Source organism: Nycticebus coucang, chromosome 1, assembly GCF_027406575.1.
Source record: "Nycticebus coucang isolate mNycCou1 chromosome 1, mNycCou1.pri, whole genome shotgun sequence".
Classification (NCBI taxonomy): Eukaryota; Metazoa; Chordata; class Mammalia; order Primates; family Lorisidae; genus Nycticebus; species Nycticebus coucang.
Genome location: NC_069780.1, coordinates 133,876,259 through 133,948,347, shown reverse-complemented (window position 1 = coordinate 133,948,347; position 72,089 = coordinate 133,876,259). Strand labels below are relative to the sequence as shown.

At 41.6% G+C, this 72,089-nt stretch overlaps 1 protein-coding gene and 1 pseudogene across 6 annotated transcripts; both read right to left on the bottom strand.

Moving 5' to 3' along the window:
- Positions 1 to 27,868: 27,868 nt before the first annotated feature.
- GCNT4 (glucosaminyl (N-acetyl) transferase 4) lies at positions 27,869 to 60,326 on the bottom strand. 6 transcript variants are annotated; one of them, XM_053588547.1, is made up of 3 exons: positions 60,074 to 60,172; positions 38,564 to 38,658; positions 27,869 to 32,782 (listed from the first exon to the last, which is right to left on the bottom strand). In XM_053588547.1, exon 3 carries the CDS (start codon positions 32,779 to 32,781, stop codon positions 31,414 to 31,416), a length of 1,368 nt encoding a protein of 455 aa, XP_053444522.1. In that variant the 5' UTR covers position 32,782; positions 38,564 to 38,658; positions 60,074 to 60,172; the 3' UTR covers positions 27,869 to 31,413. The 6 variants fall into 6 exon arrangements, with proteins under 6 accessions (XP_053444522.1, XP_053444542.1, XP_053444513.1 ...); XM_053588567.1 differs by lacking the exons at positions 38,564 to 38,658; positions 60,074 to 60,172 and adding an exon at positions 60,307 to 60,326; XM_053588538.1 differs by lacking the exon at positions 38,564 to 38,658 and having other exon boundaries at positions 60,074 to 60,178.
- On the bottom strand, positions 41,335 to 44,123 carry LOC128583919 (coiled-coil domain-containing protein 169-like; annotated as a pseudogene).
- Positions 60,327 to 72,089: the final 11,763 nt, after the last annotated feature.

Sequence of the window (72,089 nt, the reverse complement as noted above, 5' to 3'; positions counted from 1 at the left end):
TTCTGGACCCCAGGAGGAGGACAAAAACAGTGGAAAACTGGCAAGTGGTCACGTGTGTTCAATCAGTCTAATCCCGCCAGTGGCTGTAAGTACAGTAGCAGCGAGACTGCAACCTGGAAAGCCTTACCTGTGAACTATTTTCGTGTTTTTGGACTTGGCACTCAGTTGAACTGCCTTTGGGAGAGCTTGAACAGGATTGCGGAGAACTTTGGGCATTTTCTAGGGCCCCAGACAGAGCCGCTGAGCCAGATGGAGCTAATAGTGTTTGGCTGTGGGCCGTAGGGAGCCATTGTGAGAGAACTGCCCCAGCAAGCTCCACCCTCAGGGTCGCAGAGCAAGAATTGTGTGGGAGCTAGTAACCTAGTGACTGAGCAACCTAAAGACGGTGACTGAGCCAACTTATACCCCTAACCCCTATCCCTCAGGGGCAGAGTGAAACCAGTTTTGGCACACTGGGTAAGTGGATAGGCACTTCAACAGTGATCTCAGCGACAAGCACTTTCCTGGTAAAGCTTCTGCTTAGCAAGGTTAGAAGCTTAAAGTGCCTTGGCAGCACCTATGGCTCAGTGAGTGGGGCGCTGGCCCCATATGCCGAGGGTGGCGGGTTCAAACCCAGCCCCAGCTAAACTGCAAAAAAAAAAAAAAAAAAAAAAGAAGTTTAAAGTGCCTTTTAAGAGAGCTGAAGAGATAGGGTGTCTACCCTGTGGGGTTTGAGAAATCAGCGGAGGCCTCCAGTCGTATCAGCATTGTGATTAACATCTCATACCCCAGAAGACCACCTGTTGCCCAGACAATATTCAACAAGATATATATACTGTTTTGTTTTTGTTTTTTGTTTGTTTGTTTTTTGTTTATTTTGAGGTTGTTGTTGTTTTTTTTTCATTTCAACCTTTTCCATACCGATTTTTTCTTTTCTTTTTCTTTCTTTTCTTTCTCCATTTTTCTAGTTTAAATACAATTTCCCATTGCTGCCTTTTTCAATAACTAGAATTTCATTTTTGCTAGTGTTTCTACCCCTATTATTTGGTTTTTCACCCAATTTTATCCCATAAAGTTTTCTATTTGCTTGTTTTGGTTTATAGTATTTTTGTCTTTCCTCTCTACTTGGTGGAAGTGGGGTTCTATGTCTGATCAGGTTAGTAAAGAGCTGCTGACCTCAAGGGAACCACCGAACTGGGCACCCCCAGAGGTTGGTTTTTTTTTAAGGTTGTGTCAAAGTCCCTACTGTACATGTACATTGCTCTGTCTCCCTCTTTCTGTGCTTCTCTTCTTTTTGTCAATATCCTCCTTTACCCACCCCCTCTCCTTTCTCTATTTTATTTTTGTTCTTTCTTTCTTTTATCCCTTCTTGCTCTTCAACCTTCTCATCTTTCTGGTCCTGTACCAAAAGGACACATGGAAACCTTAGTCCACAGGCATGGGAACTTAAAGAGCAAGAGTAAGTGAAAGGAAAATTAGGGCAAGGAAATAGATAAAAGGAATCACTCATGAGGAAGAATCAGCAGAAAACTGCTGGCAACATGAAGAACCAGTCCGGAACAACCCCTCCAAGGGACCATGAGGTAGCTACTGCAGAGGATTCCACCTATAAAAAAGTGTTAGGAATGACAGAAAGGGAATTTGGAATACACATGCTAAAAACAATGAACAAAATGATGCAAACAATGAAGGAAGCGGCTAATAAAGTGGAAAATAACCAAAAGGGAATCCAAAAACAGAATCAAATAAGTGATGAATGATATGAAATATATAGAAAGGAGATAGCAGAACTGAAGTAACTGAAGCAGTCAATTAGGGAACATAAAGATGCATTGGGGGTGGTGGTGTCTGTGGCTCAAGGAGTAGGGTGCTGGTCCCATATGCTGGAGGTGGCAGGTACAAACCGAGCCCCGGCAAAAAAAAGAAAAAAAAAGATTCATTGGAAAGTATTGGAAACAGGTTAGACCATGCAGAAGAAAGAATTTCAGAGGCAGAGGACAAAGTTCTTGAGAGAACTCAGATAGTAAAAGAGGCAGAAAAGAAGAGAGAGAAAGCAGAACGTTCACTGTCAGAATTATGGGACTTTATGAAGCATTCCAACATACGAGTTATAGGAATCCAAGAAGGGGAAGAAGAATGGCCCAAAGGAATGGAAGCCATACTACAGAATATGATAAATGAAAATTTCCCAAATATCACCAAAGATTCTGACACACTCCTTTCAAAGGGATATCAGACCCCAGGTCACCTCAACTCTAACCAAGCTTCTCCAAGACACATTGTGATGAACCTGTCCAAAGTCAAGACAAAAGAAAAGATTCTGTAAGTTGCCAGAACTAAGTGCCAGTTGACCTACAGGGGCAAATCCATCAGTGTGACTGCAGACTTCTCTAATGAAACTTTCCAAGCAAGAAGACAATGGTCATCTACCTTTTATATACTTAAACAGAACAATTTTCAGCCCAGAATTTTGTACCCTGCTAAGCTAAGCTTTAAAATTGATGGAGAAATTAAATCATTTACGGATATACAAACATTGAGGAAATTCGCCACAACAAGACCAGCTCTATAGGAAATACTTCAACCTGTTCTACACACTGACCATCACAATGGATCAGAAGCAAAGTAAAACCTCAGAAATTAAAGGACAGAACCTAACCTCCAGACTGATGCAAAAGACAAAACTAAGCAATGGACTCTCACAAAATAAGATGAATAGCACACTACCACACTTATCAATATCTCGATAAATGTTAATGGCTTGAATTCCCCACTGAAGAGACATAGATTGACTGACTGGATTAAAAAACACAAGCCATCCATTTGCTGTCTGCAAGAAACACACCTGGCTTCAAAAGACAAATTAAAGCTCCGAGTCAAGGGTTGGAAGACAATTTTTCAGGCAAATGGAATTCAGAAGAAAAGAGGAGTTGTGATCTTATTTTCAGATACATGTGGATTTAAAACAACTAAAGTCAAAAAGACAAACATGGTCACTTTATATTGGTCAAGGGAAAAATACAACAAGAAGACATTTCAATTCTGAATATCTATGCACCCAATTTAAATGCTCCCAGATTCTTGAAACAGACCTTACTCAGTCTGAGCAATATGATATCTGATAATACCATAATAACAGGGGACTTTAACACTCCTCTTACAGAGCTGGACAGATCCTCTAAACAGAAATTAAACAAAGATATAAGAGATTTAAATGAGACCCTAGAACAACTGTGCTTGATAGATGCATATAGAACACTCCATCCCAAAGATAAAGAATATACATTCTTCTCATCACCCCATGGAACATTCTCCAAAATTGATCATATCCTGGGACACACACACAAAAAAATCAACAGAATAATAAGAATTGAAATTTTACCTTGTATCTTCTCAGACCATAAGGCACTAAAGGTGGAACTCAATTCTAACAAAAACGTTCGACCCCACACAAAGGCATGGAAATTTAACAACCTTCTGTTGGATAACATGGGTGCAGAAAGAAATAAAACAAGTAATCATTAACTTCCTTGAGCATAACAACAATGAAGACACAAGCTACCAAAACCTGTGGGATACTGCAAAAGCAGTTTTGAGAGGAAAATTTACCACTTTAGATGCTTACATTCGTAAAACAGAAAGAGAGCACATCAACAAACTCACAAGCCATCTTATGGAATTGGAAAAAGAAGAACAATCTAAGCCTAAACCCAGTAGAAGAAAAGAAATATCCAAAATCAAATTAGAGATCAATGAAATTGAAAACAAAAGAATCATTCAGAAAATTAATGAAATGAGGAGTTGGTTTTTTGAGAAAATTAATAACATAGATAAACCATTGGCCAGACTAACGAGAAATAGAAAAGTAAAATTTCTAGTAACCTCAATCAGAAATGATAAGGGGGAAATAACAACTGATCCCACAGAGATACAAGAGATCATCTCTGAATACTACCAGATACTCTATGCCCAGAAATTTGACAATGTGAAGGAAATGGATCAATATTTGGAATCACGCCCTCTCCCTACACTTAGCCAGGAAGAAATAGAGCTCCTGAACAGACCAATTTCAAGCACTGAGATTAAAGAAACAAAAAAAGCTTCCAACCAAAAAATTCCCTGGTCCAGATGGCTTCACTCCAGAATTCTATTAAACCTTCAAGGAAGAGCTTATTCCTGTACTGCACAAATTATTCCAAAAAATTGAGGAGGAAGGAATCTTCCCCAACATGTTCTATGAAGCAAACATAATCCTGTTACCAAAAGCAGGAAAAGACCCAAACAAAAAGGAGAATTTCAGACCAATCTCACTCATGAATATAGATGCAAAAATTCTCAACAAAATCCTAGCCAATAGATTACAGCTTATCATCAAAAAAGTCATACATCATGATCAAGTAGGTTTCATCCCAGGGATGCAAGGCTGGTTTAACATATGCAAGTCCATAAACATTATCCACCATATAAACAGAGGCAAAAATAAAGATCATATGATCCTCTCAATAGATGCATAAAAAGCATATGATAAAATCAGCATCCTTTTCTAATTAGAACACTGAAGAGTATAGGCATAGGTGGCACATTTTAAAAACTGATTGAAGCTATCTATGATAAACCCACAGCTAATATTTTACTGAATGGAGTAAAATGAAAGCTTTTCCTCTTAGAACTGGAACCAGACAAGGTTGTCCTCTGTCACCTTTACTATTCAACATAGTGCTGGAAGTTCTAGCTAATACAATTAGGCAAGACAAGGAAATAAAGGGAATCCAAATGGGAGCAGAGGAGGTCAAACTCTCCCTCTTTGCTGACAACATAATCTTATACATAGAGAATCTGAAAGACTCAACCACAAGACTCCTAGAAGTCATCAAAAAATACAGTAATGTTTCAGGATATAAAATCAATGTGCACAAGTCAGTAGCCTTTGTATACACCAATAATAGTCAAGATGAGAAGCTAATTAAGGACACAACTCCCTTCACCATAGTTTCAAACCTAACGAAGGAGGTGAAAGACCTCTATAAAGAAAATTATGAAATCCTCAGAAACGAAATAGCAGAAGATATTAACAAATGGAAGAACATACCATGCTCATGGATTGGAAGAATCAACATTGTTAAAATGTCTATATACTTCCCAAAGCAATCTACCTATGCAACGCCACTCCTATTAAAATACCAACATCGTACTTTCAAGATTTGGAAAAAATGATTCTGCGTTTTGTATGGAACCAGAAAAAACCCCGTATAGCTAAGGCAGTTCTCTGTAACAAAAATAAAGCTGGGGGCATCACCATACCAGATTTTAGGCTGTACTACAAAGCCATAATGGTCAAGACAGCATGGAACTGGCACAAAAATAGAGATGTAAACACTTGGAATCAAATATAAAACCAAGAAATGAAACTGACATCTTACAACCACCTAATCTTTGATAAACCAAACAAGAACATACCTTGGGGGAAAGACTCCCTATTCAATAAATGGTGTTGGGGGAACTGGATATGCACATGTAAAAGACTGAAACTGGACCCACACCTTTCCCCGCTCACAAAAATTGATTCAAGATGGATAAAGGACTTAAATTTAAGGCATGAAACAGTAAAAATCCTCAAAGAAAGCATAGGAAAAACACTGGAAGATATTGGCCTGGGGAAAGACTTCATGAAGAAGACTGCCATGGCAATCGCAACAACAAAAATAAATAAATGGGACTTCATTAAACTGAGCAGCTTCTGTAAGCTAAGGAGACAATAACCAAAGCAAATAGACAACCTACACAATGGGAAAGGATATTTGCATATTTTGAACCAGACAAAAGCTTGATAACTAGGATCTATAGAGAACTCAAATTAATCCACAAGAAAATAGCCAACAATACCATATATCAATGGGCAAGAGACATGAATAGAACCTTCTCTAAAGAAGACAGACGAATGGCTAACAAACATATGAAAAAATGTTCATCATCCCTATATATTAGCGAAATGCAAATCAAAACCACCCTGAGATACCATCTAACCCCAGTGAGAATGTCCCACATCACAAAATCTCAAAACTGCAGATGCTGGGGTGGATGTGGAGAGAAGGAACACTTTTACACTGCTGGTGGGACTGCAAACTAGTACAGCCTTTCTGGAAGAAAGTATGGAGAAACCTCAAAGCACTCAAGCTAGACCTCCCATTTGATCCTGCAATCCCATTACTGGGCATCTACCCAGAAGGAAAAAAATCCTTTTATCATAAGGACACTTGTACTAGACTGTTTATTGCAGCTCAATTTACAATCGCCAAAATGTGGAAACAGCCTAAATGCCCACCAGCCCAGGAATGGATTAATAAGCTGTGGTATACTGTGGAATACTATTCAGCTATTTTAAAAAATGGAAACTTTACATCCTTCGTATTAACCTGGATGGAAGTGGAAGACATTATTCTTAGTAAAGCATCACAAGAATGGAGAAGCATGAATCCTATGTACTCCATTTTGATACGAGGCCAATTAATGACAATTAAGGTCATGGAGGGTGAAAGAAAAACAGAGAGAGGGAAGGAGAGAGTGGGGTGGGGCCTTGGTGCACATCACACCTTCTGGGGGCAAGGAACTTTACCTAACAAATGCAATCAGTGTAACCTGGCTTATTGTACCCTCAATGAATCCCCAAAAATAAAAAAATAAAAAAAAAGAAAATAAATTATTCCTTGCATCTTCTCTGACCATCATGGCATAAAAGTTAAACTCCATAATAACAGAAATATGCCTACTCATACAAAAACATGGAAACTAACCTTTTGCTGAATAGTGGCTGGGTCATAGACAAGATTAAAAAGGAAATTGCCAAACTTTTGGAACAAAATGACAATGAAGACACGAATTATCAGTACTTCTAGGATACTGCTAAGGCAGTCCTAAGAGGGAAATTTATAGCACTGCAAGCCCTCCTCAGGAGATTGGAAATAGAGGAAGTTAACAATTTAATGGGACATCTCAAGCAACGGGGAAAGAAAGAACATTCCAATCCCAAACCCAGCAGAAGAAAAGAAATAACCAAAATTAGAGCAGAATTAAATGAAATTGAAAACAAAAGTGTTATACAACAGATCAATAAATCAAAAAGTTGTTTTTTTGAAAAGGTCAATAAAATAGATAAACCTTTAGCTAACCTAACAAGGAAAAAAAGAGTAAAATCTCTAAGTTCATCAATCAGAAATGGCAAAGATGAAATAATAACAGGCTCTTCAGAAATTTAAAAAATCCTTAATGAATATTACAAGAAACTCTATTCTCAGAAATACAAAAATCTGAAGGAAATACACCAATACTTGGAAGCATGCCACCTTCCCAGACTTAGCCTGAATGGAGTGGAAATGTTGAAGAGGCCTATATCAAGTTCTGCAAAACCATCAACTATACAAAATTTCCCTAAAAGGAAAAGCCTGGGACCAAATGGCTTTACATCAGAATTCTACCAAAACTTTAAAGAGGAACTAGTACCCATATTACTCAAACTTTTTCAAAATATTGAAAAAGAAGGAATACTACCCAACACATTCTATGAAGCAAACATCACCTTGATCCCCAAACCAAGAAAAGACCCAACAAGAAAAGAAAATTATAGACCAATATCACTAATGAATATTGACGCAAAAATATTCAACAAGATCCTATCAAACAGAATCCAGCAACACATCAAACAAATTATACACCACAACAAAGTGGGTTTTATCCCAGGGTCTCAAGGCTGGTTCAATATATGTAAATTTACAAACATAATTCATCACATAAACAAATTACAAAACAAAGACCATCTGATTCTCTCAATTGATGCAGAAAAAGCTTTTGGTAATATCCAGCATCCTTTCATGATCAGAACACTTAAGAAAATGGGCACAGAAGTTACAATTCTTAAACTGATAGAGGCCATCTACAGCAAATCCACAGCCAATATTGTATTGAATGGAGTTAAATTGAAAATATTTCCACTCAGATCAGGAACAGGGGAAGTCTGCCCATTGTCTCCACTGCTTTTTAACATTGTAATGTAAATCTTAGCCATTGCAATTAGGGAAGAAAAGGCAATCAAGGGTATCCACATAGGGTCAGAAGAGATCAAACTTTCACTCTTCTCAGATGATATGATTGCATATCTGGAAAACACTAGGGATTCTTCTACAAAACTCTTAGACGTTATCAAGGAATACAGCAGAATCTCAGGTTACAAAATAAACACTCATAAATCTGTAGCCTTTATATATACCAACATTAGTCATGCTGAAAAAAAACATCAAGAACTCTATTTCAGGGCGGCGCCTGTGGCTCAAGGAGTAGGGTGCCGGTCCCATATGCCGGAGGTGGCGGGTTCAAACCTAGCCCCGGCCGAAAACCACAAAAAAAAAAAAAAAAAAAAAAGAACTCTATTTCATTCACAGTAGTGGCAAAGAAGATGAAATATTTGGGAGTTTACCTAATGAAGGATGTGAAAGATCTCTATAAAGAGAACTATGAAACTCTAAGAAAAGAAATAGCCGAAGATGTTAACAAATGGGAAAACATACCATGCTCATGGCTGGGAAGAATCAACATGGTTAAAATGTCCATACTACCCAAAGCAATATACAATTTTAATGCAATCCCTATTAAAGCTCCACTGTCATACTTCAAAGATCTCGAAAAAAAATAATACTTCATTTTATATGGAATCAGAAAAAAACCTCGAATAGCCAAGACATTACTCAGAAATAAAAACAAAGCAGGAGGAATCACACTATCAGACTTCAGACTATACTATAAATCGATAGTGATCAAAACAGCATGGTACTGGCACAAAAACAGAGAGGTAGATGTATGGAACAGAATAGAGAACCAAGAGATGAACCCAGCTACTTACCGTTATTTGATCTTTGACAAGCCTATTAAAGACATTCAGTGGGGAAAAGATTCCCTATTTAATAAATGGTGCTTACTGAACTGGCTGGTGACCTGTACAAGACTGAAACTGGACCCACACCTCTCACCATTAACTAAGATAGCCTCATACTGGATTAAAGGTTTAAACTTAAGACATGAAACTATAAAAATTCTAGAAGAAAGTGCAGGGGAAACTCTTAAAGAAATTGGCCTGGGCAAATATTTTATGAGGAGAACCCCCTGGGCAATTGAAGCAGCATCAAAAATACACTACTGGGATCTGATCAAACTAAAAAGCTTCTGCACAGCCAAGAAAACAGTAAGTAAAGCAAATAGATAGCCCTCAGAATGGGAGAAGATATTTGCATGTATGTCTCCAAAAAGGTTTAATAACCAGAATCCACAGAGAACTCAAATTTATTAGCAAGAAAAGAACAAGTGATCCCATTGCAGGCTGGGCAAGGGACTTGAAGAGAAACTTCTCTGAAGAAGACAGGCACATAGCCTACAGACATATGAAAAAATGCTCATCATCCTTAATCATCAGAGAAATGCAAATCAAAACCACTTTGAGATTTTATCTAACTCCAGTAAGATTAGCCCATATCACAAAATCCCAAAACTAGAGGTGTTGGTGTGGATGTGGAGAAAAGGGAACACTTCTACACTGCTGGTGGGAATGCAAACTAATACATTCCTTTTGGAAAGATGTTTGGAGAACACTTAGAGAACTAAAAATAGACCGGCCCTTCGATCCTACAATTCCTCTACTAGGTATATATCCAGAAGACCAAAAATCACATTATAACAAAGATATTTGTACCAGAATGTTTATTGCAGCACAATTCATAATCGCTAAGTCATGGAAGAAGCCCAAGTGCCCATCAACCCACGAATGGATCAATAAATTGTGGTATATGTACACTATGGAATATTATGCAGCCCTAAAGAAAGATGGAGACTTTACCTCTTTCATGTTTACATGGATAGAGCTGGAATATATTCTTCTTAACAAAGTATCTCAGGAATGGAAGAAAAAGTATCCAATGTACTCAGCCCTACTATGAAACTAATTTATAGCTTTTATATCAAAGCTATGACTCAATTATAGCTCAAAAAGAAGGGGAGACGTGAAAGGGAGGGTAGGGGAGGGGGGAGAATGGCTGGAGGGAAGGTAATGGGTGGGACCTCACCTATGGTGCATCTTACAAGGGTACATGCAAAATTCACTAAATGTAGAATATAAATGTCTTAACACAATAACTAAGAAAATGCATGAAGGCCATGTTAACCAGTTTGATGAAAATATTTCAAATTGTAGATAAAACCAACACATTGTACCCCATGACTGCATTAATGTACACAACTATGATTTAATTAAAAAAAAACAAGCAAACAACAACAAAAAAAAAAAACGGTTGCTAGGAGGAGGAATGTGTGGGGACCAATAGATTGAAGTACAGATTAACCTGGGAGACAGGTATTTATGGCCCCAAGGATTTGGGCCTGGTCCTCCTACATTCCTGACCTTCGTTCCTGAAATAGTTTGAGATAACAGGAAGGGGGAAGTGGAGTTAATTGTCCCCTCTGACCCTCTGACTAAGCCAGTCCAGTTTATGCAGATGGAGAGAAGGCCTCCTGTAATGTTTCTTGACCTTGAATGGCTTTGAATTCAAAATATTCTTTACATCAGGGAGTCATATCTTGGGGTGAAATTTCCTTAGCTTCCTCAAGCCCTTTATTTTAAAATGTCAATATTGTGTTTATTAGTCTCGACAGACTAGAATAAAAAAATGCTATAGTTGAACAACTGCCTAGATCTAGGGTTAGCTTGCAGGCTGGGTTTGGAGCAGGTAAAAGAAAAAAAAAAAAAGGTTTGAGTGGAAAATCACATAAAGCCTAAGACAAAGAGGAATGAACTTTTGGAGTAAGGAAGTGAGGGGAGGAAGATCAGAGGTTAAGCCAGGAGGGAGAGGAGCACCACAGTGAGGTCTGGGTACGCTGAGGTCGGGGTGGGGAGAATGACCAGAGAAGAAGTGCCGGACCAGGGGTGGGGGTGGGGGGCTGGTCCTAAATACCGACGTCCTTTGAATCAAAAGTATGCAGTTCCTGGTTGCCTCCATACCTGCAAGATCTCAGTACTTTGTTTCTATGGATGAATGTTTGTGTTTGTCCCCAAATTCAAATGTGAAATCTTAATCCCCAGTGTGATAGTAATAGAAGATAGAGCCTTTTAGAGATAATTAGGTCCTAAATGTAGAGACCCCAGGAATGGGATTAGTGCCCTTACAAGAAGAGACATAAGAGCTCGCCCTCCATCTCTTCTCTCAGACACATGAGCATGCAATGAGAAGCCTGCTGTCTGCTGACACCTTGAGCACAGACTTCCCAGCTTCTGGCGTTACCTGATGAAAAGGGTCCAGCCTCCTGTCACTGTCAGCCAACAGGCAGAGACAGGGATAGGTCCACCAAACTTTGTCAGAAAGCCAGTGATTCTGGGGAACAGTGAGAGTAGCCTCTCTAAGACTGTTCTGTTCTCCCATCTCCAAAACCACAGTTTTACACATGAAAGTTAAATGCAAGAACTGTACTAACCCTTATCTTAAACAACAGTAGTTAATACTTATCTCAAACCACAGTAATCACCATAACCCATAATAATTGACATAACTCATGACTCATATAACAACATTCCAATCCAAAAGTTAGTCTCTTAAATCAATTGCCCTAAACTACTCAAATACACAACTCTGGTTAAAGCTGAATTTACTAAACAAGCATGAGAGATACAAGGTAAAGGTCATGTTGGACCCAAACCGACCAGACCAGCTATGTCGCTGGTCACTAGCCTATCTGATTCCATCCTATTCTCAGTACATGTTCTCTCATTACCACAACAGGAATGTTGTCCACAATGCTGGCGATGAGGGAAGGCTTTTGTAGGATATGATACTTTGAGGACATGTCCTGCAATAGCAAAGAGAGGGGAAGAGGAAAAGAAAGAGAGGAGGGAAAGAGGGGGAAGAGGTAAAATAAAGACTTTATTTCAGGATTTAATTAATTTTTCCACCCTTTTATTTTAATCTAAGAAATGATTCAAGACTTCAGGTCTCAGTTGCCCCCAGTCTTTTTTTTTTTTATCTTAGTATGTTTCATCACCAATCATTCTTCTTATTTTCTCTTAAGATGCTGTCATGTTACTCCAGTTTCAAATATTCAATGATGTCCTAGTGCTGCAGGAAGATGATCCCAATGGAGGGAACGAACACTAAAACACTGTGATTAAAAGAGGAAGTGCTTTGTTTCAGCCAGTGGAGAGATGGCTCAGAAGACTTCAAAATGGCTGTGTTCCTGACTGGCTCGGTCTTCTCCTTTTTATCCCCAGTTAAAAAGTTCTAGCCCTTTCTCATTGGTCAGTTTGAATCAAGCTAGAGAAGCTGGTTCAGGCTTTTACAGAACCACGGGCTTTTTTAACCACGGGCTTTTACAGAAGCAGAACCAAACATTAGTTTCCAGATCCCAGGAAGTTAAGTTTCTATAAATTCCTAATTGCTGAGTCACCATGGGGAGGACTTCGCAGGTATAACCTTGGTGTCTCCTTAAGAAGACCTCTCTTCTCTTAAACCTTACTTTTTCTGGATGTCCTCTCTCATTTTTCCCTTTTGAGACTCCATATATATATTTTTTAATTTGGGATCTCACTATCAGCTTGCTCTTCCAGGTGCCGGTAGTGTTTCATATAGAACAGTGTGACATAGTTTTGTTTTGTTTTGTTTTTTGATACCTGTCCCAGTTATCCAGCATATAACCTTGACTACTAGTGGGAGGAGATAGGGAATAGTTAAGCTAAATCCGATGATAACTAGTACTGCTTCTAGTAAGGTTTTAAATTCTTTAAGGGTTGAAAACCAGTCCCTCTATAGCAGTGGTTCTCAACCTGTGGGTCCCAACCCCTTTGTAACAATGAAAATACATCCTGCATATCAGATATTTACATTATGATTCATAACAGTAGCAAAATTACAGTTATGAAGTAGCAACCAAAATAATTTTATGGTTGGGGGTCACCACAACATGAGGAATTGGATTAAAGGGTCTTGGCATTAGGAGGCATTAGGAAGGTTGAGAACCACTGCTCAATAGGTTTTGAGGGTTTATCCATTCCAAGTCTGTACCAGGACATGGGTCAATGTCTAGGTTTTTCTTCTTTGCAGTTTTTTGGGCCAGGGCAGGCTTGAACCCGCCACCCCCAATATATGGGGCCGGTGCCCTACTCCTTGAGACATAGGTGCCGCCCATCTAGGTTTTTCTTTACTATGTCTCATATAACTTTTACTTGGTTATTAATTTGCAAAAGTAGCTCCAGGGCTTACACTGACCCCCAGAGCAATCTGTCTCAACTATTTTTTTTTTTGCCGTTTTTTTTGGCCGGGACTGGGTTTGAACCTGCCACCTCCGGCATATGGGGCCCGTGCCCTACTCCTTTGATCCATAGGCGCTGCCTCTCAACTACTCTTTTTTTGAACATGATTTCTTTTGCTGCAGTCCTAACTGTCCCAAGTGCCTTCTATCATAAATTTCACCTTTCACATTTGACTCACACCCCTTTTCTGCAAAATCTATGGCACAGAGGTATTTCTGATCTTTCTGATCTATAGTTTCTTTCCCAGCTCCTTCCACTGCAGGCATTCAACTTCAGAGTCACCTGGCTGGACTTTCCTATTTCCCTGATCTGAACCAGCATTCAGATTTCAGGGACTGTATCCCCTCTCAGGTCCCCTACCCAGGCCTTAACTGTACCATGGTGGGGGTTCTGTGGGGTTGTATATATGGGTTTTAACCTTTCTCTGCATCACATATTGAGTATCTTATCAGATTATGAGTGCAAGTTTCCTTGTGGGTGCCTTTGCATTCATAAAAGCTATGAAAGAATCACCTTTTGTCCTATCTTAGTGGTGTGGGTACATAGATCATATTTCTCCTTCCTCTTTCCCAAAGTCCAAAGACCAATTAAGACAAATCCTGCGAGAAATTTCCTCAGGTTTCAGCCATTTATTGACCAGCCAGCTCCCAGTATGTGGCTGGAACAGGGCATGTTGACTGCCTTAAAAGTTACCTTGCAGGAGTTGGCTGGATCTGTTTTTCCTTCCCATGGGGCAGTGAAGCTCTCTTCAGCCTGCTGTGACAGATCCAGGTGACAATCCATTCCTCTTTGGCTGCTGTGGGTATAGTCAGGATGATGGTGTAGGGTCTCTTCTACCTTGGTTTGAGGGGACTGTGTTCCAATACTTGACCCGGACTTGATCCCCTGGAGAGAAAGGGTGTACAAACACAAAAGAGAGTGAACATAACACAGTTAATTACCCAAGTGGAGATCTTCTTCGCTACTATTCTTAGGGCTTCTAAGTGCCTGTTCATTTCAGTCTCTCCCAGTTCTTTTTGTTGTTGATGTTGAGACAGAGTCTCACCATGTTGCCCTTGGTAGAGTGCCATGGCGTCACAGCTCACAGCAACCTCAAACTCTGGGCTTAAGTGATTCTCTTGCCTCAGCCTCCCAAGCAGCTGGGACCACAGGCGCCCACCACAATGCCCAGCTATTTTTTGTTGCAGTTTTTAGCCATCCCAGGCTGGGTTCGAACCCGCCACCCTCGGTGTATGTGGCTGGCGCTGTAACCACTGTGCTACAGGCACCGAGCCTCTCTTCCAGTTTGTTTTGGAGTCCCTGCTAAATTGCAAAGGATTGTTGGAGGCCTGTTATACATTATTTCATAAGGGGAGTACTCTGACTTCTTAGAAGAGGTACATTTAATATTGAACAAGACCAGTGGAAAGGCCTATACCCAATTAAGCTTTGCTTCCTGGCAGAGTTTACCAATCCCTGCTTTTACGGTTCTGTTCATGTGCTCTACCTTGCCTGAGCTTTGAGGCGTATATGCCACATGTAGTTTCCATGTGATATTCAAGGCTTTGGGTGTCATTTGCATTGTCTCTGTTATGAAGGCCAGTCCATTATCAGATCCAATCTGGAGTGGCAATGTAAACCATGTGATGATTTCTCTGGGCAACATGAGCCCTCTTTATCCTGGTGTGGAAGGCGTCCACCTATCCCAAGTACATGCAGACCAGAACTAGTAAGTACCAGTTTCCTCCATATCTGGACAACTCAGTATAGTCCATTTGCACATCTTCAAAAGGGACTTCCCTGTAGGACAGAATTTCAGGTGGCAGGGATGGTCCATGTTTAGCATTGTGTTGGTTGCATGTCACATAATGCTGGCTTTATTGGCAAGGGTGGCCAACAGAGGAATGTAGAAATATCTCCCCAGAAGCTTCTTAATGTTCCTTTTTTCCTTCTATCCTACCTGCATGGCTTCATGCATACAACCTGTATAACCAACCTTCGATTTTTACACAGTAAGCTTCGATATTTGGTGACGCATGAGTTGTTCAACCGGTGGTGCCCTTTGGTGTTAATAAGAGTGACCACTGCGTATGGTACCCAGACTCTTGAGTTTTATCCCAAAGTCAACTTGTCAGCCTCTTGCATCAGCATGGCAGTAGCTACAAGTGTTCTTTAGCACAGGGGCCATCCTTTTGAGACCACATCAAGTTGCTTAGAGAGATAAGCAACTGGTCTTCATTTTTGGTGAGCATTCCCTTAGCTGTTCTATTTCTTTCTGATACATACTGTTCAAAAGGCTTGGCCAGGTCAGGGAAGTCTAGTGCCAGGGCCTGCTTTCAGTTTTTCCTTTAGCCTCTTGAAGACTTTTTTTGGTCAGATTTCTACTCAATTGGCCCTTTTTCTCCCTGCATCATGGCTTCATACAATGGTTTGACTAGTCTTGTTTCACAGTCTTTCATAGAAATCCCCAGGGCTTTCAACTAGCTTCTGCATAACCTCAACCACCTTGCATATGTTTGTGGCTTTCTGGCTTTCCTACACTGATGGGAATGAAGTCAAGATTGGATCCAGGGGGGCGGCGCCTGTGGCTCAGTCGGTAAGGCGCCGGCCCCATATACCGAGGGTGGCGAGTTCAAACCCGGCCCCGGCCAAACTGCAACCAAAAAATAGCCGGGCGTTGTGGTGGGCGCCTGTAGTCCCATCTACTTGGGAGGCTGAGGCAAGAGAATCACTTAAGCCCAGGAGTTGGAGGTTGCTGTGAGCTATGTGAGGCCACGGCACTCTACCGAGGGCCATAAAGTGAAACTCTGTCTCTACAAAAAAAAAAAAGATTGGATCCAGGGTAAGAGAATAAAACCATTTAGCAGTCAGGTACAAATATCTACAAATTCTGGATTTCGAGGCTAAAATTGGCACAATGAGAACATTAGTATTCTTATTTACAGACTTAGCACAATTCTTAAGATAATACCTAGTTTTAAGAGTCTCTATAGAACTGATCCAAAGTTCTGGGCAATTCAAGTGAATATTCCTGAACCTCAGTTGGGTGTGGGGTCGCTTTTGAGGCTGTGTTGCAGCCACACCACTTACTGGGAAATTTTTATTCAGGTTCCAATTTTTCCTGAAGTATCTCTATAGACACAGCAGATAGCATTTAATATTTCTCAAATTTTTTCCAGTGTAGCCAACAGGCAACCTTTGTTGAGCCTTAACACTTCAGAGCAAATATAATTACTGTATATAATTCTATGTTCTTTGACCGGTCTCTTAGTCCCATTTAACAGATCAGTTTAGTTAAACAGCGATGTCTCATTTTATGAGCTGGTGTTGCAGACATGGCTGGAATATAATACAGGTGGGCCACAGTTTTTTCCCTTTTGAACCATTTTTCTCTCTCTAGTTTCTCACTTTACTAAAAACAAATTATAGCATATCTAATTTAATTGCCAAAATGAACTGTACTTTCAGTATACTGGGTCTGATTATTTGTCTAAAGTGCAGCAAGAGTATTAGCCATCTAAGCTTTTCTTCAAAGCCTTGGTAAAATAACCAGTGCCTTTCATCACATTCTATAGAACAAAACAGATTCTTACTGAACTTATGCAAATAACTATATTGTTAGAAATTATGAATACTTACAAATGATTTTCAAATTCCAGAGAAATCAAGGAGAGAGAAAAAAATAAATGTTTCAAATTTTGCTCATAAGTACACACATTGTTGAAAGCTACAAATACAAAAGATACAAAATGTTTTTCTTGACTTCTGGAAAACAGAACATAGAAAGAATCAACAATATTTCAAACAAAAAAGCCGAAACAAATCAGCTCAGTTCCATGTAACTGATTTCTGTTTTGTTTGGATTTAGGTTAGCAATACTCATGGACATGTTAGCTTTTTTTTTTTTTTTTTTTTTTTTGTAGAGACAGAGTCTCACTGTACCGCCCTTGGGTAGAGTGCCGTGGCGTCACACGGCTCACAGCAACCTCTAACTCTTGGGCTTACGCGATTCTCTTGCCTCAGCCTCCCGAGCAGCCGGGACTACAGGTGCCCGCCACAACGCCCGGCTATTTTTTTGTTGCAGTTTGGCCGGAGCTGGGCTTGAACCCACCACCCTCGGCATATGGGGCCGGCGCCCTACTCACTGAGCCACAGGCGCCGCCCCGACATGTTAGCTTTTTAATTAAAATCCTGGAAGGTTACTTCTAGCGAATGGTATTTAATCTCCAAAGTCATCAGAAATTTGAATTCAAGAGAACTTGCCAGGCTTTTCTACTACTTTCTTTGAAGGACAAACTTTGGACTTAGCCAGTTACCAAAACATTTTCTGAGATTAATTAAAATTATTGCTGACAATATACACTAAGACAGACCAATATTTTATAATATTAGGACATATATATACATAATTCACAGAAAATTAACTATGATTTCATATTTGACAATATTTCCATACATTTTTAACATAACAAATAAGCCTAATATGTCTTTGTCAGACTTTCAGTGGTCTTAATATTTCAAAAAGATCAAATTTAGAGTTTTGATTTTGGAAGGTTTGTCAAATATCAAAGGCTTAAAACATTTGTTCAAACAGGATTGCAAGCCAAAAGATTCTAAAGGCAATACATTGTCAAATGGATCACATGCAAATTCCTTCACACATTTCCCTTTATGAGCTTTATTAAACCTGCACAGACAATTTACAAACATTCTAAATTTTCTGGTTTGCCCTGCCTTTCATTTTCTTAAATAACCATTCTGTTTTAGGGCAAAATTTACCACAAAATATCTTTTCTTACACAATGCCATTTCCCTTTCTGTCTAATTTCTCTTACTCTCAAAAAACCACTTTTCACAAAACAGGATCACAGTTTACTATGAAGTTAATTATTCACTTGGCTAAACTGATAATTAGAAGGTTTAAAAAGCAATACTCTTATTCTTTGAAAAAGACTCAGTTTCTTAAACTAAACAACCAAATTTACATTTTACATTTACATTTTACAAATGAGAGCTATTTCATGGAATTTTACATGACTTTAAGGTTTTAAGTTACCATGAAATTTTTTGAAACCACAACATAGGCAGCATTGCTGATGTCTTTTCATTGTCCCCCTAAGTGGACATGGCCACATGGCATCAAAAATGGCCACAAAAGACAAGACCTGTGTCCTTAACTCATTTACTCAGAGTTCAAGACAGAAAGCAGGAAACCAGAACATCCAATTTCTCTCAGAATAGCCAGGGAGCAAAGTTGGAGCAGGGAAGAAGGAGCCATATAGGCTAGACTGTGCCTTACAGCTGCTGGGCTAAGTATGGAGAGCCTGTCCCTTGGGCCTCACCACAGCTACCTCTCTATACTTCAGAATTCAGAGGTTAAAAAATCAAGAACATAAGCTCACAGTCAAATATAGCAAATTTAGAAATATTACAGAAGTGGCAGTTTTATAATCTTTGAACATTTGAACTTCATTTATTTATTTATTTTTTGAGACAGAGCCTCAAGCTGTCACCCTGGTAGAGTGCCGTGGCATCACAGCTCACAGCAACCTCCAACTCCTGGGCTCAAGCGATTCTCCTGCCTCTGCCTCCCAAGTAGATGGGACTACAGGTGCCCACCACAACGCCTGGCTATTTTTTGGTTGCAGCTGTCATTGTTGTTTGGCGGGCCCAGGCTGGAGTTGAACCCACCAGGTCTGATGCATGTGACTGGCGCCTTAGCCGCTTGAGCCACAGGTGCCAAGCTGAACATTTGAACTTTAATAACAGGCTTAAAACTAATTTTATCTCAAAAGATACCATAATTACCTGAACAACAAGGCATTTGAATCATTCCTGCTCACACAAAGTTCTCAATCTCCTCAGAGACATAGTTACTGCATAGTCTCCTATAAATCCTTTCTTAAAACACTTCAGCATAGTTCCTAAATGGGTGGGCTTCCCTGTGTGTTTCCATTTCCTTCCCTCAGACAAAGCACAAACACATCACAGATGGGGTAAAAATGGGGATATGTACAGGGCAGTCACACAATCATTTCAGGAAGTGGGGGCCAGAGCACCCCTGAGCCTGTTGTTACCCATCTCAGTCAGTCTCCAAGCACTCACACATACACAATTCCAACCCATTTTCTAACCTGGGAAGCCTCAGTTTCCCACTCGAACTGCCACTTAGCCATATGAGGCTTTCTCCGGTACCACAGTTGGAAACCAACACTCCCCCCGGCCCTGTGAGAGGAAGTTGGAACTCTACCCTCGGTGTCTGTCTCAGTCACACCACACCCACCCTCTTTCTTACACCTCTAACCAGGTCTGTGGGGGATCTAATGCCCAAGGTTGATCAGACCCCTCTTTTGCTCAAATATAGTGGCCCTCATGGGTTCTACCTGGCCTCAGATGTCTCTCAGTGCAGGTGCCAGTTCCTATATGCCAGTAACCCTGGTGTTTACTCCCCAAAGACCTGTTGAGGGGGATACTTTCTCCACCCAGGGAAGTGAAAATGCCATCCCTGGAGTGCCCAGTGGTTCACATTGCCTAGGTTGTTTGGGGCCCGCATGGGTGCCCAGAGGGTTGGTGGCAACTACCAAGTGTGACTGAGCCCGTTTGCTCTTTGGGTGGTCTTGCTTCTCAGTCAGGGAACCAGACATGTTGCAGGAAGATCAGGCCTAATGGAGGGAATGAACATCCAAACACTGTGATTAAAAGAGGAAGGGCTTTACTTTACCTGGTGGAGCCACAACAGACCCAGAGTCTCCAAATGGCCACACTCCCCAACTGGCTCAGTCTTCTTCTTTTTATCCCCAGTCAAAAAGTTCCAGCCCACAGATGCCTTTCTCATTGGTCAGTTTGAATCAAGCTGGAGGAGCTGGCTCCAGCTTTTATAGAACCTCAGGCTTTTACAAAAGCAGAAACAAGTGTTAATTTTCAGGTCCCAGGAAGCTAAGTTTCTACAAATTCCTAAGACCTGAGTCACCAAAGGGAGGACCTCGCAGGTGAATCCTTGGTGTCTCCTTGAGAAGATCTCTGTCCTTTTAGACCTTACTTTTCCTGGGTATCCTCTCTCATTAGAGCTCAGAATAATGGAAGATGGGGAAATGTTACCGGACAAAGAGGGTTCATCTGCCAGTCACTGTCAACCAATATGCAGAGCTGGGGATAGGTCCACCAAACTTTTTCAGAAGACCAGCAATTCTGAAAGTAGCCTCTCTAAGACCATTCTATTCTCCCATTTCCCAAACCAATTTTATATACAAAAGTTAAAAGTAAGAACCATACTAACACTTAGCTTAAACAACAGTAATTGACATAACCTATAACCCATAATAAACAATAATTATCATAACCCATGATCCAAGCAGCAACATTTTAATTCAAAAGTTAGTCTCTTAGCTGGGTGAGGTGGCTTATGCCTGTAATCCCCATACTCTGGCAGGTTGAGGGGGTGGGTTGCTTGAGTTCAGGAGTTCAAGACCAGCTTGAGTAAGAAAGAGACTCTGTCTTCATTAAAAAATAGAAAAACTAGCAGGGTGTTGTGGTAGGTGCCTGTAGTCTCAGCTACTTGGGAGGCTGAGGCAGGAGGATCACTTGAATCTAAGAATTTCAGGTTGCTGTGAGCTATGATGCCACAACACTCTACTCAGAATGACAAAGTGAGACTATCACAAAATAAAAAAAAACTTAATCTCATAAGTCAATTGTCCTAAACTACTCACATATATACCTTCAGGTTAAAACTAAATTTACAAAACAACAAGAATGAGAGACAGGAAGTAAAGTTCGCATAAGACCTAAGACCACCAGACCAGCTGTGTCGTCTCATCCCTGGCCTGACTGACTCCATCTATTCTCACTACATGTTGCTCTCACCAGAACTGTGAGATAAATGTTTAAGCCCTCTGGCCTATGGTCTATTGGTTATGGCACCCTGAACTGACAGACATTTGTGGAAAGAAATATTGATAGGAATTTCTCTGGGATGTTATTGCTCACTAGGACCAGAGCATAAAGTGCATGTAGATTGTAGGGCTGAGAGCGTGGACTTTGGAGCCACAAGCCATAAGTCCCAGTCCCGGCTCTGCCACTTACTAGCCACTGACCTTTGGCATATCAGATAATCTCCATGGGGCCCTCTCTCAGCTACAAAATAAGCATGATAACCACCAACAGCTTCATAAGGGTAAATTCAGAAAACAGGGGACGCAAAGAGCGCAATGCCTGGTGCTGTGTGACTGATGTGGATAAAACACTAATACGTGGATATTAAATAATATGGGGACCTGAGACCTGATTCTCCTGGCATTTTTTTGCTTAAGGATTGCCCACCTTCCTGTTAACTATGTGAGTTCTGTCTAAGTAACAGTGGTACATGAGAACACTTAAGAGTTATTTTCACCAAATGAATGTGTGGATCCTGTTTGGATTTCAATTGCTTTTAAACACGGAATATGATGTATTTGATACAATTGGAAATTTTTGAAAATGGAGTCAGATATTAAAGAATTATTACTAATTTTGTTGGGTGTAATAATGGCTTGGTGCTTATGTTATTATTATTTTTTTGTAGAGACAGAGTCTCATTTTATTGCCCTCGGTAGAGTGCTATAGTGTCACACAGCTCACAGCAACCTCCATGTTCTGGGCTTAGGTGATTCTCCTGCCTCAGCCTCCTGAGTAGCTGGGACTACAGGTGCCTGCCACAACACCCGGCTATTTTTTTTGTTGTTGCAGTTCGGTGGGGCCGGGTTTGAATCCACCACCCTCGGTATATGGGGCTGGCACCCTACCCACTCAGCCACAGGCGCTGCCCTGCTTGGTGGTTATGTTAAAAAGAGATTTTTGACAGTTAAGAGATTCATATTGAAGTATTAATTCAGGCCATATAATATTTGCCAGTACTTGACAATTTGACCTATTAAAAATTTCATGTGGTTCAATCTATTGTTAACAAGTGAAATAACATATCTAGGATTCTTTTAAAATATATTTGGGGGTAAAGGGGATGGAGGGGTAGACAGATGAAATATTGATCATGGTGAGGCTGAGTGATGAGAATGTGGGGGTTCACCATATCGTCCTCTCTACTTGTGTGTCTCCTTGAAACTTTCCGTAAGTTTCGTGTGGCAGTCAATTGTATTATGACTATTAGTTTTTATGACAAGTAAAAAGAAACGCAATTCAGGTGGTGCCTATAGCTCAGTGGGTAGGGTGCTGGCTGCATACATTGAGGCTGGCAGGTTTGAACCCGGCCCAGGCCTGCTAAACAACACTGACAACTTCACAAAAAAAAAAAAAATAGTCGGGCATTGTGGTGGCCGCCTGTAGTCCCAGCTCGTTGGGAGGCTGAGGCAACAGAATCACTTAAGCCCAGGAGTTTGAGGTTTCTGTGAGCTGTGATGCTACAGCACTCTACCAAGGGTGACAGCTTGAGACTCTTTCTCAAATAAATAAATACATAAAAATAAAGAAACCCAATTCAATCTTACTTAAACACCCAACAAAGAGAGATTTGATTGGGCTGTGAAATGAGCCCGAGGACAGCGAAGGTGGTGTCAGCGATGACTGATGGATTGACTGCCTTTGATACCTTGAGTATCCCCTCTGTCATTCTCTATTTCTTCTCTATTCCTTTCAGAACATTGATTCACTGATACACACTTGCCCAGGTGATAGGGTCTGGACACAGAGATGTAGAGGGCTGGTAAAACCCACATCCTTACTTTCCATGATCAGAGAGGAAGGAACCCTAATTTTTATCCTCCTGACAAGAATTTGAAAAGTCCCAGGAACCCTAATTGGCCCCACTCAGGTCAGGTGCCCACTCCGTACACCAATCACTGTGGCAGCAGCTGAGAGGGACTGTAATTGGCCCCTCCTGGGTCCCCTGATCACCTCTGTAGCCAGGGATGTGCTCCGTTACCTGGAGTCCGCAGAGGAAGAAGGGCTGAGCAGACAGAAACTGTAGCCACCCTTATAAAGTGTCTGGTTATTTGCACTAGCTATTAGGTTACAAGCAGTCATTGAGCACAGATCATGTCTTTTTCTTTTACCACTTAATTATTTGTTTCTTTTGTTCCCAGGCTTTTATTATAAAGAATGTGATGCAAAAAAAGAATCAGCAGTTCTTATTTCTTCCTTCTTTCCCGTTCTCAGAGGCAGCTACGTTGTTTTTATTCTCTAACCTGGCTCTTTTGGTTTTACTTACACAGATCTGAGGGTATCTTTCTATTGCCCTGCTTGGTTTTCAGTAGCAGGTGTCATGTAATGAGTCCCACCCCTGAGATGGTGTTAATGTCCATGCTCTCTACCCCATATATTTATTCTTTCCATCCCCTCAAGTTCCCAGTAAGTGAAAGCAGTATCACATTGATTAGATCGATATTTAACATCATCATAATATTAACATGATTCTGGCTATGTAAACAGTGTCTCTAGCTGAGCTACAGCTGCACAACCTTTTGTTCTCCTTAGATTTCATAATCTTTTCCCATAGAAATTTTTTTCCCAGCTGGGTAGAAGCTGTCTCACTGGTACATATCCTTGTTTTATGGATTTACATGCAGGTCTGAACTTGAGACTTTACCCTATAATTTTAGGTTAATCATGCTCCCCCAAATTCATTTGTTTTTATTACATTTCATAAGATGGTTCCAAATAAGACAATGATGTGGATTAAATAATTTTAGAAGGACTTATAGTTAAGGAAATGTATCAACTTTGGTCATGATTTAAAAAATGTACTATAGATATAGCCACCTCTTCAACAATGTACAGACAGCCCAGAAGACAGACCATATAAAATATTTCTGTATTTCTGATCACACTGTCTTAAGGTCTAGAGACATGTAATTTTATCACAAAACTTAGTGTTTTCTAAGTACTAACTTGGCCTAATGTTTACAACGTTGAGATAATTTTCGGGGAAGATATTCTAACAGTGGTTCTGGAAGCATGGTCCAAAACAGCATCAGCCTCACCTGGGAACTTGTTAGGAAAGCAAATCCCTCTCGCCCCATGATGAGAAATTAAACCTGTGTTCTGACAAGCCCTCTAGGTGATTCTAATGCAGACTAGAGTTTGAAAACTACTGTCAAGCTGGGCTGGATGGCTCACACCCATAATCCTAGAAAGCTGGAGGCCGGGACATGTGGATTGCTTGAGTTCAGTTCAAGTCCAGCTTGAGCAAGAGCAAGGCCCAGTCTCTAAAAATACCTGGGGGTTGTGGTAGGTGCCTGTAGTCCCAGCTACTCAGGAGGCTGAGGCAAGAGGATTGCTTGAGCCCAGGAGTCTGAGGTTGCTATGAGCTGTGACGCCACAGCACTCTACCAAGGGTGACAAAATAAAACTCTGTCTCAAAAAAACAAAGAAACAGGGGTGGCGCCTGTGGCTCAAAGGGGTAGGACGTTGGTTCCATATGCTGGAGGTAGCTGGTTCAAACCCAGCCCCGGCCAAACTGCAACAAAAAAATAGCCGGGCGTTGTGGTGGGCACCTGTGGTCCCAGCTGCTCGAGAGGCTGAGGCAAGAGAATCGCATAAGCCCAAGAGTTAGAGGTTGCTGTGAGCCGTGTGACACCACGGCACTCTACCTGAGGGCGGTACAGCGAGACTCTGTCTCTACAAAAAAAAAAAAGAAAGAATCAAAAAAACAAAGAAACAAACAAAAAACACCCCCCCACACACACCAAAACCCAAAAACCACTATCCTAGACAAACACTATATAAATCAGGTACCATGTCTGCTGTTAGTATTTACAAATCGAGACCTGAGATGACATATCAAGTTTTTTCTTCCATAAAAGAAGGCTGGAGGTAGACAGTCTTAGATAGGTCAAAGGCCATATTTTTACCTATCTCTGTCACATAACTTCCATCCTCATGGTTTTAAAATGGCTGCTGAACTTCCAGCTGTTACAAACATTCCAGGCAGCAAGAATAAGTAAGGGAGGTGGAGCGAAGGCAAGTTGGGTAAGCCACTCCCAAATGTATTCTCATAAGCAACCTCTGCCCCCTGACTTTTGCCTACAACTCATTGGCTATCCTTAGTTGAAAGGGCGGGGAGGGGGATGTTAAGAATTAACAGTTGGTCATGTTGTTGCCAAGATTAAAACCAGGAAGCCAGGAAGAATGGCTACTGGAAGGAACCAACAGCTTCTAGGTTCTTCCTGGAATGGAGTCATTCATCACAGTCAAAAATTAGAGAATGTTGTTCTGAAATAGCTCTTTACTAACCATGCATTAAAACGCCATTTTTGATCTGTTAGAGGAAAAGCTATGTACTCTTGCTTTAGGCAAAAGTCTTTGCTTACCTTAAGAATCAGAATAGCCATTTATCAAAATAAATAAATACAGTTTATTTCACGTAAGTAGAGGCTATGGTTGATAAACTCCAACAACGTGTCCTTTATAATTCCTGGGGAGAGTCATCTGTAACAAACATATATATAAAAAGCAATAGTTAAAACAAATCCGTTCTCTCCAGGATTGTAATTCCTCCCTTGGAAATGAATCACAAGGAAGTGATTGAAGGAAAGGTGAAACTATACACGCAAACCTGTTCACAGCACTGTTATTTATGACAGCAAAAAAAAAAAGTTTAAGTAACTTATGATCCAAATGGCTTACAATAAACGAAGGGCTGAGTGAATGAATTGTGGTATGTTATGCTATGTTACATAGCCAAAAAGACCGTGTAGCAACATGGCAGTGATTGTAAACATATTGGTGGGGGGGGGGAGAGACTTAAAAATATGTGTATATGGACAAGAAGAGGATTCAGAAAATTGTAATCGTTTTGCCAGGATGTAAGAATTACAAATATAAATATAGTTTCTCCTTCTTTCTTTCTTTTTATTTATTTATTTTAATTTTCTCTACACACGTACATGTGTTTATTTGGTTTCCACTTTTTGCCTTCACAAAATTAAAGAAACTTAAAATTTAATAACAATAACAATATTTAAGATAAGGACTAGAAACAAAACCCCCCTTCTTTCTTTCTTTCTTTTTTTTTTGTTTTTGTTTTTAGACAGAGTCTCACTCTGTTACCCTGGGTTGGAGTACCGTGGCATCAGCCAAGCCTATAGCAACCTCAAACTCTCCAGGCATAAGTGATCCTCTTGCCTCAGCCTCCCAAGGACCTCCAGAGTACCGCTATAGGCACCTGCCACAAGACCTGGCTAGTTTTTCTATTTTTAGTAGAGGCGGGGTCTTGCTCTGGGCTCAGACTGCTCGCAAACTCCTGAGCTCAACTGATCCTCCCATCTTGGCCTCCCAGAGCACTAGGATTACAGGCATGAGCCACTGCATCCAACTGGTTTCTGCTTAATTTCCTTTATTGTTCTATTGGAAACAACAGCAAGAACAAAAAATTACATAAATTTACCGGAGTTACTGACCATAATTTTTCCCCAGATTCTTTTCTGGCTATTTGTCTTCTGCGTGATTCAAAGGTGCTCCTGGACATTGCTGGTCTGTGTGAAGCCTGCCTTTAAGGTGAGGGAAATGGTCTTCCTGTAGCTTTTACAAGCCAACACGAGTTGACTGATCATCTGTCTCTGAAGTAAAGCCAAGCCACTACGCACCAACATAGGGATATTTTTTCCAGTACTGGGAACAAACTTAACAATCAGCTATTCATTTCTTTTTGCCACAGTTTCCTCATAAGTAGTTTCATGAAACTAGGAGCTATTGTCTCAGTTGGCTGTAGATTTGTAGATACCAAAGGGAACAAAACATTATGGAACTTGCTATGTAGGAATTGAACCCATGAGCCTTTAATAATGATGCTAGGTATAGCCTGCCTGCCACCGCCCCCAATACAAATGTCTTTTTCTGAAATTACTGTGGATTTGCATGGTTATCCAGGTTGGCAAGAATAGAATTAACCATATGTTGAGTATAATGTTAATTTGTATTATGTTAAAGATTCCCCAAATGGCCTTGCTCCTTGAGATGAACTGAGATTTGCGAGTGTGATCCATGTGCAGACTCTTTGCATATCAGCATTCTCAGTAGGCTGCCAATTGATAAGGATTTAGAAAGGGTGAAAAAAACATGGTTGGGAGATTCTCAGAGGGAGTCAGTGATGCAAAATACTCAGCTTGGTAGAGCTGAAAAGGTGTTATCCTCACCAGGAATTGTCCACCAGCACAGCTGGAGGACAGTGGTGGAGCCAGACCTGATCTGTCCACAGCTTGTAACTAAAGCAGGAGCCCCTCAAAGAGAGAGAAGGGTCTTGATTTTCCAGGGATTGAGGGAACTGAGATAAAGAGTTCAGCCTACCCTCCTAAGAACTGACTTCCCATAAAGTAATCAAGGAAACAAGAATATTTTCTTAATCTTACAGTAGCAGCCAACCTGAAGGAGGCTGAAGATAGAGAAATCCTGGAAGAATCTTTGAGACTTTGTCAAATTATGTGTGCCTATGTTCTGTGTATGTGTGTAATAGACATGCTGAATTTCTCTTATACTGCAGTGAAATGAACTCTGCTCTTCAAATATCAGGCAAGTGCCAGAAACGAAAAGAATCTCTGAGAGGCACCAGAGCAACCTGAGAAAGGAAAGCTCATCAATTCAGTTTTTTTGAGCACATTTTATTTTACAATACCAGAGAATTAACATCTAGTAGCAGCAAAAATATAAAAACAAAACAACAATCTATTTAAAATTCACATAATAGGAAGTATATTTCAAAAATGGTAAGAAAACAAAGTAGGGGAATGAGATCAGTTGACACAAATATATGAAAAAAATGAAAACTTCATTAACAAAAAAAACACAATGGCAACATATATAAGGGACATTCACTTTACATTTCCAAAGTAGACTGTCATTTTTGTTTTCTGTGAAATATGTCTCTATCTAGGTACGTGTATCTTCACATTGTGGATGGCAAGAGAAACCTTCAAATTTAAATAGATACATTTCATTTAAAATAACTAAAACATTAAAAATAGCAGCAACATTGGTCTTTTAAATATATATAATGTTACAGTAGATTGTTTACATAATGTAGATGTATTTGGTAGCTCTTTAGTAATTCGTATTATCCATACAACAATTGCCAAACTCCAAGGTTCTGGTCTCGTGTCTAAATAACTTAGAGTCTAGATTTAATAAATACTATACAAGAATAATTATAAAACCCAGACTACAAAATATTCTCCACTCCAGGGAGGGAATCATAGCAAAAGGTTTTAGGGAAGAATCAGGTTCGAAGGCATATGGGAAATGTGTGGAAAAAGAGTGTGATGTGACAAACGCCCTGAAATGTTATGAACTGAGTCCAGAGAAATGTTATCAATGGGGGAAAGAAAGCACTGTCCCCTTTCATCCTTCTATGCCTTCTCTGAATATGGCATGAAAGTGATGAACAACTTGGGAAATGTCTCAATAAACTGAGAATAGAATAATTTCTCCCCAGACAGGAGACTGGACTAGGGTGTTGATAATTAATCTTCAGCATTTACATTTATTCTGACGACCAAAGGCATAAAAACTGAGATTTCAACAGGACCTTGTGTATTTAATCCTGCATGGCAGGATGTCTGCCACTATTCCCAATATAAGTCACAACCTGCTAATCCTATTGGTTTAAAAAGAAATCCCAAATGTGGTGACAGAAGTTTCCTCATACCCGGATTTGGTTAAAGAATTTGCTCCTGAGATTGTGGCCCCTTTTTATACTTCAGAGTTTTTTCAGAAAAGGTAAATGTTTAAGTCTTTCAGTGGGGTTGGACCTTTGCATTATACATACATAACTATAGGTCCATCTCAAAAGTATGTCCCTCTTTTCAAACAACTTCATATACTATTTCAATTGATTCTCACAAAAAAGCTTGTGAGGAAGCCAGGATAGGCATCTAAGCGCTCATTTCAAAGACCAGGAAAATGAAAGTTTATAAAAACCAGAATGACTTAGCTTATCCTTGGTCACATACCTAAATGAATCTACAGATCTTTTGCAGAACTTAGCTCTATGCATGGTTACTCTTTTTTCTTTTTCATAAGAATGAGGCATGGTAATAGTTGTTTTCTGAAAGACAAAGCATAATAATTTGAAGAGGGTGAAAGAAAGAGAGAAAAGTGAGCTGAAGAGAAGAAAAGAGAGACAAGTGGTGCCACTTGGCAGTTAGGATCGCAAACTTCAAAACAAGCAAGGTGCATTTCACATGCAAAACACAGAAATGTTATTACAAAAATTATTTAAAGACTTCAGTCTTCCAAATAGCTTCATTTTGGTCTTGATTACTATTATACATCTTTAAGTAGTTACTGAGGCTGTCATTGAAACATAAGATCATTAATAGAGTTTTACATGAGTTCTACAGTTTCCCAAGAGGCTGGTAACAATGTTAGATCCTGTTCTCAGGCCCCTGCCCCTGCCCCTTTCCCTCCAGCACACACCATTACATTAAAATCTATATACCGTGTATAGATTTGGCTCATTGGGAGATTTTCTCCAGGGTGGGTTCTATAAAACATCATTCATGATTATTCTTGCTGTGTCCTTCGGAAAATTAGCTTTTTCTCTCTGGAACTAAGCTGAGAAGACAGCTGAGATAAACTTAGAGCTTTTATCATTTTAAATTTGGATTCCACTTGGACAGTTGCTGGAGAAGAAAAACTTTGAAATTACCATAATAATTAATTTAGAAAACCTTTTCAAGAGACTCTTACCGTGATAGTTCCATAAAATAAATTTTACGAATTCCATAGGAAGTACTCTACTGTTAAGGAACTTACCTATAATGATAATGCATAAACCAGGAGAATTTAAGGTTCTGGGGAGAAACACTTTGAACTATTAATCAGCTCTTATTTTTAATTTGTCTGCTTATTTTTATTTTATTTTTTTGAAACACAGTCTCACTCTGTCACTTGGGGCTAGAGTGCAGTGGCATTATCATAGCTCACTGCAACATCAAACTCCTGGGCACAAGCAATCCTCCTGCCTCAGCTGTGAGTAGCTGGGACCCAGCTAATTTTTCTATTTTTTTGTAGGGATTGGGGGTCTTGCTAGGCTGGTCTCAAACTATCCTCTTACCTTAGCCTCCCATAGTGCTAGGATTACAGGTGTGAGCCAGGGCACCAGGTGAGTAAATGTGTTTTAAAGAAACAGTTGAATTTTTTTAAAAAGTCTATTCTTGACACCATTTTGTAACATGATAAAAATGCTGAATAAACCCCTTTGTTCCTCTCACCTGCGCACCCCACCCATGTGCTCCACCAACTTCCCTAACTTTCATATGCCATATATGCCCCACTGACAGTTTCCACAATCCTGAAGTCAACATATAATGCCCCAAAAGGCAAATTATGCTTTGGCAAGCAAGGAACTGGACAATTCTTTGAGCTTTACTGAGGTAGTGGAGTCTCTCCTCCTAAAATTCTAATGGTTAGGAAATGTCCAGGAAGCCGAATTAAGAGCCAAGTGGAGTGTTGGTCACTGTAGTTAAACACCACTCTGAAATGGGTAGTTAATATGATTATACGATTACCACATACTCCAAAACATTCTTCAGTAGAAAAGATCCTGATTGTTACATGGAAAACTTAAAGGTGTTAAGGTTGCCGTGTGATGAGGGTCAGCCACAGTCTTTTAAAAAGTGCCTGTCATGGGTGGCGCCTGTGGCTCAGTGAGTAGGGCGCCAGCCCCATATGCCGAGGGTGGCGGGTTCAAACCCAGCCCCGGCCAAACTGCAACCAAAAAATAGCCGGGTGTTGTGGCGGGCGCCTGTAGTCCCAGCTGCTCGGGAGGCTGAGGCAAGAGAATCGCGTAAGCCCAACAGTTAGAGGTTGCTGTGAGCCGTGTGACGCCACGGCACTCTACCCGAGGGCGGAACAGTGAGACTCTGTCTCTACAAAAAAAAGAAAAAAAAAAAAAGTGCCTGTCATTCAGCTAGGTGCTCAATCAATATTTCTGAGATTACAAGCAAAAACAGACATTAAAAAAAGCAACCAACTGGAAGCTAGTATCATCAAGATTAGATCACTTTCCCTTGTGCAAGGAATTTTAGACTCCTCTCAAACTACAAGAAGATTACATTCAAATGGTATGAGGCATGGGATAGTATACAATTCCATATGACTCATTTATCAGATGGCCTCTCATTTCCATTATAATTTTACTATAATGATGTGATTGTGAGATTTCTGTCCATAAATAACTTTTCTGAAGACAAAGTAATCCACTCTCTCTGTTGTTTTTCAAGCTTTTCCACCAAGCATTTAATCAAGATAGGGTCCACCTTAGAATCAAATTTATTAGCAAACCAATGTCCATCTCTTAGAAGCCACCTTAATTCTGCGGCTCCATAAATACACACACTTCGGAGGTGAGAGCCTGTACAACTGGGATACAAAAAGCCTTCATAGTAATTCCATTTGACAAGGCGGGTCTTACTCTGTAGATCTGACACATCCTTGGCTGATCTGGAGATCTCCCCAGGTATTCCTGGGATTCGAATTAAGGTAGCCCAAAAGTGTTCATCAGGAGAGTATGTATCCTCTGACCAGGCAAAAAAGTCTTTGATGAGCGAGTTGTTGAAAATATATTTAACAAATGCTTGACTTAAAACAAAATAAGCACTGCCAACAAATATCTCGATGTTATGAGGGGGTGCCTCCTTGGAGATGTTTGTCCTGATGGGGAGCTTCACGTACTCATAAGGCACCTGTCGGAGTTCGTGGTGATAAGTAAATCTTTCCATTTTACTGTTAGGGGGTTTCACAGTCTCTAACATATTTGCTCCATTGAGTTTCTTCAACTCTGACACTAATTCAAAATTTGACTTTAGGGGGAAATCTTGCCCACACAGATTGATAACATATTTCCACTGAACTGAAGACTTAAGAAGGTCTGACAAACAATTTAAATCAGCTTGGAGTCTGGAAATGTGGGCGTATTCCACAGCCTCTAATTTGGAAGCAATGAAAATATTGGAGAAGCACTTAGCTAAATTGTTCATGGCAACTTTGAAGGGGTCAGGTGACTTACGGTCATAATGGATGCAGTAAATATTGTGCTGGTTGTATATAGCATGGATCAGCCTTTCAACCATAATTGCATCTTTGTGGACAACCAAAGAATAGGCTATTGGGAAGCTTTTCTCCTCCCTTGAAACAAGCTTTTGAGCGTACCTTCTTACAGTCTGATAAATCTCACAATCACTGGTTATTGCCACAACATCATCATCCTCCAAGTCAATGATGTCTCTTCTTCTTATTTCCAGACTCTTGCCAATCTCCAAAGGCTCCTGTTCATAGATACCAGAACAGTTAACTTCATACCTGACTTCATCCTTAACATGAGTGTACCTGTTTCTTACAAAAGGCGAGGTACTTAAGGAGTGCTCAACCAGGTAAATGTCTCTTGGAGGGAAGAGGAGTCTTTTCACGTTTAGAAGCTTCAACAAGGAGAACACCCATAGGGTTAAAAACAAGATGAAAACTTTCTGCTGCAGGGGATATTTAAAACAGCATTTGAATATCTTCATTCTGCAAGAGGAGAGAGAAATAATTCAATTGAAAAGTTAAGAAAAAAAGTTTATCCAAAATTTATTTGGTTCCTACCATATGCCAGGTAGAATGCTGGGCCCAAAGATGAATAAAGAAAGCTTTTGCCTTTAAAAGAATCCAGAAATAAGGTAATAGGGATATGAAGAATGGGGGTATTTTGTGATATTCTGTGTTAACCATGCCTAATTTTTGAGAGAGATTGATTACCAAACAGAATGAAAGGTAATGCAAACTCCTAAAATGTCAATGTGTCTTATATTGTCTGCATTTCTGCTTAGCATATTTGAGGAGAGATTTTTTCTGGTTTGGGCAGAGGTCTGGAAAGTGGATGTCATCTAGAGGTCCTTAGAGATGCAAAGGACTCAACGGAGGCCAAAAGGAACAACTTTCTTGATTCTACCTTTAGATCTTGAATTAGACTTTGGTCTTATGTCAGGAGAAGAAAGCCCGGGGAGCCCCATCTTCAGAAATAAGAGCAGTGGGTAGACATTCAAAGGAGCTGTGGTAGGTATTAGAGATTGTGAAATGTTATATGGATTACAAGAGTAGGTCAAATGAACAGTTCCCTTAGTTTTCATATCCTTAGTCCCCATTTCCTCACAGGAATTAGCAATCTAGCCCTTAAAATAAAAAGGGCATCTCACTGACAGTAGTAGATGGTGATGTAAGAGCTGCCTTGGGGCAGCAATTTGGCAATTATCTGTCGATTTGAAATGTCCTCACCCAAGAATCTCCTGAGTAAGGCTGGGCTTGGTGCCTCACGGCTGTAAACCTAGCCCTCTGGGAGGTTGAGACGGGTGGATTGTCTGAACTCAGGAGTTCAAGACCAGCCTGAGGAAGAGCGAGACCCCGTCTCTACTACAAATAGAACAACTAGCCAGGCATAGTGGTGCATGCTTGTAGTTCCAGGTACTGGGGAGGCTGAGGCAAGAAGTTTGCTTGAGCTTAGGAGTTTGAGGATGCTGTGATCTATGACACTATGGCATTTTACTCAGGGTTACAGAGTGAGACTCTGTCTCAAAAATAAAATAAAATAAAAGAAAGATATCATAGGAAAGCAAAGATGTGCACAAGGAGGTTCCTTGCAGTGTTTTGTATTCATGCTAAAGACAGAAAATGTCTCAAATACCCTTCAACAGGGTATTGTTAAAATTACATCCATACTACACAAAGAAAACCCTGAGACTAATTTGTATGTGCCAGTGGAAAACAATCTCTAAGATATACTATTAAACAGAAATAAACAAAACACAGAATTGCGTGTAGTAGGCTTCCATGTGTCTATACTTGCAGAGAGCACGCGTCATTCAATTTTTTCTTAAAGGAACAAATAGTAAACATCTATGGCTCTGCAGGCCGAATTGTCTCTTTCATAGCTACTCACCTGTGCCACACAGATGGCATGCAAAGGAATGGGTGCAGAGGTGTTCCAATAAAACTTTATTTATAAAAACAGATGGCTGGATTTGGCCCACAGCTATAGTATTTCCAAAGGGGGATGGTATGCACATAGTGCTGGTAAAAGACTTGCTTTGCAGGGTGTGGTGAGAGAGAACTGAGGACTGGGGCCTGGGTGACTAGGAACATTTACTTATCACTGAAAATCCTTCAGCATCATTTACGTTTTAAAAACATGATTATATCACTTTTTCAGATATAAACAGGTCAGGTGGGGGGAGTGCATAGATGCTCTTAGCCAAAGCAGCAGGAAGAGAGGCCCAGGAAGTTCTAGCTCAAGGTTGAAACATGGCAGCACTGGCAGAGCTACTAGGGCTACTTCAGGAGGTTCAAATTCTGAGAACCGGTGCGGTCTGAGCAGCCCCTGTGCAATTTCCTATCACATCTCAATAAATCTTAAATGAAGATATAATCATTGTATCCAATTTTATTCAAAAGAATTGCCAAGAAATTAGAGCCCAATTTAATTCTGTAGATTTCTTCTATACATACCAATTGGCAAAGCTCTCTCCTGGGAATGACCTTCAACTTTCCTCAGTCACTTCCACTTAAATTGCTCTCAGTTAAAGAACGGCATGTTTGCAACCACTACCTGTCCTGCACAGTCTTGCCTCACAACCTGTCTCTCCTCTGTGGGCTGCCCCAGGGTCCTGTCCTCAGCCCTGCTCTTCTCACACACACTCACCTCACGCTCTGGGTTCCGTCTTCCACACTGACACCTTTCTGTATTCCTGTACCTTTCTCCCCAGCCTTCGCCCCTCACCCAAGCTTTAGAACTGAACTACCTGGTACTTGATAGACGTCCTCACCTGGATATCCTGCAGGTGCTCAAACACCATGAGTCCAAACCTGAATTTGACATCCCTGCCTCACCTGAGTGTCTGTCTCAGTACATGGTGACACCATCCACTCAAGAGCCACACTTGAAACTTGAGAGTTATCCAGCTCTTGCACTTCCTGCACACCCACATTAACAGATTGCCTCATAAATAGGCCCTGAACCCATTCCCCTTCTCAAGACAGCATCTCTGTGGAATCAGCATCCAGAGGAAGGGACTCCCTTGGTCCCTTGTCAGGTCTCAGCTTTCTGCTCCTCCTAAGAACACTGAATAGGAGCCCACCCACTCAGGGGCAAGGCCAAGGTTCTTCCTGGTTTTATTAAGCTGTGGAAAACTGCCCCTGATCCATAGGGTGACACATTGCATATGTATAGAATCAAGTTTGTGATAAAATAAGACACAGAAGACTAATCAATCTTAAATAGATTTTTACATATACATGTGTGTATATAGTCCTAATTCGTGGCAATTAGCCGTAAATAGGAAGAGCTTACATAAATGGCCAGAATTAGAATGGGTCTTCCCCAAAGTACATTTTTGCTTTTTCTTTTCTCATTGTCTTAGTCCATTGAATCTCTCCTTAGTATTAGGTGACAGTTCTTCCTGATAACTCCAGTGGCAAAATGAAAGACCTCACGTTCTAGGGGTATATGGAGTGTCCCGGAGTTGTCATGTCATTTACAATGGTATTAACTATTATCTTCACAATTCCCATAAAGACAAAGGTCAACTCTCTGTCCTGAAACCCGTTTCTGGGGCTGCTCTGCACCCACGGGTCCCCGCCCTTCCTGATCCAGCCTGAAGCCTGGAGAGACCGAGCTGGGTGGGAGGCTATGGCTGCCTGCCCAGGGAGCGGAGGCTGCAGGGCACCCGGGGAACCTGGGAAAGAGAGGCGGGAGGCATGTTGTGAGTCATCTAGGAATTGGCCTGGGTCCCCACGTCTGAGCTTCGCCAGCCAGGCAGGGACAAGAGAGAATTTCAAAGGAAGGAGGGAAGGGCAATGGCACACAGGCACCTCTTTTTCTGACCTACTTTCTACCTGAGGCATCTTTAAGGAGTGAGTTTGTGCATTTTGGGGTCAGGCCTTGATATCCTTTGAAAGGAGCAGCCCTTTAATCCACCCTGACAAAGTCACAATAGAACTCCTTCCCCTGTTTACCATGACCAGAAATTCCTTTAAATGAAAAGCATTTCTTTCCCCAAATTAGAAGTAAAAAGTGGTAAGGTGCAGAGACGTTTGGGGTGAGTTTCTGTCAAACCTGAAAAGGAGCTATTGACCTCTTTGCTGTGGTGGGCACTATTTGAGAGGGCAGAGCTGGCAGGAGGCTAGAGAAGACTACAGGTCTGGCATTGACTTTCCTCCAGAAAAGGCCTCTGCACCACGCCCTCAGCCCCTCCCAGCGCTGTAAGGAGCACCCTGCGGAGCAGTGCAGCCCCAGGGGCTGAGAGTGCAGGGGTGGAGGTGGGGTTGGGCAGGCGCCCTTGCTGTAGTACGGCCTTCATTCCCTGCCACCTGCACCAGGCCTACAGAATCCCCAGAGGCCCTGGGCTTGGTGAGGTGGGGACCAGTGCCTGGGGCCTGGCCAGCTCTGACCAGAGTTAGCAGGGCTAAGGCCAACCCTCACTCTGGCCATGTGGTTCCCAGGAGACTAGGCTATCACCGCCACATTCTGCAAAAACCCCATCCAGCACTTTCCCTCTGAAACGCCTATAGGCAGGAAACAGACAGGAGTTTTGGTGGCAGGAAGCAGTCTCACAATTATATTACTAATAGTTTCCCATCTGTGAACGAATGGGTATTCCCCTCCCACCTGCTCAGGCAGACAAGGAGGTCTGACCTGTTGTGGAGTTCATTGCCACACAGATACAAGTTCCCAGTGGTGATGACCTTAGAACTGAAAAAGAAAATGATGTAAGGTGGCTACAGCTCAGGTGAAAAAAGGTCCATAAGAATTCAGTGAAAGCCTCTTTCTCACTAAACAGGGATGCTGAATAAGCGTTTTCCCCCAAACCCTGTTCTTTTCCCAACTCTGCCAGGCATTGTTAGAGCCTTTATGGAAACAGCAGGAGCACAAACATGCACCCCAGCTAAGTGGGCACAGCCGCAGTCAGGGCTAAATGGCTGGGCCATCAGCAGCTCTTCAACTAACTCTTCTTACCCCAGCAATTAAAAAACCCAGACTGTCGAAGCAGTACAGGACTTTCCCAGGAAAGGAAGGGGAATGATAAATCAAGATTGAGAGGAAGCAGACTGGGGAGGAGAGCACCCAGTACGGTTAAGATTATGGACCAAGAACTGCGTGCCTGCCATTTTTCCTGGTAACTCACACAGGCTGTGGGGCTCTGAGGAGAGAGGAGAAACGGTGGCTGCGCTTCAGATGCTGCAGAACTGGGCTGCAGTCCCTGGAGAAACCCTTCCAGGGTGTGCAGCCTTTTTTCTTCTCGGCCGCACACTGGAAGAATGAGTTGTCTTGGGGCACAGGTGAAATACACAAACACTACCAAAGCTGATGAACAACAACAACAAAAAAAAGGTCTGTGCATAATCTTCTGTGATATGTGCCAACAGAGATAAGCCAAAGTCCCCATACAGTCAGCATGAGGCCTGCGGGTGGCGGGCTGGATACCCTGGAAGGCCAGTTCTTATCTAAAAATGAGGAAAGCTCTTCCCCAGCTTCTGGGAGGACTGAGGTGCTCAGCACACCCCTTAGATACTTTTTCTTTCCCTGTACCCAGCTTGCCTGACTCTAATTTGGGGGGGGGCTGATTATTTTTTTTGGAGGGGTGTTCTTAGGAAAATAATCCATGAGACAGGCAATGTTAAGGAAATGGCTACCCTCACTCTCTGGCCAGTGTAGGAGATGGCAACGTCACAAAGCTGCTGAAAGCTGAGACCTGGCTTGGGGGCTGAGCAGGAAATGAGGAAACCACAGTCTTCAGGGATGGCTTAACACCTGGACCCAGCCAGGCCCTTCAAGGTCTCTACCGCAAACCGACTTGCAGTCAATGATAGAAACTGCCTGGGGGGAGGGGGTGGGCGGGAGAAATGAGGTGACACCTGGTAAATGCTAGGCTCTGGCTTCAACTTCATCTTTACCCTCTTCCCCCTACTCCACTCTCAAGCCACCCTACTACTACCACTCATTGATGGAAAGCACCTCTTTAAATAAAAGTTCTGCCCAGACCTATGACTTATTGTCCTAGTTTTCAACCTACCTCCTATTTCTCCCAAAAATAGGAGGTAGTTTTCAACCTACTCCTTACCTCCTATTTCTCCCAGAATTAGTATCTGGCCGGGCACATTGGCTCATGCCTATAATCCTAGCACATCTGGGAGGCCAAGGTGGGTAGATCCCTTAAGCTCAGGAGTTCAAGACCAGCCTGCGCAAGGGGGAGACCCCATCTCTACTAAAAATAGAAAAACTATCCGCATGTTGTGGCAGTTGCCTGTAGTCCCAGCTACCTGAGAGGCTGAGGCAGGAGGACCACTTGAGCCCAGAAGTTTGAGGTTGCTGTGAGCCAGGCTAATACCACTGCACTCTCAGCAACAGAGTGAATCTGTTCCAAAAAAAAAAAAAAAAAAAAGAATTAGTGCTGAAATGCCTCCACATAATGTTCTTTACTAATTTAATGTCATGATTAATGTAGAATTACTCAATAAGAGCTGTTCTAAGTACTCTTGTAATAACTCAGTCCCTTCAACAGATCAATGAAATAGGTATTATTGTTATCCTTTTACAAGAGAGGAATCTGAGGCAGCATACAGCAATTAAGAAATTGCCTAAGGTTACAGACCTAGAAAGTGTTTTAATTGAACTTGAATCCAGAGAATCTTGCTCCAGACTTGCACTCCTAACCCTCCACGTAACACCGTCTCTTGGAATAATGAAAAACAAGTTCTCCATATTTCCCACAACTGTTTTCATTTTTTGTTTTGAGACAGAGTCTCACTCTGTAACCCTGGGTAGAGTGCCTTGGTATCACAGCTCACAGCAACCTCAAACTCTTGGGCTCAAGTGATTCTCCTGTCTCAGTCTCCTGAGTAGCTAGGACTACAGGGACCTGCCACAATGCCTGGCTAGTTTTTCTATTTTTTAGTAGAAATGGGGTCTTGCTCTTGCTCAGGCTGGTCTTGAACTACTGAGCTCAAGAATCCCCTCTTAACAGTGCTGGGATTACAGGAAGGCACCCCTGTGCCCAGCCAACAGTTTTAGTTCTTAACTAAATTTCCTCATTACTAAGGTCTTATCTAACTGGCTAAGCAGGAACAGAAATGAACTTTATACCATTTGTGTTGAGAATAATAAGCCTGGAGGCATGGCTGGATGATGGATGACATGCTGCTCCTATAGTCATAGGCTGGGGCAATCAGTGAGCTGATGAGAAGGTCAATCTCCAGCCAACAGAAGTGATTAAAGGAAAAGAAAGCAAGCTCATCCTAAGGGACTCGGCCATCAGCTACCCTTGTCTTACATCCTCCCACTGACAACTCACTGATTCATAGGTTCTTATAGTTATCTGAGACACAATTTGGACTCTCTGAGAATTACTAATTATTTGTGAAAACTTTCTGGGTGAAATCTATCTTCACACAGAGAGATTTCCTCTTTGGGCTATTGAAGTTCTTAAACTTCGTATTGTTATGTATCAGTTTGTAAATGGGAGGTAAAGAATTTACTAATTTAGAAATGCCAGGATTTTGTTTCTTTCTGGTCTTACAAAGAAGAATCCTCACTTACTAACACTAAAATAAAGATGAACTCACTGAAAACATAACCCTGATCAAGCTGAATAAGCTCAGCTTCCTCTACTGCAGTTCCTTGTTTCAATGAAGTCATTGATTCTCCTCTTGATGACTTGTTCATTGCCAAACCCAGAGTGTGTTTTGGAGTCAGACCATTAGGTGGGAGGATGACTCAGCCAGACGTATTTCACTGACACCCCCACAGCACCCCAAGAGTCATGCAAAGAAGCAGAAAGGCAAGTTTCTTTTCTTTTTCTTTCTTTCTTTTTTTTTTTTTTGAGGCACAAAAAGTTATTTATTCAAAATCAGAAGCTTAGAAGTAGCAAAATTAATATTAGAACACAGAGCTCAGAGTAACTTATTTCAGTTCTTTATACTACTGTCCCACCAACTTCATATTATCCCACCACTCTGTTTAATAGATGTAGTTTCTGACATCTGAAATGTATCCACTAACACTTCAATATTATAGAGTCCCTGTGTTAAGATGCCCAATATTCCATAATAGTGAATTGAGATAACTTAAGTTTTTAAATTTTTATTTATTTATTTATTTATTTTTTAAGATATTTATATTCTACATTTACTAAGTCTCACATGTACCCTTGTAAGATGCACCGCAGGTGTAATCCCACCAATCACCCTCCCTCCACCCATCCTCCCCCCTCCCCTCCCTCTCCCCCTTCCCCCTATTCTTAGGTTATAACTGGGTTATAGCTTTCATGTGAAAGCCATAAATTAGTTTCATAGTAGGGCTGAGTACATTGGATACTTTTTCTTCCATTCTTGAGATACTTTACTAAGAAGAATATGTTCCAGCTCCATCCATGTAAACATGAAAGAGGTAAAGTCTCCATCTTTCTTTAAGGCTGCATAATATTCCATGGTGTACATATACCACAATTTATTAATCCATTCGTGGATCGATGGGCACTTGGGCTTTTTCCATGACTTAGCAATTATGAATTGGGCTGCAATGTTATAAACATTCTGGTACAAATATCTTTGTTATAATGTGATTTTTGGTCTTCTGGGTATACATCTAGTAGAGGAATTATAGGATTGAATGGCAGATCTATTTTTAGATCTCTAAGTGTTCAGAGAACACTTAATTTTTATTTTTGAGACACAGTCTTGCTCTGTCACCCCAGGTAGGGTGCAATAAGGTCAGGATAGCTCACTGCAACCTCAAACTCCTGGTCTCAAGAGATTCTTCTGGGGCGGCGCCTGTGGCTCAGTCAGTAAGGTGCCGGCCCCATATACCGAGGGTGGCGGGTTCAAACCTGGCCCCGGCCAAACTGCAACCAAAAAATAGCCGGGCGTTGTGGCGGGCGCCTGTAGTCCCAGCTACTCAGGAGGCTGAGGCAAGAGAATCGCTTAAGCCCAGGAGTTAGAGGTTGCTGTGAGCTGTGTGAGGCCACGGCACTCTACCGAGGGCCATAAAGTGAGACTCCGTCTCTACAAAAAAAAAAAAAAGAGATTCTTCTGCTTCAACCTCCCAAGCTGGGACTACAGGTGACTACACAGTGCCCAGCTACCTTTTCTATTTTTAGTAGAGATAAGGTCTCACATTTGCTCAGGCTTTGTCTCAAACTCCTAAACTCAAGCAATCCCTCTTGCATTGGCCTCCCAGAGTGTTTGGATTACAAGCATGAGCCATCATGCCTGGCCTCAGTTAACTTTAAATATTCCTTAGTCCAGTTCCCATCATGGCTTTACCTTTACATGAAATAAACAAACTTGTTTTCATTGATGATTATACTTATTAATTTTCTTATGATGCTAAGATGGTATAAGGCATAAAAATTTAATATTTGTCCATTAATATGGGTCAAGGTACCAAATTACCTGTAGTTAGCTTAAAACAAAAGAAATCATTTCTCATTAGTTCCAATGTAGAATAATTTACAGAAATATACTTTACATTTCTTTACATTACATTTCAAAGTCATCTAAAAGATTTTTTTGGCTATATGAAATTTATACATTCTTCCTTAAAGAAAGCAAATGTCTAGCAAGGTAATTATAGAGATGCATTTGGTCCTCATTTCTGATGATACTGAATAGAACTTAGGTTTAGTGCCAGATATAATGTAAAAATACCATTAGCCAGAAACTGGATTACCTGTGAGTGATTTCTGCAAATATAAAGTCCAATAAATTAACTTGTTAACATGGGTAAGTTCATTGTATTTCCAGACCTAGGTAAGAGTTATGAAAATCATCTAAATGGCAAAAACAGTCTAAACATGATTAGAAGAATTCCATAAATTTTACAAATGTCTAAAAAGAACCCTTCTCTTATCTTCATTCTATCTCCACTTCTGGACTTGAGTATTAGAACCCTTGGAAAGTTTGGTCCAAAGATCTAGTACATTACCACAAATTAATATGCATCATGAAATGACTTAAGTCACCATGTACTACATGACAAGACCTTGTGATTAAATAAGTATTTGTTTTCTACAATGGTAACAAACTCTAGAAATTGTTGTAGTTTGCCTTAGCCATTTTATAGGTGTAAGAAATAAAGATGAGGTGAAGGGACTTGCCCTAGGTCTCTAAAGTTCATGATAGAGTGGGGACTCTAAACAGCTGATTCATGAATGAGGATTGTTTCCATGTTTCAAACCAAAATTTAAAATCCATTTGATGGATTAAACATAGGGTTTTAAAAACAGAGCATGCTATAGCCTAAAGTAGCAAAAAGTTTTTATGAACTCACATTTTTAGCTAACAGCCCACTAAAAACCATAGCAATGTTACTATCAGAGCACAGCATGGATATATTATTAAAAGCAAGCATAATGATGTGAACTTTCAGGTTACTCAGGATATTTTTAAAATCACAAGCAATTCTATTAGATATTTTAGGGTCACTAGGGAAAATTACATGCAGGAAAGGAAAAAACTTCAGGAAAAGCATCTAAAGATAAGTTTGGCCTTTCTTATATATTTCATTCCTTGAAAAATGTGTTGAACATTAATTTCAAAAGATGGATATTATAGATGAAAAAGGGTAAGAAATAGAAATCTACCTGTTCTGAAATCATGGATTGAGTTTTGGAAGATGGTTTGATTTTTTAATTTTTTACTGGTCCTTTCTTGCCATTTGCCATCTTCTGATCAACTGGATTACACCTTCCCGTTTTCACTAGATTCTCTTTCATTCTAGGCAGTTGATCTGTCTGTTGCCTTGTAGAAACCTGATGTGAGCCAGAGACCTGAGACATTTCATTTAGGTATGGACGGCGTTGTTGGTCTTGTGGTAAGCCTTCGATTCTTGTTCCAGCCTAAGTGCATAGTCTTTCACTTGATTTTCAAGACTCCTTTTTTCTTTTTCTAGCTGTTCAAGTAATGTATTTAAGGATTCCACTGTCATTTGTTCATACACACGAATAGAAGATTGTCTATCCGAAGGATTTCCATGGATTATTGCCATTTTCTCTTTGAGAGAAACAATTTGCTTTTCCAGTTGTTCATTCAGTTCAAGTTGTGTCTCATAGTCTTCCATTCACCACCTTCATTGTCATTATTCAGTTTGGCTTCCAGTTCTGCTATCTTGTGTCTCATTTCAAGCATTGAGAGTTGTACTACATCCTGAAGGGACCCCCAGAAGCAAAGAAAGAGAAAGCTTCATCAGGAGCCTGCTGTCATAGTGAACTGCCTCACCGTCGGGGCCTCCGGCGCCAGCCCCGCTACCAGAAAGGCATATTTCTTGCCAGATGACCTTACAATTTCATTGTTCTAGGAGGAAGATTGCAAAAGCAAGGGAATAATTATATCCGCCTTGATTGGGTAAACACAGTAATTACTCAAAACACAAGACAGGTGTGACTGGGTCACCAATACAGTACAAATTGAGGACAAATAATCCTCAAATAATAAGAAGGCAGAGTTTCTGAAAAAAAGGGAAGAGATTTTCTATTCCATCTATAAAAGTAATCACTTCCATTAAAAAAAAAAAATCAAAAAGTCAGAAAAGTCTAAAGATGAGACTGAAGTTCACCAGTGACCCATCATCTGGCAATAAAATTCTGTGGGCGGTATGTCCTTCCAGACTGTTTTTAACAGACACACTTTCCGTTTTTGCTTTTTAACAGCCTCACTATACATGTACTGTCTTAGCTGTGTCTTTCATTTCACAATGTACTGTGAGCAAGTCCTGTCCTAAACTGGTTTTATAAATTGTTAGAAAGTAAACCATCCTTAACAGAGATAAACATACTTTTCTAAAGGAAGAAAACATTCAGGAGAATTTACTTTTCTAGGTCTTGTCCACCAATACTTAATTAATAAATAAACCCATAATTCCTAAAGATGCCTAAAAACAAAATCCTAAAATGGAAAAGGACTTTAAAGGTGATTGAGCCCCAAATCCTTCTTTTCTAACTATCATTTAATCCCATGTAACTCCTGGGATGCTGGGAAGTCTAAAGGGCCAGAAAGGATAAAAATGAATGAAAAGTTTTTGTTTTGTAACACTTTTAGACCCTTACCATGGAAGAAAATAAGAAGAGATTTTCTTTACAGAAAATTAAAAAAAAAATTAGAAGGGTGAATTTCAAAAATATCTATGCCCTCAAATTTTAGTCTAATGAAAACGGCTTAAATGAAATGCTTATCCCTTTCTAGATACAAAGATTACAAAAAGGGGTTTGTTGCGTGAGGGTTGTGTGAAGGCGATGTCACAGAGGTTAAGACCTGTAATGAAATAGTGGAGAATAAAGAAAGCCACAGCTCTCTTTGGCATGTAGCAAAGCTTCATTATTTTACAACTTATATAAGTGGTACTGCACTACACATCATTAATCAGTAATCTAATGACTGAAATTCAAAGACCCAGGCCCTAGCCACCTGGCGTCAGGATGTTTACTGCCTTACTGATAACAACACTTTTAACCTTATCTAAAGTTGTTCTTGTGCTAGGTAATTAGAAGTAACATACCATAAAAACCAGAGCTCTGGGAGATCAAACGGATGCAATGCAGAACTCCAGGGGAGCAAGCAGATACAAAGTTTGACCTTTAACAGACCATCTGGAGGCAGTCATCCATCTATAGGGAGTAGTCTGGAAATTTCTGACATATACAGGTACCTGCCTGCAGACCTGCCTCCTATGTGACTAGGCCTTTAACCACTTATGGAGTAAGTGACCAGGCCTTTGTCCGTTTTTGGAGTTCTATCCAGGCCTTTCCTTTTCTAACTCTCAAAAGACTTCAAACTTACACTCAGAAAATGGAGCCATTTTAAAGGCTTTTTTATAGGCTTATCTCCCTATAGGGTTAATGGGTTATATCTTTGCCTCTTAAGCTTTATTAAACAAAGAGTTTTCATTCTGTCTTGGATTCCCCTTTTCTTTTCTGCCCATCTCACTTAGCTGGACACAACATAAAACTAAAATATATTTTATGTTTCCTGTTCTAAATTGAAAATGTGCATTGAGAATACAGGGTGTCCCAAAGGTTACCCCTAAAGTTGTCATACAGAGGGAAAATGAGAATTTGTCTTTATTTCCAAAAAAATTCATTACAAAAGTTTATAAAGAGGTGACCAACCCATAGAGAATATTCTGTAAAATTTTATAATGAATATTTATAAATAAAGGTACATTTAGCTATAATTTCCCATATACCCTAGGTTTAGTGACTTTTAAGAGTACCTTTTGGGATATCCTGTATTTTGGCTTCTTTTCCTATAAAGTAGAAAAATTAAGCTGAAAAACATGTCTATTTTTGAAAATATGTTTATAACAATAGAAAGTAAATAACTTTCTCTATCCCAGGTCTATCTGGTATGACTCCCCCCACAACCCCCAGAATTTTCTGGAAGCATTTATCTTAATATTGTATGGCTAACTCCATATCTTATCCTGGCCAAAATCGGTTCTTCAGATGTTTTGTAGCTGGTTAAAGAGGTATGGATAACTGATTTCTATGTTTGTATTTAAAGTATAATATCTAATGCCCATAAATAAGCATATCACAGAGGCAGCCTGGGAGTAAACAGGTATGAATCAAGGGTACTGAAATCAGAAACAGGCTCAGCGCCTGTGGCTCAAGCGGCTAAAGGCGCCAGCCACATACACCTGAGCTGGCGGGTTCTAATCCAGCCCAGGCCTGCCAAACAACAATGATGGCTGCAACCAATAAATAGCCGGGCATTGTGGCGGGCGCCTGTAGTACCAGCTACTTGGGAGGCAGAGACAGGAGACTCGCTTCAGCCCAGGAGTTTGATGTTGCTGTGAGCTATGATGCCATAGCACTCTAACCAGGGCGACAGCTTGAGGCTCTGTCTCAAAAAACAAAAAAACAAAAAAAAAAGTCAGAAACAGCTCAAGGCCAGGGCACACTCTTCATGAATGGATTAGACACCCTTTGTTATAAGTCATCAGAAGAGCTTGCTTGTTTGTTTTCTGGATTCTGCCAGCTGGTGGGGAGCTCAGACAGTGACTTTGATGTTTTCCGTGCTTCCACTGAATAACTCCAGACTGGCAACTCTTGCACGACTTCACCATTTAACTAAACATCTGTGTTTCTTGGTTTAAAATGTACATATTGTCTTCAGATGTTGTATGCATATAGACACTATAAAATGAAGACCAGGTATGGAGAATCCTGAAAGATCTAAAAGTAGACCTTCCATTTGATCCTGCAATCCCATTACTAGGTATCTACCCAGAAGAACAAAAAACATTTTACCACAAAGACATTTGCACTAGAATGTTTATTGTGGCTCAATTCATAATTGCCAAGACGTGGAAGCAACCTAAGTGCCCATCAATCCATGAATGGATGAACAAACTGTGGTATATGTACACAATGGAATATTATTCAGCCATTAAAAAGATGAAGGGGTGGCACCTATGGCTCAGTGGGTAGGGTGCTGGCCCCATATACCGAGGGTGGTGGGTTCAAACCCGGCCCTAGCCAAAGTGCAACAAAAAAATAGCCAGGCATTGTGGCGGGCGCCTGTGGTCCCAGCTACTCGGGAGGCCGAGGCAAGAGAATCGCCTAAGCCAGGAGTTGGAGGTTGCTGTGAGCTGTGACGCCACAGGGCGATAAAGTAAGACTCTATCTCTACAAAAAAAAAAAAAAGATGAAGACATTACATCTTTTACATTTACCTGGTTGGAGTTGAAATACATGCTTCTTAGTAAAGTATTGCAAGAATTGAAAAATAAATATCCAATGTACTCCATACTAATATGGAATCAATGCATAAACAATTACATGCTCATAAGAACAAGAAAACACTAAAATAGTCCAGTTCAGGGGTAAAGGGAAGGGAGGACATTTGGCAGAAGGAGGGAGGGCATGAGGTGGGATCTCACCTAAGGTGCACATTGGGAAGGTGTATAACTCGCTCCCTGCCTGAAGGGCTCTTCTACAAATAGAACTTTGCCCTGGAAGTAAGAACAATGTAACCTAAAAATTGTATCCTCATATTAATTTGAAAAAAAAAAAAAAAAGAAGAAGACGAAGAAGAAGAAGACTCAGGAGTTCAAAATTATCTGCAGTGCTTGGGAACATTCTGCCATCCTACTAAGATCTAGAAATGCCTCCAGGAAGCTCTCTGGCTGGTGGCTCCTAAAAGGATGCACCACTCTAACAATAGTTATAATTGCTAACAGGTCCCCACATGTAGGTTTTATTTATGGTTAATAAAAAAGTAAAAGGATTGTTTAGCTTACTAAATGCCTGAGCAAACTTATATAAAGAACCATATTCAAAGTGAAAGTAAATTCCAGACTCTTCTGATTTTCCAACAAATTATGTTTGGTACCAGAATAGACAGAGATCAGTTAGATGAAATTCAGGAACAGACTTTTATATATGGCTCTGGCAAGGATTTTATATGTGGCTCTGGTAGATAGCCAGTTGCCTCCCAACATGCATCCTTTTTTCTTTACTAAGAGCACCCCCATATTGTTGGCAGCAGAAACATATCTCTCTGAAAGACTTTCCCCCCAATTTCCATTGTAGAGGAGCAGTCAGTGATATATAAGGTGGACTATATGGAAAGTTTTTTCAAGGAGCATGATTCAGGTAAGAGGTGTGCCATTTTGTTCTTTCTTCTCTCCTTCCCCTTTTTTGCCTGGAACTCCAACATGATGGCTAGAGTTGTAGCAGCCATCTTAGAATCATGAGGAAGACACCAAGAGACTATCACAGACCTCAGCCCCAAATCCTCAAGCCACTGAACCACCAGCAATAAGCACTCACTTTGAATTATTATTATATGAGAAAAATAAGTCTTTATAGGTTTAAGCAATGTGCACTTTGAAAGATGTCCACAGGAAGAGGAAATACTTAACACACACACATCCAAGAGCAAAATTAAATTTAACCCAGATTAAAGTGTCTACTTGTACAACAGTATAATCTCATATATAGCCAAGTGCAAAATTATGAGTCTTAAATGATGCTGAACTTCTCATCCATCTATACATAGCGGCAGATGGAGGCTTTAGGTAAACATCTGAAGGAAAGCAGTCTCCAAGATTTACCAAATTAATTCTGATGTTGGCAAGAACTGTGCAGTCTGTTCACCGTGCTTCGGTTAAGCAGTGTTGAGCTCTGGTAAACCTGCTTTGGGCATGGTTTCTAGTCACAGGCAAGGGATAGGCCACATAATCTCTGAAGGTCTCCTTGCAGGTGGGCTATTTTCTTGAAAGCTTATTATATTAATAACATGGGACTCTGGAGCCAGCTTTTTAAGGAAAAGATTTGAGTGCCTTGTAGGTGTCAACTCGAAGCATGGTGAGAAGTTGTGAGTCACTTCCTGAATGTCCCCTCTTCTCTCTCCTTGCTACCTGACTGCTCCAAATCGACACCCTCCATTTCACCCTCCAGCTCTACCCTTGTGTGCATCATACAGGTTTGGAATTTAAAGCCAGTTGTTCTGAATTTAAGTCCTGAGTCTGCCATTAAGATGTCATTAATCTCATTAGCCTTCTGACTCCTCGTCTGTGAAAGAGGACCAGGAACACTGACTCAAATGCTTATTGTGATGGCTAAATGAGCCAAGGCACTGGGCAGCCCCAGGCAGGATGATGGGTAGGGGTCAACAGCATCTAAACCAGTCGAATGCTTTGACTGACCAGGGGCAGTTCTGCAAACAATGCCTGGGCTCCATTCTCAGCGTGCCACCCATACTCCTGCACCTACAAACCATCTCCAATGGGCAACACCATGGGTCCAGGGGACACTGAATGTGGGCACCAGTACTATTTTTTTTTTTTTTAAGCAGAGTCTTGGTCTGTTGCCCAGGCTAGAGTGCAGTAGTGTCATCATAGCTCACAGCAACCTTTGACTCCTGGGCTCAAACAATCCTTCTGCCTCAGCCCCCTAAGTAGCTGGGACTACAGGCACCTACTACAATGCCTAGCTATTTTTCTATTTCTGATAGACACAGGGTCTTGCTATTGCTCAGGCTGGACTTGAACTCAAACAATCCTCCCAGAGTGCTGGGATTACAGGTGTGAGCCATCCACACCTGACCACACTGTGCTGGGATCATGGCGTGAGCCGCCCACAGGGGGCTGGAGGGTTTGAACCCAGCCTGAGCCTGCTAAGCACGTCCCTTCCTTCAGCTCCACAATCATTCTATTAACATTTTCTAACGTTCCAGTCTTTGCAACTTAATTTGTGTCTACTTTATGTATCATTCCATTTCTCTCTTTTGATCCCTCTGCCACAGCATCCCTCTGCACCTGCCAGCCTGCGAGGAGGGCAGGATGCTACTGGAAATGCTGAAGCAAGTGAGAACCTGGTGGGAGATGATGGCTGAGCAGAACGAGACTGTCCTTGGTACACTGGAGTGGAAAGTGGGGGTGAGGAGAAAGGACACAACAGTGCAAATACTCCAAATATGCTGCCATGACACAGGGGGACAGGAAAAGGAGGGGAAAAAGGAACATTTGTCAACACAGGAACTATGCTAGGTGTTGTTTTTCCTGGTCCTGGGCAGAAGTGTCCACCGCCTGCCACAGTCTGAACCAGCTGTTAGTCGTGGACTGTCTGAATCTTGTAGAGGACTGGGAGAAATGCCAGCGCTTACAGCCCCTTTGGAAACAATTCTAACCTACCCAAGAGCAGACAAGCAGACTGGACTAGCCTGGGCACAGTCCTAGGGGACAATCTTGCCTTCTCCTTCTTAACTAGATTAGGAAAATCCCCAGAAAACCAACAAGAAAAGATGGGGGTGGGGAGTAGGAGAGAGAGTGAAAAGCCATAAAAGAGCTAAGAGTTTAGAGTATTCCTGGGAAGGAGTTAAGAATATGCCACCCCAAAATATGCTGTATTTTGACTTAAAGGCACTTGAAAAATTACAGGTACAAGATCACTCTGACCTTCATGCAGATGAAATCCTTGAATGAAATGAAAAAGTATCATTCTTGTCATGGACTGCAAGTCGAGGCCAAGGGAAATTTGCACAAACCGTTACACCAAGCCTTGTCTTCCTAGCCACTTCTCTACCCAGCTTACTACCCTTGCTCAAGCCCCTTTGGCTTGTCACATTTTCACAATTTCCTACTCCTGTCCAATTCAGTATACAAGTGTTCAATTCTAACTGAGTCTTCCTTTCCTCATTAGGGCTTCCTGTCATGTAAACTGACATCAATGTGTTCTCTGATTAATGTTTCTCACGTCAATTCAATTCTCAGGCCCAGCTGAAAAACTGTAAACGGGTGAAATTAAAATTTTGCTTCCCGTACAATGGAGATTTGAGATTGCAGGCTTGGATATAACTGAGATTTTGAAGTTTAATTTAAAGCTGGAATTTCAATGCAGGGCGGGGACCAGGGGACGCTTGACTGGGATTGGATAAAGATCATGATACAACAGTTTCGGATTCTAGGTACTTTTTCATACTCTAGCAACCATACCCCAAAGCATTCTTGCCACAAGGTTGTCCTGCTTTTTGCTTTTAAAAATTACTTTTGTGCAGTTATATTATCTTATTGTACTCCTTTAAAAATCAGGTATGAGTACATTTTCCATTTCAAAAAAAACTAAAGAATCTGAGTCTCCTGGCTAAACCTAGACTTTAGCACCAAAGTCTGGAATTCTAGAGCCTAGGGAGAGGGAGCAAAGCAGAAGGAAATTACAAGGCACAAGTTTTGATTATTATTATTATTTTGTATTTTCTGAATTCACCTTAATCTGACTATAAATAAGCTGAAACTTACCTTTGTGCTGCCTTCAAAAATAGCCCCAACCTGATGGTATAAGCAATAGGCAGAAGGAAGCAATCATTACGGTCAGTTACTGACGATAAGTGATAGACACTGGGGGTGCAGATCTAGAACTCAGGCCCTATAAAGAGAAGTCATGTGAGACAGAACTTTAGAGTGGCAGTCATTTAAATGCAAATACTGATTGGACTGATGACAATTATTCTTCTGATGTTAGCCCCACAAGGATTGAAAAGGACGCCAACTTTCTGAGCCTCATTAACTGTGAGAAAGGCCTTCAACACACTCGGTCACATTGTTATTAATTCCTCGGCCAGAACATCAGAGCCAAATTGGATGAGGCCATAAAGGTGAGACTCAGTTTATATGAAAGATGACAACAATAAGTCTCAAACAGATTATTTGGATCTACTAAGATGAAATTTAACTAAGATAAATACGAAACTAACACTTCAGTCCAAAAAATGAACTGTACTGGTTAATGGAGCAATGTGGCTAATGGAGAAATGTGGTTTAACAGGACCATCTGCAGAGAGTAGTTCAGTGTTTTGGCTGACTGTATGTTTGGTATGATTCACAGTTTGTTTGGTACAAGACTGAGAAAAGAGAAAACAGGCAGCAAAACAAAACCTACAACAAAATCAACACAGCCCTGGACAATATGAAAAGCGCAGAGCTACAGAAGGCTAACGCTGAAAGGGATCTCAGAAAGAAAGCATCTCCCCTGGGGGGCTTGTCACGTGGGAAGCCTCATTATTTAACTAAATCAAATAAGGCTGCATTCAAGAAACTTCAAGTAGATACACTTTGAAAATGTACATTATTTTTTAACAATCTAACTACTACACACTTAATCATTTAAAAAAATGAAAACCATTTATTAATTTTAAAATTGACTAACTTTTAATGGCTTTGTTGTGGCTGCTTTTCATGGGGAAGCCTCTGAATGTCTGCTTGCAGCACTTTTCAGGCATGTTGGTTGATGAAGGCGTGGGTATCCTGCTGCATTTTTCTTTGTCTTTTCTTTTTTTTTTTTCTTTTCTTGAGACAGAGCCTCAAGCTGTCATCCTGGGTAGAGTGCTGTGGCATCACAGCTCACAGCAACCTCCAACTCCTGGGCTCAAGCGATTCTCCTGCCTCTGCCTCCCAAGTACCTGGGACTACCGGCACCAGCCACAACGCTCGGCTATTTTTTGGTTGTAGTTGTCATTGTTGTTTGGCAGCCTGGGCCGAACCCACCAGCTCAATGTGGCTGGCGCCTTAGCTGCTTGAGCCACAGGCGCCGAGCCTCTAACTTCACTTTTCCATGTTTCAACTGGATCTTCTTAGGCTCAAACCAGGACTTTAAAATGTCATCTATTGAGAGCTCAATGAATGCCACCTGTAGTTCTTTAGGTGCCTTTGTGATATCAACTAGTCGAGGCTGAAATGCTAATGTGAGTGTCAGGTCATGGTTCTCAAAGTCAGTGAACCTTTCATTGTATTCTCCAATTAATAGGTCTATAGCAGCTGCGTAATCTGCCAATGGTTCACATATTCATCCTGCTCATCAATGACCTTTGTTATTGGGGAAAATATTCATCCAAAATTTCCTTTCGAAGAAGTTTTTTGAAAAAAAAAAAAATCTTTTTTTGGCTGGGTGCGGTGGCTCACACCTATAATCCTAGCACTCTGGGAGGTTGAAGTGTGTGGATTGCCTGAGTTCAGGTTCAAGACCAATCTGAGCAAGAGAGACCTTGTCTATAAAAATAGCCAGGCATGTGGCGGGTGCCTGTAGTCCCAGCTACTCAGGAGGTTGAGGCAACAGGATTGCTCAAGCCCAAGAGTTTGAGGTTTCTGTGAACTATGATGCCACAACACTCTACCAAGGGTGGCAAAGTGAGACTCTGGTCTCAGAAAAAAAAGAAACAAAAAGAAAAAAATATCTTTTTTCCAAAATGCTTGGATTTTTTGCCAAATGTCATATATGTTTTACCTTGCAAGGAAATATTCAAATCGTTTTGATATGACATGATATCACACAGAAATACTATATTTCTATAGAAATATTCTTTCAATAATTCACATTGCCAATTCTGTTCTTCATAAAATGTTACTATCTGTTTGCCCAGAGAAAAAAATTTGGCTAACACCTGTCCCTGTGATACCCAATGCACTACAGAATGATAGGACAAATCCACACTGAAAACCTCATTGTTCAACTTTAGCTTGTTATGAACGTGATGATGACTGTGTTACTTGCCTGAATATAGTTAACAATCTTTATAATTTGTTGCAAAGCATCACTTAAAATAGCTTCAGTGCAGAGATTTTACTGCAGTAAAGATACAATGAAAAGAAATGAGAGCATCTGGATCCTTTAATACTTTTTTTATCTGTGCAATCAATCATTCCTTCATATTTTCCTGTCACAGAAGGTGCACTGTCTGTACACATAATGTACGAAAATCAGTACTGCATGACATTTATCTTGGAAGTCCCTGGAAATACTGATTACCTATGTTCTATACACAAGAGTGCCCAAAGTGAGCAATTCTTTGTAGTAAAGAAAATCTTCTATTATGACCCCAAGGAAGTATAAAATCTGTGCTGAGTCAGTAGCATTAGTTGATTCATCTATAGTGATTGAATAATATATATTTTCATTTTGATTCATTGCACAAAGTTGTTCTATTAAGTTGAAGGCTAATTTATGCTGCCGATCAATTATGGTTCTCCTTGAAAGAGGCAGTTGTTTATATGTAGAAATGTTATCAGGATCTAAGCATCTTACAACTTCAACAATGCATTCTTTTACAATTTCTATATCACTGAAGGCTTCCCTTTTTCCTTCAGTATATAAGCTCCTTTATAAGTTGCTTCAGTGGCATTATTTCCAGGTTTTATTGCTGCTTGAAAGAATTGTCTTTGCTTTTGCATTTCATGTTTTAATTTCTGCAATACAACCTTTCACTCCTTTCCCTCTAATTTAAAATATTTGTGGTCCCTATGAGTATTATAAAGCTGAAGAGCATTAAATTTCTTTAATGTTGATATTGCAGTATCACAAAGCAAGCAAATCATCTTATCTTTAGCAGAAACAGGATAATATTGCAATCCCCAGTCTTCAATCTGTTTTCTTCCTTCAGCATTCTCTTGGTCTTCTTTTTTTGAGACAGGGCCTCAAGCTGTCACCCTGGGTAGAGTGCTATGGCATCACAGCTCACAGCAACCTCCAACTCCTGGGCTCAACCGATTCTCCTGCCTCCGCCTCCCAAATAACTGGGACTACAGGCACCCACCATAACATCTGGCTATTTTTTGATTGCAGCCATCATTGTTGTTTGGCAGGCCCAGGCTGGATTTGAACCCGCCAGCTCAGGTGTATGTGGCTGGTGGCTTAGTCGCTTGAGTCACAGGCACGGAGCCTCTCTTGGTCTTCTTTGACATGATAGGCTCTTATGCAGACAGAATTAAAAAATACTGTCGAGCTGTGCAACTATTCACAATTCCACTTCAAACACAGTGCATTGTTGGCAAAAGCCAGTAACAGACTGGCATACTCCATCCCTATAAATTCTCACCAACCAGCCTTGTATAATAGTGGTGCCAGAGGGAGGGGAAGTTAGAATTAAATCCCGTGTGTGGCAGCCATTGATTTAGCCTTCATGGCTTACTAATGTTCTAACTGGGCCAGTCAGTCTGGGAGGATGATTTCATTCAAATTTATCTTATTCTTTGGTATTTTAAATACGTTCATTAAAAAAAAAAAAAAGAAAAAATATATATATACACACAAAAGGCAAACAGAAATGTGTTAGTAAAAATATAAGGATTTGTTCTGTAAAATTTGGGTTCAGTCAAGAGGCTGCACTTAAGGACCTAAAAGGCCACATAATGGCCTTAAGGCGTCAGGTTCCCGCCCTTGGTGTAGACCTTGGGACCAAGGAAGGGAAAGCCCACCTTGCTCTGCTCTGTCCTGAGCAGACAATCTGGAGGAATGGGCTCCTCCACTGGGATAGGAACCCGGGGAAATTAAGCAGCACAGTAAGAAATTAGTGACAAGAGGGAAATGGGAAGGTCAAGGCTAAAAAAGTAAAAATTCAAAAGAAGGATGAAAGCTGGCTACCAATATTTAAAGGATTATTAAAACACAAATTACTGGGCCCCATCTCCAGAAGTTCTCATTCAGTCGGTCTGAGTGGTCTCAGAACGTGCATTTCTAACAAATTCTCAGCTGATGCTGATGTGATGCAGCACAAAATTCTCTGCTACTACGAAATTGTAGTTTGTTTTTAATCCCCTGTAGTTTTGAGATTTTGCTAAGATGCAAATGGCCTGTTGCTCAGTAAGCCAAATTAGGGAGAATTTATTGGTTTTGACGTCTCATATGTTTGTATTTAAGATCATGTTCTTTCCAAAACTTCATATTGCTTAGCAGAAAATCTTGACTTTCTGACTATTAACATTTCCTATCAGTTTGGATTCATAAAGCAGACTTCTGTGGCTGCTTCTGCTTTATTTTCTGGCATTTATATAACAAATTTCCTTTGGTCTTCTTCCTCTTTTCCTCTATTTTTCTATTACGTTCAGCAGATCAAATCTTCATAACATATTAAGTTGTAAGCTGCTTTTAGCCAATGATATCTGGCTCCCCACAACTTCTAAAATAGTAAATACTGGTCCAATCCTTTTCCCAAAAGCCCACACTCAGCTCACCATCCCCAGTGAAATATCAAGTCTGAAATAGCTGTATTCAATTCCTGATTAATTTTATTTTCTGTTATGTACTTGAAGCCTCAGCCTTTAGATCCCACTAGGAAAATTACTAGCATATGGGAATGCATATAAATGATATGTAAAGCAATGCAAATTAATATAAAACACACATCTCTAAATTTCTTGGGAAAAGTCTATAAGCCTCAATGTTGATGTTATCTGCTTTGTTTCACTATACTCTGGCAGGCAGTGACTGGATCCTGTTATAATGGTTCATTTCATATAGCACTCAGCACCTAACACTTGTTAACGTGCTAAGTGGGTCCCATTTGCCTATGAATCAGGCAAATGGGATCCGGACCTTAACTTTGCCATAACTTTGTATGGCCTTGGATAGATTCTTAAAATTCTCTGGGTCTTAGCTTCTACAACTAGTAAGTGATAGAAATGGCACCACCATAACAAATCCACCAGCACTGGGCACTCCCTGTGTGCCAGGCATAATGCAGACAGGATGCAACACATTGTGTACCCATGATGTACACACCGATTCTCACAACGGCCCATGAGAAGGTACTGTGGAGCATGCAGCCCTTACATGTGGTGCCATGTCAGAGACAAGGAAACTGATACAGAAAGGTCAGGAGGCTTCTGCCAGGACCTAAGCACAGGAGGGACAGCCAGAACCAGGAGCCCAGCAGTCTCACTGTAGGAGCTTTGCTCTTAGCCACACTGCAGCTCTGTTGTATAATCACCATCTATGTTTGTCCTAAACACTGCATTTCCATACCTATGAAATAAATGATACAGTCCTGTGTGCTTCAAAATATTGTTTCTGTAAGATACGCTATGAGTTTGATATCAATATATCATCATCACAATCAGATTGTTTTCTACCTAATAATCCAAGGGGAAGGGGGTCCAGATATCCTGGATGTTCTACTTTTCCTTCTAAGTTGCTCCATCTCATTCATATTCAAATATGTCTAAAGCTCCCTTATCTTAAAACAGCCATTCCTCTATCCTACCTCCCACTCTGGGAGCGGCTTCCAAGCTTCAGCTACCACTGCCTTTCCCCTCCCATGCACCCCTGGCTTCAAATCCCACCCTAATACAGATGTGATGTGATGCCAGCTTTGGAGAGTCAGCCAGCGCCTGTCCTATGCAGCTACTTGGGAAGCATTTCCGCTTGGGAGCCTCCAAAGCTGCCCAGACTCAACAAAACCAAACTTGTCTTTTCTCCTGAAACCTGCTCTTTCTCCAATGTTCCCTATTTCTGTAAATAGCAGCACCCAAACTTGGAGTCACGCGGCATTCTCACACCCTACACAAAGCCAGTCTCCAAGCTGATTCAGAGCCAGCCTGGAATCTACCCACTGTGTTATCCCTCCCGCCACCGCTTCAGCCTCAACTGCCAGGCCTCTTGTACCCACTGACCCAACCCATCTGCCTTAGGGCTCCTCAAATCCATCCTTCACACAGCAGCCAGAGTTTCGTTTTGAATCCACATTTCAAAACTTTCAGGTGTGGAACTGCCCTGAGGATCTATTCCATGCCATGGTCTCATGGCCTGGCATCACCTCACCCTGGTGCCTACTGGGGTCCACTTTCCCCTCAAATCCTGCTATATCTACCTGTCCTTTCCACCAACCTGCCCAGCTCAGCTCTCCTCTGGTCTCCGGCTCTTTTCCCTTCCCCCCACCCCACTGCTCCTTGGGCCCACAGTCAACCTCCCAAGAAGACCTCCAGCCTCTATCCTGTGGTGCAGCTCCCCGTACCCCGGCTGCTGCCAGTACTCAACGCCTGTGGATTGATGAATTCTCTTTCCAACCTTGCATCGCTCAACAGCACTGTCTTACCGCTTTCTTCCTGCCTCTAGCCTAAGAAGAAAATCCTCAAAAGCTGTTTCAATTTTACTCCTTGTATGTGGTGCTCTGATAAGCCCCAGGTCACCAGGCCAGGCCCCCAACTCCAGTGGTTCCTCAAGGGCAAAGCGGGAATAACACCTCAGATACAGACTCTACCTGCCCCTCTCCCCTTCTCCAAGCCTAGAAAACGAGGTCAAGTCATTCAAAGTTAGTTTGGTGCTAAGTACCAAACTTATGGTCTGCTTATCTGGAAGGTACTTTACCCAGTGCCATCAAATGCCAATTCTGGCTCGTTGCCCAGTTACGCCATTCTCTCCCTGCTTATCTCTGTGCAGATGTGATTTTTAGCCGTGTTACTATAAACTCTGCCCCCACAGGAAAGAGTACAAACCTTCCCTCCCCACCCACAAGGGTTGGAGATTCAGCGCCACACAACCGAATTCTTTGGCTATTACTTCTGTCCTGATACAAGTAAGAGATATTTCAACAACATCTTAATTGTTCCTTTCTTTTTGGATCCTTGAAAAATGCAACATAGAATGGCGCTCTGTAATGATTCACTTTTACAGATTATGCCTCTTCAAGACACTATCAACAAAAACTGTCAAAACGGACTGGTGGTTTCTAGATTGTCTTATGCTGATAGATGGTTTATTAATAGGGGCATATTTTATGCCTGTTAAGATCAAAAAGGGTGACTTCTATATCTACCGAACCACGCGAGACACTTAAATCAATTAATATTATCCCCAATTTCATTAACCTTCTGATGTGCTCCTCTTCAATTTTAAAGACGCGAAAAAGGGATTTTAAAAGTGTCCAAGAGCTGGGAGGCGCCTGTGGCTCAAAGGAGGGGGGCGCCGGCCCCATATGCCGGAGGTGGCGGGTTCAAACCCAGCCACGGCCAAAAACAGCAAAAAAAAAAGTGTCCAAGGGCTAATTATCACCTCGAGGCTGTCCAGCAAGTGGACAATACCGAAGTTTCCCAGGCCACAGGACCCCGTAAAGCTTAGTTCTTAAATTTATCAACACCATCACTTGCACCGTCTGCCGAGATAGAGACCCCAAACCGACTCCGGAGTCCACATCTCTCGGCCGGAATCCCGAGGCTCCCAGCCTCGCAGGGGCACCGGCCTGGCCCGCTCTGCGGCACCAAAACTTGACCTCCAACAGTGCAGAAGCTTGTCACTGCGAAGGGCGCGGCCTGGGAGGGGCGGCCGGTCCTTTCTGACCCCCGAGAACTACTGAGGCCCCCTCCCAGCTGCGCTCTTGAGGAAGCCAGGGGAGCAAACCCGACTCGTGCTCCTCGTCTCTCTCCGGGAGCCCAGGGCCGGGGGCTCGGGCAGCGTCCCCAGCAGGGCTGCTGAAAAGCGGCAGGTCCCCCGGGGACCGCTCCCCTCGGCGCCTCTCACCAGCGCAGGCGGATCTGGGTGGTCCTGGGCCCCCAAGACAGCGGGGCTCTCCGCCTCTGGGCAAGGACGCGTTCGGCAGCAGTGTTCTCGCTACTCCGCGAGTCCCGGAAACCCTGGTGCGAACGCGCGGGCGACTCCGGCCTCGCCGCTCCGCTCCGCCCGCAAGCCCAGAAAGCCGGCGCCGTGGGCCGCGCCCCGCAGCCCCCAGGAGCGCGCGGCGCCCGCCGCCCGCCGCCCTTCCCCGGGGCCGGCCTCGGCGAACTTGGCGGCGGTGAGCCCCGCAGTTGAGGCGTCCGCTAGGCGCACACCGGGGTTACGCACCGGCCCGCGACGCTGTCCGCCCACTGGATGCTCTTGCCGCCCGCTCGGGACAGCCACTGACCTCTGGAGCAGAGGCGGCCAGGACTCAGCCTGGAGCCCGACAAGCCCCCTCCGGTCCCCACCCGCCTCCCCAGCTGGGACGCGGCGCCGAAGTTTTCTCCGGCGGGAAAGTGAAAGTCGCGAGGAGAAGAGGGTCGGGAGTCCTCGCCACCCCGCGGCTGAGGCTGGGGACCCACGCCCGTCACAGCCGGACACTCCCAGTCCTGGCCGTTCCTCGCTTGCCTGGGTGGCCAAGTCGACTTACGAAAGGGAGCGGGGCAGCCCCGAACACGAGGTCCCCGCGGCTGCAGAGGTCGCTCGGGCCTCCCAGCCCCTCGGCGCCAGCGGCTCGCGCCCGCTCTACTCCGCCGCCCTCTGGGCAGTTGCGCTGCCTCGGCCTGGGGTGGGAGAGCGCCGAGCGGCCCCCGTGACGTGTGGAGAAAGGAGGAGCGCCGCCGCGGTGTCCCCGCAGAGGGAGCTCCCCGCCCGGCGCTCCCGGGTCCCCTTGCCGCGCTCGGGACAAAGTTCCGAGGCGCGCCCGGCGCTCCGCTCCAGCCCAGCTGCCCGGCTCTCCGCTGTTGCCCCGAGCGTCGTCCAAGTTTGGTTCCCCCCCATGTTAAGCTAACAAGAAATCGGAGAGGTCAATGACTTGCCCAGAGTTGCTCAGGGAACGGTGACAAAGCAGACTCACATTGGTGACTCCTCGTTCCCCCAAAAACCCGGCTCTGCGAGGCTGGGACCCTGCGGGAAATGCCCAGCCGAGGCAGAAGAGACGTTCCCTCTCGTGGGTGAGACGTGGAGTGTCCTGCGCAGCCTGGAGAAATATTATCAGCAGCGTGGGAAGGTGGAGCTTTTTGCCCAATAAATAGGGTACAAAGTTGTTTTTAAATCAGTGCCTAGATGCCAATTAGGCTTCCTCTTTACCTTCAAGAGCGGGGGTGAGAGGGCCGGCTGTGCGGACGTGGTTTGTGGCCCAATCTGGATTTCCACAAAATTGCTTGAAAGCAAGCAAGCACATACCGACTTGACTAATTGAGCAATATCTAGCGAGTTCCTGCGAATATACTAACTTTGCATAGTATATTACTTGTGTTTACTATTCACGTGCTTCAAGGAGTCTTCTGTCCGTGTCCCTGTCGGTTCAGGGGGACAGGAGCTCGCAGAGCCCGCCTACAGGACAGGGAGCAGAACCAGGCAAGTCAGCCCCATTGGCTCGTACCTCACTGCCTTCTGTCGGACTGTCCGTGTTGACTCAGGGCCTGCAATATGTAAGGTCGGTCCCAGGACCCAATGAATTCCAAAAAGGGAGTGTGCCTGGGACCCCACATCCTTCACTTCCAGAACCTGGAGTTTGTACCTATCAATAGAGAAACTGAACCTATTTTGGCAAATGTTTTTAATTTCCATTTCACAGACTTAACTCTCAACCAAATGGCCTCATCTTCTCTCCAATAGGACTTCCTCTTTCTGGAAGAGTTATTAAAGTTCACATAATGTACCCTTCTCAGGTCTTCTTCATCTACACATGATGATGATGATGAAAACAAAGGCTTCTGTTTATCCATCATGGCACTGTTCTGAGCATTTTTTGCAACTTATGGATATGAAACTTTAAAAACACCTTCAACATAGAGTTTATAAACTTTGTTTTGGATGTATGCTCAGACCATACCCAGCTCCTTTCCTCTCCTCTTTATTCACTTCCTTTAATTACTCTCGTCCTTTAAAACATTGCTCCAACCAGCCCCTCCGTCTTCTGAAAAAGCTTGGATAGTAGCTACCAGAAGGGCCTCACCACACTCCAAGCCTGGTCATTGTTCTCAGCGTTCCTGCATTTGTTTCTGAATTACCACAAACTAGATGGCTTAAAGCTATAGAAACTTATGTCCTCATAGTTCTGAAGGCTAACACTGGAAACCAAGCTGTTAGCAGGGTGGCAATCCCTCTGAAGGTGCTAGTGGAGAATCCTCTGTTTCTTCCTACTTTCTGGTAGTTGCCAGCAATTCTTGGAGTTTCTTGCCTGCAGCTGCACCACTCCAATCTCTGCACTATTCTCAGTCTCTGGCCTTTTCCTGTGTCTCCTGAGTCCAAATTTACCCCTCTTTAAGGACACCAGTCATTGGAGTTAGGACCCACTCTAATCCAGTATGACCTCATTTTAACTTGATTACTCTGCAAAAACCCTATTTCCAAATAAGGTCACATTCACAGATTCCAGGTGGACATAAATTTTCAGGGAACACCATTTAACCCAGTACAGTCACCAAAAGTCACTGTTAATGAAAATATATTGCCTGAGTTGAGGATGTGAAGAGGTGAAGATCACAGCCCTGTCCTCAAACAAACTCATATTACAGAACATAAAGAAGATAGGAGCTGTTAAGAGCCAACTAGCTGGGGCCAAATGACAATCCCTGAGCCAAGTGGCAGCTGTACTTAAGGAATTTAGCCAAGGAGGAATAGTCACTGAGGATACCACTGGAGAACTCCAATGTGGGAGAGATCCAAGCCCATCCTCCAAGGAAAAGTACGAAAAACAAAGACAAGAGGGCTCATGATAAGCAGAATTGCAGGGGAGAGGGTGTGCCTGGCAGAATCTTCTGAGGTTTCATGCAGAAATGGAAGATCAAAGGAGTGTAAATACCTACCACACTGAATACGAGAACATGGTGAATTACTTTTACTGTCTAGTAGTACATTTGCTGTAATGCCTTGACAATTAGCATGCTTTAAAGTGCTATTTACTTTTGGTAATTTCATTTCATCCTTATGACAATTGTATCATCAGAGAAAGGGACATATTTTATAACCAAGGATCCGAAGGCTCAAAAGGGTCAAGTAATTTGCCTAGATCAACTACTTGATCACTTATAGAGTTGGTATGAAACATACTGGTCTGGATATTCTTCATTCAGGAATTTTCCCACCAAATGATGTTGCCTACTGGGTCAGACTTCAGTATTGATTGCATTGTTCAAGGAAAATATTGAGGGCAATGCTGCAAGAAACAGAAAGCCTCACTAAAAGCTATGTAAGTCTCAGCTGGAATTATAATAAACTCTCCCCAGAAATATCTGAACTGATTTCACAAAACCTTCTGAGGATTTTCAAGTGTATTGAGTCTTCTTTTGGCTTTCACAAAGTATTAAGGGTCCTATTAAGGATCCAGTAGCCTTCTGTAGAACTCAGCTTAAAGAAATAAGGGTTGAATGGAACTTTGAAGGCACTCAGAGACATTGGTAAGAAGTTGAGTAAAAAAGACAAGAAATTACATCACAGGATTGTATGCCAGCAGAAATTGATAATTGAAGCTCAGTGTCTGATCTCCCCAATGTGGTGTTAGCTCAGATAACCAGATCTTGCTTGGCATGTTTTGAAGACTTTCTGGTGAGAATCTGCAACTATGACTAGCAGCAGAAAGTAAGCAGGAAGTCTATCCTGGGGCTGAGTATCTGATGATTTGATGTGTTTCCTTAGATTTTCCTTTACTTGGCAAACAGGTAACTTGCTGGATCCTCTGCTGGGTGTCTTTACAGATATATTTAAGTTTGGAATGCCTTTGAGTCTAGTGTGATTCACAGAGTTCTTGCTTGTGCAAAGTGCTACACTGGTTGCTATGGGAGAATACAAAAATATAAAAGACAGTTCCTGACCATAAGAAACTCCCATCTATTTTAGGACATATGAGACATATAGAATAAAAATTATGTAAGTGCAGTTGCAGTGGGATTTGTAAGCCGTTTCTCATCACTCAGTTCTCTGGTGTGAGAACTTTGAGATGTGACTTCTCAAAACCAGACCCTCCTGCCCCACCTCCTATTACCTTTTTCCCTTTGTCCTGATCTGTGGTCTTTATAACACTTACTGTCTGAAATTAAATTGTTCTCTTGTTTATTCTGCTTCTAGACAAACATCCATTAGGACATGAACTTTGTTTTACTCGCTTTATTCATAGAACCCAAAATAATGGTGGGCATATTAGGTGCTCATTAATTATTTGTTAAATAAATGAGTAAACTACATATCAACTACTGAAAATGGATCAAGATAACTTGGATTAATGGATTGTTTCCCTCACTTGCCTGATAAGACTTACTTAGATACTTGTCAAAAAATTTTCTGGCCAGGTGCAGTGGCTCATACTTGTATCCTAGCACTCTGGGAGGCTGAGGCAGGAGGATTGCTTGAACTCAGGAGTTTGAGGTTGCTGTGAGCGAGGCTAACACCATAGCAGTCTAGACTGGGCAACAGAGCGAGACTCTGCCTCAAAAAAAGAAAAAAAAAAAAGTTGCTGGTGATTCTGATTTAACCTGGAGTGTGGCCAGTAATTTACATTTTTAGGAAGACTCCCAGGTGATTCTTTTAATGAAGCAGTCTGGGAAATGTGGAATTAGTGTAATGATTGAGAGTAGATGGGCGAGAAAAGTGGAGTAGTAAGAGCAAGTTGCAGTGGTCAATGGCTGCTCATTAGACTCACGTGCAGGAGGTTAAGAAAAATACACGCAGACCCTGCTCCAGACAAATGAAATTAGAATCTCTGGGGACGGGCTCCACAGTGGATGCAAGGGTCCTCAAACTTTTTAAACAGGGGGCCAGTTCACTGTTCCTCAGACCGTTGGAGGGCCGGACTATAGTTTAAAAAAAAAAAACAACTATGAACAAATTCCTATGCACACTACACATACCTTATTTTGAAGTAAGAAAACAAAATGAGAACAAATACAATCACACCGCCGCATGTGGCCCACAGGCCATAGTTTGAGGACCCCTGTTAAAGCTCATCAGGTGACTCTACTGTGCAGCCAAGGCTGCAAACTCCTGAAGTCTCTCATATATTACTACCTTATGGTGTCGTGGCTTCCAGCTTCTTGTGTCTGTGTCCTTCTTGTGTCCTACTGTGGGAATCCTTGACCTCCTATTCTAGGAGGACATGGGCATGGACGTAAGCTGTAACTTAATTTGAGAAAAACTGCAGAAGTTTCTTGCTCTTGTGGGGAAAAAAGGTATTTCCAGCAATAACTACATGTAATCTCTTGTACTTTATGGCTGGAAAAGGTAACTACAAGAATATTTTAGTGGTAAGAAAGCCAAGGGCTTCCTGGACATTGTCTAGATGGGCAGAGATGAGACAGCCAGAATTCTATGTTTATAACAAAAAGGGGGGAAACATGGGAATTCTGAGTTTCTCTCACAGGCCTGGAGAAAGGTGTTAAGTAGCCCAAGGAAAGATAGAGAAGTGGAAGATGAGAAGAGTCTGTAATAGTCGTTTCTAACCTGGCTGCGTATTTTAATCACCAGTTAGTTCTGTGTCACTATAACAGAATACCCAAGACTCAGTAATTTAGAAACAATAGACGTTTACTTGGTTCAAGGTTTGGAGGCTGGAAAGTCCAAGAGTATGGTGCTAGCACCTGACAAGGGCCTTCATGCTGTGTCTTGCCAATGGGGAAAGGCAAGAGAACTTGAGAGGAAGGGGGGCAAACACATCTTTTTATTAGGAACTCTTTCTCTCAATAGTAGCATTAATCAATTCTTGAGGGCAGAGCCCTTATGATGTAATCACCTCAAAGCTTCCACCTCTCAACACTATTGCATTGGGCATTAAATTTCCAACACATATGCTTTGGGGGATACATTCAAATCATAGCATATGAGGAGCTTAAGAAATTACTAATGTCTAGTCTCAAAGATTCTGCCATAATGGGCTTAAGGGTACAATATTGTTAGAGGTTTAGAGAGAAAGAGAGGAGCCTGGGTGACATAATCCTCATAACAATAACAGCAGTCATTTAACTGAGCGGTCGCAATGTGCCAGAAGCCACTGGGATGCCTGGGATGCTTGCTAGGCACAGACTACCTCGTTTAATCCTCACACCACAAAAATATGAGGAGGGAGGTACATGGGTAGCTCCATTTACTTAGAATGAGTCCTGGAGAGGACTGTGAGATTCTGTAACTAGAGAGTGGTGGCCCGAACCTGTGCTCATATCCCCTTATCCTATATTGTTTCCTCAGCCAAAGACAGGCCTGAAGAGAATGTCCAAAAGGAGAAATTCTCTGTAGTAGAGGTCATGTCCAGTCATTTTTATTTATTTTTTATATTTTTATTTTTTGGAAGAAAATCACTTTATTCTAATTACTTCACAAATAATATCACAACAGCTGGTTTAAGGAGGCCACACCAACATCTGCCCCAATTCTTTACCATCTCAGTGAACTTCTACACACTAAGAACACCCTCTTCCAACATTTTTATTTATTTATTTATTTTTTGAGACAGAGCCTCAAGCTGTTGTCCTGGGTAGAGTGCTGTGGCATCACAGCTCACAGCAACATCCAACTCCTGGGCTCAAGCCATTCTCCTGCCTCTGCCTCCCAAGCAACTGGGACTACAGGAGCTGGCCACAACGCTTGGCTATTTTTTTTTTTTTTGGTTGCAGCCATCATTGTTGTTTGGCAGGCCCGGGCTGGATTCGAATCCATCAGCTCAGGTGTATGTGGCTGGCGCCTTAGCCACCTAAGCTGCAGGCACCAAGCCCTCTTCCAACATTTTAATTTTTATTTTTTAAGACAGAGTCTCACTCTTTCACCCTGGGTAGAGTGTGGTGGCATCATAGCTCACAGTGACATTTTAACTCCTGAGCTCATGTGATCCTTGTGTCTCAGCTTCCCAGGTAGCTGGGACTACAGGCACCAACCATAATGCCCGGCTATTTTTGGTAGAGACAGGGTCTGGCTCTTGCTCAGGCTGGTCTCAAACTCCTGAGCTCAGGTGATCCACCCATGTCAGCCTCCCAGGCGTGAGCCACCCACCGTGCCCGCCAATGTCTGGTCATTTTTAAATTGCTTGCCGTGCCATAACTCCTTCAGTAAAGTCTATTCCACAACATCTGGGGTGAGTGGTGCTACAGAGAAAGGCCCAGTTAGGGTGAGGGTCACATGAGGCAAGTGTTGATAGCACCACCTCGTCTAGTAGCTGAGAACTATGCCCAGAGACCTAGCTGCCCAGCAGGGAGATGGAGAGCTTTATAGAAAAGGAGGTATTGTGGGAGAAGGTAAGTCCCTTCATGAGAAAATGTAGATAAATTAGGGGCTGGGTACCAAAAGTGGGGTGCTAGTGGACTTTGCCCCATGTGTAGACTGAGGTGCTCAAGCCATTACAGGGCTTCCAAAGGAAAAGAAGGTCCACAATTCTAAAGGGCTAGGAAATCTCTGGACTTGCATTAGTATATACAAAGTCATTTTTGGCACACACCTAGGCTTTTCCAAATTTGACAACCATTCTTTTTTTTTTTTTTTTTTTGAGACAGCCTCAAGTTGTCGGCTTGGGTAGAGTGCTGTGCTATCACAGCTCACAGCAACCTCCAATTCCTGGGCTTAAGTGATTCTCTTGCCTCATCTTCCCAAGTAGCTGGGACTACAGTCACCCGCCACAATGCCCAGCTAGTTTTCGGTTGTTGTTTCGCAGGTCCCCGCTGGATTCAAACCCGCCAGGTCTGGTGTATGTGGCTGGCACCTTAGCCACTTGAGCTCCAGGTGCTGAGCGTTGACAACCATTCTTTCTTGTATTTATCCTGGATCTCTCTCTCTCTTTTTTTTTTTTCTTGCTAAGAATCAACATTTTTCATTTTCATCACCTGCATTATTTCTTTGGGGGCTATTTTTACATAAGAAAACATAGTTTGGGTTCTACTCTGTTCAGACTTCATGACAGCTACTGTGTAGCAGGGGTCCTCAAACTGCGGCCCACGGGCCACACGAGGCGGTGTGATTGTATTTGTTCCCGTTTTGTTTTTTTACTTCAAAATAAGATATGTGCAGTGTGCATAGGAATTTGTTCATAGTTGTTGTTTTTTTTTTTTTAACTATAGTCCGGCCCTCCAGCGGTCTAAGGGACAGTGAACTGGCCCCCCTGTTTAAAAAGTTTGAGGACCCCTGTAGGCAATAAGGAACAGAGAAGAAAAAAGCTGTGCTGAGATGAAGATGTGGGTGGCTTGTGAGGTTCACCCACCAGTGAGGCAACTCGCCTTATCACTTCCTTGCCTCCAGCTTTGAAGAACAAGCACAACTTCCTATTTCTGCCAAATTCCCATACGTCATGGAACATTAACATGTCCTGTGAACAGCTAAAAACATAAATATTAACTGCTTTTAGCTTTTGGAAGTACCGGTATTTGGCTTTACAGCTTCAGATGTTTGCATCTACTTTTCTTACTTTAAAAACCTAAAAAGCAAAGTAGCTTTTATGAAAGAATATGAACTTAAAAATATTTCCAAGGCATTTGAAAGTTAACCACAAAGCCTGGGCTAGGGCTGAAATTAATTTGGGGGCAAGTTTATTCAACACGGCCTCAAATTCTGTTCCTCTTATCTAGGTGGTAAAAGAATTAGGAACATTGAGAACATTATGATCAAGTTGAAGCAGAAACAAACCATATCTCTTGGCTTTCACATGTTTAAGAAAGATATATCCCTGGTGTTAAAATAGGCTTCAACAAATATGAAATGAAAAAAATAGAAGGAGTCCAAAGAAATATATGGAGAAGTTATGTGCTGATAGTCTTCAATAGCGCAGAAATCCCAAAAGACTTAAAAAATCCAAGTCTATGGATACATGTATTCGTTTAAAAACAACAGGAGAATTTCTAGTGCAAATTGAGTATGGGAGATATTTCAAACAGAGTGAGCCTTCAAAGCTTATTTTTTACCTGAAACTCCCTAGATGGAAAAAGAGCCTCTAGAGGAGATTAACAATGTGTTTGGATCAGAACTTGACAGTTGGACTTCTGCATTCCATTTTCCACCACTGAGTATTTCTGTCTGCCCTGCCTGCCTGTCATTCACCAAAGTGAGCAAACACTGACTCCCAATATGTGTAGGTGGAAGGAGCTAATAGAGCCACCAGGACACAGAATGTTGCCAGCACTGTGTTAGGCAACATATATTTTGAGGCAAATATTTTTGCTTGAACAAGAGAAAAATACGTGGTGCCTAACATGAGTTTGACACCAGATTACAAGGTTTGAACTCCTGGTCTATCACTTGGTAGCTGCATGACTTTTGGCCAAGTTACTTAATCCTGCACCTCAGTTTCCTCATCTATAAAGTGAGGATAACATTGATTTCCTTCCTTATAGGGTGTGGTGAGGGTCAAATGAATCAATACATTAAACATGCTTACAACAATGATTAGTATGTAGTGCTCAAACTTTTCTACCACCACTCACACACATTTTGTTTTTGTTTTTTGCTTATTTCTTTATTGAAAGAGTCTGAAACTTGTACAGCTGATTACTCTTCTGCACACAGGCATTTACTAACTCTCAGCCAATCAAAGTAACACCACTTCCCTGGCTAGTTACTGACTGAGGAATGGCAGGTGATATGACTCTGGCCAATGAGACACAAGTTTCCTGAAGTTGGGGGATACTCTGAGAGGGTTTCTTTCCCAGAGAAGTAATGGCAGAGCCATCTCAGCACTGTGAAAGGAGCTGGAAGAAAGATGAAAATACTGACATTGTTGAGTTGAAGAGTTAACAAATACTTTCTACGTCTGGATTTTTTTTTTAATGAAATAATAAATTATCTTTATTGCTTAAGCCATTTTGAGTAGAGTTTTCCGTTATGGTAAACCCAAAACTCAGACCTACGTGAGGTTAAAACCCACTGCCCCTAGTGAGTAGGACCAGCACACTAACCGCTGAGCTACAGCACCCAGTTTATTTTAGATATTTTATAGGAAACACAAAATGTAAACTGACTGATCTCAGTGAGTTTTCCAGACATTTGAAGGAGATAAGACATGAAATGAAGACTAGAAATGCTAGGCAGTAAATCTTAGGTGCTTGTGTTGAAGTGGTCACCCTTTTGCTGTGTCCTCACATGGTCTTTTATCTGCATGTATGCATCCCTCGTATCCCTTTGTGTGTCCACATTTCATCTTCCTTCTTAATTTAATTTAATTTTTTAAATTATCTTTTATTAAATCATAACTGTACATTGATGCATTTATGGGGTTCAGGGTACTGCTTCGATATACAATGTGAAATGCTTACATTGAACTAAGTAACACATCCATCACAATTATGCTCATTTCTTAATAATTTTGAAACGTACCATTGCATCATGCACATTAGGTGAGGTCCCCCCAAATAACCTCCCTCTTACCATACCCCCCTCCCTTCCCCTCTCTCTCCTCTTCCCTTCTACTTTCTGGACTATAGTTAGGTTTTGCCATTCATATGAGTGTGTAGGTGATTATATATTGATTTCATAGTAGTATTGAGTACATTGGATACTTTTTTTCCCCATTCTTGAGATACCTTACTAAGAAGAATATGTTCCAGCTCCATCCAGGTAAACATAAAAGATGTGAAGTCTCCATCTTTTTTGTGGTTGCATAGTATTCCGTAGTGTACAATTACCACATTTTGTTAATCCATTCATGGGTCAATGGGCATTTGGGCTGTTTCCATGTCTTGGCTATTATGAATTGGGCTGCAATAAACATTCTGGTGCAAATGTCTTTGTTGTAAAATGATTTTTGACCATCTGGGTATATACCTATTCAAGGAATTGCAGGATCGAATGGTATGTCTACTTTTAGTTCCTTGAGTGTTCTCCAAACTTCTTTCCGAAAAGGTCGTATTAGCTTGCATTCCTGCCAGCAGTGTTGAAACGTTCCCTTCTCTCTGCATCCACACCAACATCTGTAGTTTTGGGATTTTGTGATGTGGGCTAAACTTACTGGAGTTAGGTGATATCTCAAAGTGGTTTTGATTTGCATTTCTCTGATGATTAAGGATGATGAGCATTTTTTCATGTGTTTGTAGGCCATGTGCCTGTCTTCATCAGAGAAGTCTCTGTTCAAGTCTTTTGTCCACATAGAAATGGGGTTATTTATTCTTTTCTTATTGATTAGTTTGAGTTCTCTGTAGATTCTAGTTATCAGACCTTTGTCGGAAGCATAACCTGCAAAAATCTTCTCCCATTCTGAAGGTTGTCTGTTTGCTTTACTACTGTGCTCTTGGCTGTGCAAAAGCTTTTTAGTTGGATCAGATCCCAGTAATGTATTTTTGGTGTTGCTTCAATTGCCAGGGGTGTCCTCCTCATAAAATATTCTCCCAGGCTAATTTCTTCAAGTGTTTTCCCTGCACTCTCTTCTAGTATTTTTATAGTTTCATGTCTTAAGTTTAAATCTTTTATCCAGTGAGAATCAATTTTTGTTAATGGTGAAAGGTGGGGGGGGGGTCCAATTTCAGTCTTCTACAGGTCACTATCCAGTTCACCCAGTACAATTTGTTAAATAGGGACTCTTTCCCCCACTGAATATTTTTGGTAGGCTTGTTGAAGATCAAATGGCAATAAGTAGCTGGGTTCATCTCTTGGTTCTTCATTTTGTTCCATAAATCTACTGCTCTGTTTTTGTGCCAGTACCATGCTGTTTTGATCACTATAGATTTATAGTATAGCCTAAAGTCTGGTAATGTGATACCTCCTGATTTGTTCTTATTTCTGAGTAATGTATTTGCTATTTGATGTTTTTACTGATTCCATATAAAACAAAGTACTATTTTTTCAAGTTCTTTAAAGTATGACAATGGTGCTTTGATAAGGATTGCATTAAATCTGTAGATTGCTTTGGGTAATATGGACATTTTAACAAGGTTGATTCTTCTCAGCCATGAGCATGGTATGTTTTTCTATTTGTTAACATCTTCAGCTATTTCTTTTCTCAGAATTTCATAGTTCTCCTTATAGAGATCTTTCACGTACTTTGTTAGGTAAATTCCCAGATATTTCATCTTCTATGGCACTATTGTAAAAGGAATAGATCCTTGATTGTTTTTTCAGCTTGACTATTGTTGGCATATATAAAAGCTACTGATTTTGTATCCTGAGATGCTGCTGTATTCCTTGATCACTTCTAAAAGTTTCGAAGTTGAGTCCCTGGGATTTTTCCTGTATAGGATCATATCATCAGTGAAGAGTGAGAGTTTGATCTCCTCTGACCTTATTTGTATACCCTTGATCACCTGCCCTTGCCTGATTGCAATGGCTACGACTTCCATTACTACCTTGAATAGCAGTGGAGACAGTGGTCATCCATGCCTGGTTCCTGATCTGAGTGGAAATGTTTTCAATTTTACACCATTCAATATGATATTGGCTGTGGGTTTGCTGTAGATGGACTCTAACGGTTTAAGAAATGTCTCTTTTTATGCCTATTTCATTAAGAATTCTGATCATGAAAGGATGCTGTATATTATCAAAGGCTTTTTCTGCGTCAATTGAGAGAATCATATGTTCTTTGTTTTTTATTTTATTGATGTGATGTATTATATAGATTTGTGTATGTTGAACCAACCCTGTAACCCTGGAATAAAACCAACTTGATCATGGTGTATAATTTTTTTTGATGTGTTGTTGAATTCTGTTTCCTAAGATCTTATTGAATATTTTTGCATTGATATTCATTAATGATATTGATCTATAATTTTCTTTCTTTGTTGGATCCTTTCCTTGTTTGGGTATCAGGGTGATATTTACTTCATAGAATGTGTTGGGAAGTATTCCTTCTTATTTAATGCTTTGGAAAATGTATAACATAGGTACTAGTTCCTCTCGAAAGGTTGGATAGAATTCGGATGTGAAGCCATCTGGTTCTGGACTTTTCTTTTTAGGGAGATTTCATATTGTTGATGCTA

Coding starts and splice junctions, on each gene's coding strand:
- GCNT4 (XM_053588567.1), bottom strand. CDS start 32,781: ATGAAGATATTCAAATGCTGTTTTAAATATCCCCTGCAGCAGAAAGTT.